The following is a 72089-nucleotide window of genomic DNA, read 5'->3' as shown; positions in this document are numbered from 1 at the left end:
AGGACTAGAGAGGGCTGTGGGGCATGGAATGGCATCCCCCCCGCAAACAAGGTTGAGGTTTAGCCACCAACCCAGAGAGGACAAGACCTTCATCGGCACCGTGAGTACTGTGTCCAAACTGTCCCGGCCTGGGCGGTATACTGACGAGAGCCAGATCTGAAGCGGGCGGAGGCATAGCCTGGCATGTTTGGTCATGAAGGTGCACGAGGCCATATGGCCCAGAAGACTGAGGCACATGCGTGCTGTCAAGGTTGGGAAGCTTCGGAGGGCGTCGATAATAGTCATCATGGACCGGAAGCGGGTCTGCGGTAGGCACACCCTGGCGAGATTCGAGTCCAGGACTGTCCCGATGAAGTCTATTCTTTGGGTTGGCTCCAAAGTGGACTTTTCGGCATTGAGCAGCAGGCCCAGTTGCCTGAAGCAGGTCATGATGAAGCGAACGTGAGACCGCACCTGTAGCTCGGACCAACCCCAAATGAGCCAGTCGTCGAGGTACGGAAACACTTGGATCTGATGTCTGCGGAGCCAGGCCGCTATGACAGCCCTACATTTTGTGAAGACCCTTGGCGCTGTGGAGAGGCTGAAGGGGAGGACCGCAAATTGGAAATGCTGCTGTCTGACCACAAAGCGAAGGAACCGCCTGTGCGGTGGGTAGATCGCTATGTGGAAGTACGCGTCCTTCATGTTGAGGGCGGCGTACCAATCTCCAGGATCCAGGGATGGGATAATAGTTCCCAGGGTAACCATGTGGAACTTCAACTTTACCATGAATTTGTTGAGTCTGCGTAGGTCCAGGATGGGCTGAAGCCCCCCCTTTGCCTTGGGGATTAGGAAGTAGCGGGAGTAAAAACCCCTGCCCCTCAAGTCTCTTGGTACCTCTTCCACCGCTCCAATAGACAGGAGCGATTGTACCTCCTGCAAGAGGAGTTGCTCGTGAGAAGGGTCCCTGAAGAGGGACGGGGAGGGAGGGTGGGCGAAATAAACTGAAGATGGTGTCCAGTTTCCACCGTGCGTAGGACCCAGCGATCTGACGTTATGCGGGACCAAGCAGGGAGGAAACAGGAGAGGCGGTTGGAGAAAGGCAGGGAAGGATCCTGGGAGGAGACTGGTGCTCCGTCCTCGAGCGCAACTTCAAAAGTTTTGTCTGGGCCCCGCTGATGGTCTAGGGGGGGCCTGATTCTGGCCTGCTTGTGGACCAGGTTGTCGCCTCCTATTGCCACGACCACGCCTTCTAGAGAAGTCTTGCCGTGGTCGAGGGTTAGGGTAAGTGCGCTGCGGCTGGGGCCAGAAGGGCCTGCGTTGCGTCACTGGGGTATGCATGCCCAATGAGCGCATGGTGGCCTGGTTATCCTTCAGACTTTGCAGTCTGGGTTCAGTCTTCTCTGAGAAGAGACCTTGGCCTTCAAAGGGCAGGTCCTGTATAGTCTGCTGCAGTTCCGGAGGAAGGCCGGACACTTGCAGCCATGAAATGCGGCGCATAGCCACTCCCGAGGCTAGAGTTCTAGCTGCCGAGTCAGCTGCGTCTAAAGACACCTGGAGTGATGTCCTTGCCACCTTCTTGCCCTCTTCGAGCAAGGCCCCAAACTCTTCCCTGGACTCCTGGGGAACCAACTCTTTGAATTTCCCCATCGAGTTCTAGGTGTTATAATTATAACGGCTAAGGAGGGCCTGCTGATTAGCTACCCTGAGCTGTAGGCCACCAGTTGAATAAATCTTACGCCCGAACAGATACAGGCGTCTAGCGTCCTTGGACTTAGGGGCGGGCACTTGTTGGCCATGCCTCTCCCTCTCGTTTACAGACTGTACCATGAGGGAGCAAGGTTGGGGGTGCACATACAAGTACTCAATCTTTGGATGGCACCATGTATTTCCTTTCCACCCCTCTGGCTGTGGGAGGGACGGACGCCAGGGACTGCCAGATAGTATTGGCAGGCCCAGCTCAACCACGGTGTGTACCGGGGAGCTTATATGCACCGGACTCAATGGCGCTTGAGGCACCGGAATTGACGGTGCCGGAGTTTGGCGCCTTCGCAGTGCGGTCCGGGACAGCGCGCTGCTCCACTGAGGCCGCCGGCGGTGCTTGCACCTGTGGAGGAGCAGCAGATGGTTTGTGCTGCTTCTTGGGCCGCGGAGACAGCGAGCGGTGCCGCTTCTGTACCGGTGCCGGAGACGTCCGGTGCCGAGGTACCTGGCTGGTGCTGGGTCGCTCTGGTGCCAGAAGCGCGCTACGGACTGACAGTGCCTGGTCTGCGGGCGGTGCCACCGGGCTAAGTGCCGCTTCCATGAGGAGCTGTTTTAGACGGAAGTCCCACTCCTTTTTTGTCCGAGGCTAAAAAGCCTTGCAAATGCGACACTTGTCAGGTTGATGAGCTTCCCCCAGGCACTTCAAACAGGAGTCGTGGGGGTCTCCAATGGGCATCGGCTTGAGACAGGCCGAGCAAGGCTTGAAACCTGGAGACTTGGGCATGAGCCCTGGTACCGGGGCGGAGGAACGGGGATAAACCCCGATTCCCCAATTTATGTACAACTATATACACTAATATACGATATACAAACTTACTAAGACTACTCTAAAAACCGCTAAACTAATAAACTACACTAAGAACTAACTATAAGACAATGAGAAAGCTAGGGATGCGGAGGTCAGCTATGCCGCTCTCCACGGTTCCGACGACTGTCACAGGCGGTAAGAAGGAACTGAGGGGGCGCTGGGTCGGCAGGGGCATATATCCGACGCCATGAGGGTGCCACTCCAGGGGGCGCCTCAGCCGACCCACCGAGAGTTGCTAGGGTAAAAAATCTTCCGACGATCGTGCACACGGTGCGCGCACACCTAATTGGAATCTATATGAGCAAGCACTCGAAGAAGAATGTGGGGGCTGTTTAGGTCCTCAACACTGCAGAATTTTTATCAGTAGACATCAGTGCCCTGGGACATTATTCTGTCACGTCTAATAGACACATAGCATTTCTGAAGCTCTTCCCATGTGAGGATACCAAAGCCCTTGCCTCTCACTAGTTCGTAAGGACTGAAGATCACTTGTAAGGTAGGATTTACCCACATTTCACAGTGTAAACTGAAGCCCAGCAAGGGAAGATGATGCACTTCCAAAATCAGCCGGTGGCAGAGCATAACCTGACCACATCTTCATCTAGACTGGAAAAAGCACTGGATCCATCCTGCCCTGTCAGGACGTGGACTGGATGAGTTGTCACGTATGCCTGTATCATCTCTGTCTTCTATGACTTTGTGATTCCGACTATTTAGATTTGTGCAAGGTTAAATTACTCAGCAGCCTCTCCCTTCACAGCCATAACATGCTTAAACACCACAGGAGAGTCTAGCTCTGTTGTGACTTCCCCCTAATGGTCAAACTCTACAGTGGACTTCAATGATTTGCAGAGTACACCCCCAGCATAGCCAGACTGTGTGCATCCTGCATGGTATTGCAGCTGAGCCTCAAAGTAGGCACCTTGTGGTCTTCCTGGTGGGCCAAGACAGTGTCTCCTGGCTGCACTGGTAACAACTGTGCTGAACTGTCTCCGCTGGCTGTCTTCTTTGCAGAGCTTTGCCACATTCTGCCATCACAAAATCCCCGCTAACATTAATTTATATCTTGTACAAGAACAACAGATGGGTACAGTAGTCCTGAGCATTCCTGTGGCACTTTCCATCTGACAGTCTCTTTGCGGGAGTATTCACTAATGCTTAAAAGCCCTAACTGAGATCGGAGACCCATTGTACGAATACATAAGTGACCGTCCCTGACCTGAAGAGCTTACAATATAAATAGACAAGATAGACATGGGGTGGGGGAAACTGAGTCAGAGAAAAGAGTCTTTATGTGGATATTGCAGAAGTAGAGGGTTTTGGAAAAGGGTGATGAGAATGAAGAAGGACCTGGAAAACCTCATATATGAGGAGAGACTGAAAAAACTGGGGTTGTTATCTTAGAAAAGAGATGAACGACAGGGAATGTGAAAAAAGTACCGAAAACAATGAATGGACTAGAGCAGGGAGATCCTGTCTCTTAACACAAGAACAAGGCAACATTCAGTGAAACTAAAAGGTGGGAAATACATTTCCACATGTGTAACTAAACTATGGAACTCATTGCCAAAGGAAGTCATTGAGGCCAAGAACTGGTCAAGATTCAAAAAGGGATCAGTAATAATTAACAACAAAAATTTTGGGAGGGACATTAAACCCTTTGGAGTTTAGTCTAATCTCTAAGGATCAGAGATCAGAATGAGACCTAATGTTGGGGGCAGATTATCCTATATCTGCGACTGGGGGGGTTCTTATACCTTCCTCTAAACCAGGGGTAGGCAACCTATGGCATGCGTGCCAAAGGCGAGCTGATTTTCAGTGGCACTCACACTGCCCGGGTCCTGGCCACCGGTCCGGGGGGCTCTGCATTTTAATTTAATTTTAAATTAAGCTTCTTAAACATTTTAAAAACCTTATTTACTTTACATACAACAATAGTTTAGTTATGTATTATAGACTTCTAGAAAGAGACCTTCTAAAAACGTTAAAATGTATTACTGGCACGTGAAACCTTAAATTAGAGTGAATAAATGAAGACTCAGCACACCACTTCTGAAAGGTTGCCAACCCCTGCTCTAAACCATCTGGTGCTACCCATTGCTGGCAGATGGGATACTGGACTAGATGGACCTCGGATTTGATCCAGGCTGGCAATTCCTATGTCCCTATGGTGGTAACTTTCCTAAGGTGATGTGACTACTATGGCAAGGCTGAGAAGAAAACCCAGCTCTCAGTCCTGTGCCTCCATCTCGAGACCATCCTGCCGTTTCCAAGAATATTTTATGACTCCCTCAGGTCTCGCACAGCAATGATCACACTATGGGGTTTTGCAAACAGTGTAGCCCAAATAAGATCACTGTACTTGAGGCATTATGATGAGGAGTTTGAGTATTTGACCTGGAAGCTTAGACTGGGTCCATTTAAAATAAAGCCAAGATCCACTCTTTCATCAAACAATTTAAAAAACAGTTAAAAAGAATAAAGACAGCCTGAGCATATGTGCATGTGTTTTGTGGAGGGGAACAAGGAAGGAGAATTGCCCCTTTATTCTAAAATCATGGTGTTTTGTTTAAAAAAGAGGAGGGGGGGAGCAGAAGAAAAAAAAAGGATGTTTGAAACCCTGGATTCTTCCTTTTAGTCACCTTTGCATCTGGCTTCCAACCCATTAACCCCTAATCAAACCCCAAGCAGTTCAAATAGTTTTGGTGATTAGGTATTGTTTTAAGTTTCTGATTCTATGCAGAGAGAGCATCTAATTACATCAAGTATTCATTGTGCAGTTGTGATTAGAGTGTATAATCTCAATGCAATGGTGTGTAATAGTGCAATGCTGAGGCCTGGATTAAGGAGAGGATTAGAAAACAGATTTGAAAGATGGCCCAGGAGTATATTTTAAAATACTTTCCTTTCGTTGTAAAGCTCCTTTAGTCGTAACACCATAGGTTCCAAGTCCAGAAGGGACTTGTTTTTCTAAAAGATCTGCTCGAGGAATTATTTGGGGCGAGAGCTCTGGCCTGTGTTAGGCAGGAGGTCAGACTATCTGATCACAACAGTCTCTTCTGGCCTTGGAATCTGTGGATCTTATAGAAAAAACATCCAATCTTGATTTAAGAATTGTCAGTAATGGATAATCAACCACAACCTGTGGTAAATGGTTCCAATGGTTAATTACTGTCCCTGTTAACAATTTATGCCTTACTTCCAGTCTGAATTAGTCTACCTTCAACTTCAGCTGTTAGATCGTGGTGTAACTTTTTCTTTTCACCAGGACAACAGGAATAAGGATAATATTGTGATTAAAAGGCACTGAAGTAGATTTGGGTGATCTGGCCTCAGGGCCGGCTTTAGGCCGATTCAGCCGATTCGGCTGAATTGGGCCCCGCGCCAAGAGGGCCCCGCGCTGCAGCTCTCCACCCCGCCCCCAGCTCACTTCCCCTCCTCCCCTCCCCTGAACGCTCCGCCCCCAGGAATCGGGCCCCGCTCTTGCTAAAGCCGGCCCTGTCTGGCCTCAATTCCCAGCTCCGCTAGTCTCCATGCAAAATTAACCTGTTCTCCAGCTATAAAATGGGGATAACAATACTTCCTTTATCTTGTCTGTTTAGATTGTAAACTCTTTGGTGCAGGGAGTGTCTCTTGTGTGTGCTTATACAGCACCTAGAGCAATGGAAGTGCTGGGCAACATTGTAATACTAATAGTTGTTAGATGGTGTCAGGGAGTGTGGGGGAAGACAAGGCCCTACACCCCAGCTGCCTGCGATTCACCATGACTCTCAGCCAGCCAGTAAAACAGGTTTATTTAGATGACAGGAACACAGTCCAAGACAGGTCTTGCAGGTACAGACAAACAGGACCCCCTCAGTTAGGTCCATCGGGGGGGGGGGAGGGGAAGGGAGGCCAGAGCCCCTTTGGGAGACCAGAGCCCATCTGGGCTCCTCTCCATTTCCCCAGCCAGCTCCAAACTGAAACTCCCTCCACCCCTCACTCAGCCTCTCCCCCAGCTCCTCCCCCAGCCTTTGTCCAGTTTCCTGGGCAGAGGTGTCACCTGGCCTCCAACCCCCTTCCTGGGTTCTCATGATATGTGCTCAGGTATCCTCCCTCAGGGAAAGTCTCCCATCTCCCATGCAGACAGTCCCAGCAAAACTTCCCTGCAACCTTCCCAGGTCAATACTCCCCACTCAGTATTCAAAGAACACATTAAGAACATTGTCACTTTGTCACAGATGGTGAGTAGAAGCAACTCATATTAAGGCAGCCTATCACTTTCCATTATAAAAATTCCTGCAATCATTTTTTTTTTTTAAAGAAACTCACACCTCCACCATTTGCAGAAGGACTTTGAAATTTGGAGGAATTGTCCTGATGTCAGGGAAGTGCCTTTTGCTGGCTTCATGTACATCTGTTCAGATCTGACCGACTTATAAGCTTTCAAAAATTACCATTTCCTAGGTGTAGTTGTAGGGTATAGCTCATTATTGGCAGCATGCAACCCTCCTCCCTGTTCTCTAGCAGTGCATATGCACCACTCCCTGCTGTCTCATTTCAGTAATTTCACACAGAGGGCAAACTCCAGATGGGCCACAGACAAATGGATCCTCCTCCTCCTAAAGCACTCCCCCATCAAAATACATTTTGGTTTAGGGAGAAGGGCACTACTCAGGGAACCAACAAACCAGGAGATTCACTTCTACTGACTGATGCTAATAATTTTGCCTTTTCCCAGTAGGAGATTGTTCAATTCCCAGCTTGTGCACTTATCTCTATCCAAATATCCATTTAGCTAGATTGCCAAGATACTTAGCAAGGGCGGGGTGTTAAGGTAAGAGACCACTTTAAGAAAACTGGTTACTGGGGTAGGACTTCACAGGAACACTCCTACAGACAACTGGGGGGTTGGAGGGGAGAGGGCTGGACCCACAGAAAGCTAGTGGAGAACCCTTTGTTGAACCCACTGTGGAAGAACTCTAGAACAGAGGGGATATCCTGCCTGAGATCCATGAGTCCTGCACCAAAAGGAAAAGACAGATCACACCCTATAGTAAGCTGAGGAATGAAGGAGCACGATGAAGATCTGCTCTCTGAAAATGGAGCAGTGAGCTACCTTAGCTAATAAGGCTGGAATATGAGTAAAGGAATCTGCACTTCTCTGCTGAGGTGGTGCAGAAAAGCAAAGCCACTAGCTTTAAGTCAGGCCATATATAACAGCAACAGAGCAAGCACTGCTAGAAACAGACCGATCTGCACTGTCTGGAGGTGCACTTTGCTCTAGTTTATCCCTCCATCTGCTCTCATATGGGTGACATCACTGACATCTAGTGGCCTTTGCTGTCTCACAACCATCTAGATGATTTCCCACAGGACCAGGATAGGAAGAAACTCAGTGCTTGGCTGTTGTAGTACAAACAGTGCTTAATTTGTAATGAAAGAGGTGAAAGAGGGGCTCAAGCAATTAGGTGCCAGAGCTGAAGCAATTTTTTTTTTTCTTTTTACTTTCATAAGTGACACAGCAAGCCCAGAGGTGCCGGGGCTCTGAACTGCTGGGCTCAGCCCTGGAAAGCCCCGTCACAAATTAAGCACCAAGTACAATCCACATTATCAGACAAGCAATTACACCTTTTCTAGTGCAATGGGTACAGAAAGTACCTCCGATTGACTGTATAGAAATGTGCAGACTTTCACTTCTTCAGTTCAGCATTGAGCAAACAGTGCTACAATTTATTTTTTAGAGACACATCACTCAAAAAGATGCATGCAATCAATCTTTGAGTCTTCCTGCCAAATGAACATTGTTTCCCAGGATTCAGGTTTACTCAAAACCGCATAACAGGTGCCAAACATATTCTAGAAACTGAAGCAAGAGGCTGCAGCTAAGAGAATTTTCCATTGCAAAAAGTGAAGAGTAATAATTCTGCGCCAGAAACAAATACTATCACCAATAGATCCCAGTGGTTCCTTCCTGCAGGGCACCCATTTCCCAAGACTCTGCCTAAGTTCGCCTCTTTGTGAAACGGATTACGCTGACTTCTGTCACGTTTTTGGTTTCTGAGATAGTCTTTAAATTAGCCCTTAACACTAGAGAAGTTGCATTCAGTCTCCCTACTGCCCACACTCCAGCCAATTAAAGAGCACCTTACATCCACACACAAGGGCTTCATGCAATTATTGGAGGCAACAATTGGCATAATTCACCCTGAAGCTGAATTGCAGTAATTTAAGTTGGTGCAGGCTCGCTCATTCATGCCAGTGCACGCAATCAGCTCCCTCAGCCAGAAAAACCTCCTCCTTTGATCAGCTGAGTCTCCTCTGCCTCCCCACAATTTTCCCTTCAAACTTTACCATGATTCAGAATTACACCAACATCGATTGAGCTTAGACAGCCCAGCAGGCATCTAAACTGCCTCACTCGTCACGGCACAAGCAGGTCTAAGCCACGAGTCACGTCCACAGCAGTCAGTGCTCTCCGTTATGAGGGTTGAGGATGCCAGGTAAGGAAACAAACCCTTTGCTTCTTTACAGTGGATAAAGGAGGCTGCGTGTGTGTGTTTTACATTAACAATTCAAGTCTTGTCTACTATTGAAGCCTATCGCGGCAGGAGACAGAGCAATTCCATCAAGGGATAGAAAATGAGATAGGGATAGACTAGTTTTTACCACTAGTCTATCCCTAGAGCAGCGTTGGCATTCCTCATAGTTCTTAGGTAAAAACCTAAAGCAGGCAAAAATAAAAGGGGAGGGGCACAAGCCAAGGTCACCTGTAAACTGCCATCGTGTAAATGCTTTATAGTACAATCTAATTACATGATCAAATAGACTCAGATACAAAAGCTAACATTTCTCTACAACAGATGTGGAGCACTGAGTACTACTCGGTGTAGTCAAGTGCAAGTCACTTATATGAAAGTTTACATGGTAAACAATCCGTCATACATTCTAACACAGGAGGAATATAGACTTTTTGTAATTAACGGTTTTATCTGCTAATTGCACTTAAGGCTATGCTGCTGGTTTAAAAGAAGGGTGTATACAGAAGAGTGCTCACAATAAGGAGAATGTAAAACTTATTGTACAAGAAACCTACATCAATAAAGATACAACACTGGAAAAAATTACTAGAAGCTATAGGTATGTAAATCAGGAAAATGTACTATATTTGCTAAACAGTAAGATCATGCAATTAAGACTAGCACGATGCACAGGTACAAAGGGGAAGAGTGACAGTTGCAGATGCAAACTTAATGTGGGCATTTCCTGATGTGGTCACTTAGCTGTACAACTTTGTTTCCCATAACGTAACTTTTTCCGGGATTGTTTTAGTTTGATTACAATGCCTTTTAGTAGAAAATATAAAGTGTAAAACACCAAAAGCACAATCCCTAGCAGAAGCCTTCAATGCCATGTTGATGTGTATTGAAATATTAGAGTTTTCAATATTAGGGCAACTTGGAGTCTGTATTTAATGGAAAGGGCAGAGCACCAAGGTGATGTGTTCACAGTGATTAGTGTTGCTACGAAGGGGGCAGCTGTATTTTATACTCTATGTTTTTACCAGAGTGTGGCCATAACTGAGCCTTGAGGTGTCAAATGCATGGGTCACTATTGCCATTATGTGCCTTCACCCCAACTGTGGCCTTCTGAACAGCCATAAATGGGATTGGGCTTTTATTTATTTATTTATTTATTTATTTATTTAATTAATTAAAATAGCCATTGCTATTTAGGTATCCTGAAGGACCTGGAGGCTGCAGGTGCCCTCAATAAAGGGCAATGTTACAGAGAAAGCAAGCTCTTCAACTGCTTCCCTCTTCCTACCAGGAACACTGTTTTCCTTGATTCAGCTTTAGTCATCATTGAACTACCACTTACAGCAGTAACACTACACAACCTTTTAGGAAGTAAGGATACCACAGCCAATTAGTCAGTGAGGGAATTTAGAAGAAGACAGAGTGGACAAGTTATCCAAGTCAGAACTTGGCTGCATGTCTGCCGAACACCCTGTCTTCAGAAGTGCCATGACATGGTAATGGCCAAACATGGCTGGGAGTGGAGTTTTAAAACATATTCATAATAGGGCTCCTCTATGTAGCTATGGGATTAACCTGCTTGCTTGCATATATATATATGCCAAATAAAATATATTATATATTTGGTTTAAAACCCAAATTCTTAAACTATAAGAAAAGATTATATATATATATATATTATAATCTTTTCTTATAGTTTAAGAATTTGGTTTATTGTAATAGGTTTATAGATTTATATTAAAGTAAGTTTGGCTGTAATGCAAGGAACCTACAAGCCATATTCTGTATGTTGAGCTAAGGCAAAGTTAGCACATCTATGCCTGGGACCTTTCACCTAGATAATGATAGAATGGCATAGGGGGTTTCCAAGTCTGTATCCTCAAACTTAACAGGTACACCACAAGGAAAGAACCGAAATAACCGGGAGAACAAAAATAACGTGAGTGTATGATCGAATGTCATTAATATGTATGTACATGTCATCAATACATACGAACATACTAGCCTATGGAGTAAGTGAACCCTAACATTTTTGTGGGTGAGAAATGAAGTTTGGGCATAGGAGGAGGGTTCAGACACCTGTGCCCTATAAAAGAGGGCCTTGCTAGAGAGCCTGTACTTGTTTTTCTTAAAACTTTCTAAGTTCCAAGGGGACTAGGCTAAGCTTGGTTTCCCTATGCTTTTGTTCTTAGTTTTGTGTATTAGGTTTTGATTTTAAATTTAAGGTAGTTTAGTAAACTCTAAGCTAGCTTCAATAGCTCTTGGCTCTAGCTTCTTCTAAGCTTTGCACCTCTCACCGAAGAATTGAGGAACCTGAACGGCCTGAGGCGAGGCTGGTCCTGTGTCTCTCACCACCAAGTTATCAAGGAAGGGTATGAGTATATTAACCAAAGCTTTGTAGCAGATACCATATGTATCTTTTGAATAGCAGTAATACAAATGTAACTTTGTAACTCTGATTATTTTACTATTTAATTACTGCTTCATTTATCTTAATAAAAAGTCTTTAAGGCTGTATCTGTCTCAGTATGAGCTTCTTGTCCTTTGTAAATTCTGTGGAGCCCCATTCAGGACAAGAACCTTTTTATCTTCTGATCAGACTGGCGAGCCTAAAACCCATACTATCCAAATTAATATTATTAACCTCCTAAATCAGGCAACATCTAGTAGCATTGTCCCCTGACCAGACTGGGATGCTTTAATACTTAATGAGTAGAAGAAGAAATGGTTTCAGCAGGTGGTGCTCTAACACTACTTTCTGCAGCACCTGTGTGTTCCTTGGAGGTCTCCCATACAAGTACCAAGCTGACCCAGTGTGATGTTGGCATAAGATGGTAAAGGCTGCCAACAATATTGCCTGGTGTGTTAAACATCTGCTGAAGATTGGTAACACCCAGATTTGCTTGGTTTGACTGGCTTGTTTGCAAGACAGAGAGACTTTCAATACGCTCAATTTTGGCCTAGCTATTCCCAGTAAAGGGGAGTTTTACCACTGATTTCAATGAGAACAGAGTTAGGGCAATGCTGTAAGCTTCTGAGAACCCTCCCTTCCCTTCCAGCACCCTGTAAAATATTAAAAGTTAGTATGAGTTTATGATAAGCGCATGCAAACCAGAATAAAATTTAATATTTATTAGAATTTCTTCTGGTAACAGCACTCAACATCTTAACAAACCAAGTTGTGAAGTTTTAAAAAATCTAGGATTACAAAAAAAGTTAAAATAAGTTGTTCCTTGTATTTAATGGCAACAAAGGGAATTCTCTATTTAAAAAAACTGCCATATAAAGAGTAGTATTTTAAGAAATAGTGTGATTACCATGATATGTTATTTGCAGAATGGATACACAGTATATGAATGCCAAACTGAACGGAACAGAAGTGCAGAAAGTACCACACTCTTTGAAGCTCTGGACAGGTGGTTCGAAGTAAGGGGGAGACTTCCTAGTGAAATAACTTAAGATACCACACAATGGACAAAACACAAGGTAGAGTACAGAGACATTACATGACACCCTCATTACAGCACCCCCTCAAGTCTGGTTATACAGTAAATATGAAACTTAGTAAAGTGCATCTTTTAAAGACTTGTCTAGTGAAATAGCATTTTCAGATATAAAACACTTAACACAAGACGTGCAAGAACAGTTAAAATCATAGTGTAAGTTTTTAAAAACTACTTTTTAAACTTTTGATTCACTAAAGAATAAAGGTGTCAGCTACAGTAGTGTTCACATTATTCTTCAATCAGATGCATCCTCATGTGCTTTTGTTACTTGGCAAATCTTTAGATATGGAGCAGGGCAAAATAAATGCAGTCGAAGCAAATGCTGCTTCTCTCAATGTAATACAATTCCGCCATGGCAGCACAGCCACATGCAGCACAACCATAGTTAGATTTTGGGAAGCTTTGGTGCACTAACGACGGGATTTGTCTCCTGCAAGTACCTCCGCCCCGCGCTCTTGTAATCGTAGGTGCAGGTGTGAGTCTCTGCATAGCGATGAGTTGCACAGAAGTTGTTTCCACATCTGAAGAATGAAGAACACAAAACGTTAGGACTCACCTTCCGAGAGCCTGTTTCTCTGTGACACTCAGAAGGTGCCCTTTCCCTTCTTTTTGGAGTTACTGCTCCTCCTCCTCCCTACCCCCCCATTACTGGGTCACCACTGCAGCCCTCTTCCATGGGGAGACAAGGAAAAGACTGCTCTGGGTATGAGCTGGCAGAAAGGTACCCAGCATTGCTCTGGCACCTAACGCCAATCATTCCAGCTTTATAGAACCCTCCCAGAATGTGAGCAGGTGAAATTCAGGAGTTTGATCATCTTATCAAATGACTTCAGCCAACACAGGGCTTCCCTGTGTTCTTCTCTGAAGTCAGGACACAGGCTCAACCCAACAGTGCTAGTTTCTGCTTTGACACAGTGCCCCTTTCTTTCAGTGAACCCAAATCACTAGACAGGTACTCCATGAGCCGGGGGGGGGGGGAGAAGAGGAGGGGAAGGGGCAGAAATCAACCAACCATTATTTACCTCTTAAAATCCAGCCACAAATACCATTCCATCACAGACTGGGATGAACATGGAGGCACAACTACAATTCTGCTACACGAGACAAACGTTGCCTTTCCCCTGACAGCAGCAGCAGATATGAATTAAGAAAAGGGAATGTTTTTGCCTTAGAATTTGACAGCTTGACTAGCTAAAATTCCTAGCATGACAAAAGGAAAAAGGGCACACTGCAGTCTGCTGCTTGGGGAAAAAGGACTAAAGGTGTCTTCACAGCAGTTAGCTCGAGTTGGAACGTGAGCATTACCCTTACTTGACTCCCGTCCCCACACACAAATCTCTAGTTTGAGTAAAGTCAGCAGGAGGTAGCTAGCCCGTCAAGACACCCTGACATAAGCTCTCCCCAGCCACTGCTTGTGGCCCTTTGACAAGGCAGTGGAAGTGTAACAGCCTGTCAAAACTAATGTAAAGTCCTAAGTACTTATTTCAGGAGGTTTCTGAGTATGTGTCTGATAATAATGTGTTCAGCTTTAAGACCTGATTAGGCTATAAGCCTACTCTATTTAGTTATCTGGGTTCTTTGCAGAATGTTCCTGTAGAATTTTATGCTGATGTATTGATTTCATAGGTCGATTCCCTGGGTCTATAAATTGGAAGTTCTCTTGTGTAATTACATTCCATACTTGGTTGTCGTTCCGTTGTAATAGAGGAACATTTGGATCTTTGTAGGTTCTCAGGAGTGGCAGACCCTGTTGCTGGGTTGCAGATTTCCCCCATTTTTGGGGGGGCCCACACAACATTACACTTTCAGGCTCAAGCAGACCACTTAATCCAGGGGGTGGCCAACCTGTGGCTCAGGAGCCACATGCAGCTTTTCAGAAGTTAATATGTGGCTCCTTGAATAGGCACTGACTTCGGGGCTGGAGCTACAGGTGCCAACTTTCCAATGTGATGGAGGGTGCTCACTGATCAACCCCTGGCTCTGCCACAGATCCTGCCCCCACTCTACCCATTCCTGCCCCCTTCCCTGAGCCTGCAGTGCCCTCGCTCCTCCCCCCCATAGCCTCCTACATGCCACGAAACAGCTGATGGGGAGGGAGCGGGAGGTGCTGATCCGCTGGTCTGCCAGTGAGTGGGAGGCGCTGGGAGCGGGGGGGGAGAAGGGGTTAATGGGGGACTGCTGACATACTACTGTGGCTCTTTGGCAATGTACATTGGTAAATTCTGGCTCCTTCTCAGGCTCAGGTTGGCCACCCCTGACTTAATCTAATTCTACAGGCGTCTCAAGATATTCCCTCAATATAGAAACGTGTAACTTCCAAAATCTTTACAAAGCCAAAAGTGTTCAGAGAATCAGTTAGGAGGCAGTGCCTCATCCTTCTGTCAGTCCTCAGTGCCAGCAGCTGCAACTGAGATTTTCTGCCTCACTGAGAAAAGTTAGGTGAAAAATCCACACCCCTGACTGATCTAGCTTTGCCAACCCAATCCCCACTGTAGGCACAGCTATGCTGACAGAAGCATGCTTCCATTGACCTCACTACTGTTGTTCAGGGAACTGATGTTCCTACACTGTTGGAAAAACCCCTTTTATCGGTGCAGGCTGCAGCTACACTAAGGGGTTATGCTGGCATACCTATGGCTCTCTAGCTATGCTAGCATAGTCTCTGTGGTGCAGACATACCCTTACATTAGCCTGATCTGGTGCAGGTGTTTCCTAGGGTTTCTCTTAAGACAACTTGAAGCTACTCAGGAACTAGAGTCTAAAGAACAGATTCTCCTGAACCCAAGTTTAATATTTTGGCTGACAGAACTTCTTAATGGGAAGACAGAATGGAGGTGGGGAAGCCAAAAATTGAGATGCTATCATTGTATTAGGGCAGAGGTTCTCAAACTGTGGGTGGTCTGTGTGCTCCATTCAGATGGTCCACAGATAGTTCCCTCTAAGGTGTGCGCCTGGGCGGCCGCACATGAGAGAATGAAGGGCCACCCACCTAATTAGTGGAGCTGCACAGGCATGGCTCCACTAATTAGGTGCCTGGACCCTGGAGAAGATGCACATTTAAGGTGAGGTAGTGGCCTCGTGGGGGGATTAGGGGGTAGGCGGAGGGAGCAGTAGGGCAAGAAGAGGGAGTGGGGGGGAATTTGGGACGTGCAGGGCTGCGGTGGCCAGAGAATGAGGCGACTTTCCCCAGCTCCAGGGCTGTGGCTGCTGGGGAGCGATGACCCTCCTTCCCAACCTCAGTTCTGTGGCTGCCGCGGCGGGAGAGACCCCCCCCCACTCCTTCCCAGCCCCAGCTCAGGGGCTGCCGTGGCAGGGGAGAGAGGGTACATCCATTGCATTAGAAAGGTAAGACTATTGATATTAAAATATGAGTTGTGTTTTTATTTGTAAAATAAAAAAATGTTAATTATTAAGGTTTTTTTATATAGTGTTTTTATCCAAAGCACTTTACAATAGTTAGCTAACGGTACAAACAACATTTGGAAAGATCATTAAGTGGTCCACCGAGACCCTCCGCAATTTTCAAGTGGTCCACGGGAAAAAAAAAAGTTTGAGAACCACTGGATTAGGGAGTTAAAGTTAAAATTCTTTTAGAAGACCTAATACAGGACAACTCTAATAAATGGGGGGAGGGGGAGAAAAAAAATCACACTTTGGGAAAATGACTCAAGATCTATATGCCAGTATTTCTCCCTTGACACCCAGTGAAGGTTCTTTTGGATTTACTGTCAATTTCTTAAATTCTTTGGCTGCTTTGACTGTTTAATATGAAGCCTGATTTGAGAGAGCATGACTGAATGCAAGAAACATGGACGAAAAAAGGTAAAATTTTATCTAAAGACAAAAACATCCATAGCTTTACTGATGTGGCTAAGGCCACCCAGACTCATTTGCCTTCCAATCTTTCTTACTTGGAATGGAAATAAAGCAGAGAAACCCAGTCAAATAATGGCTCATAGATAAGGTAGCTTATTTTTATGATTTGGATTACACCAATGCTCTTTTGGCAAGTCCTGCATCAAATCCTCTGATTTTTACATTATGAGGAAGTTGCCTCGGAAACTCACATTGTTAGTTCTAGTACTGAATTTTTGATATTTTCTTCTGCTAATCCCCCCCACCACCCTCGTTCTTTTTTTGTGACATGCACCATTATCACCTTGACCATATCTATTTGCTTTGATTTAGCACATGGATTAATGGTAACATTTGAGAGGGAATAAGTTTAACACATTTTTCTTTTTTCCTCAGTATGTTTAGACCACCAAAACAAACAAGGAGAGCCCAACCACCATTTTAAACTTTAGTGCTTTATCTTTCCCCACCTTTAGATTGTCTGACTTCATGAAAGCTAATTAAAAACGGAGGATAAATGGAAGAATGTTCAGTGGCGACTGCTGTTTTACACAAAATAGAACACATTTAAAAACAGTACGTTGCTGAATACAAAGTAATAAAGAGGTGTTGCTAGCTAGCTGTTTTGGCTTACCCCAGGGTCGAATGTAACCCTAGAAGTCAATCAGAGACACAAGTTGGGGAGGTAATATCTTTTATTGGACCAACTTCTGATGGTGAGAGAAACAAGCTTTCGAGCTTACACAGAGCTCTTGAGCTCTTCAAGCGACCTCAAGAAGAGCTGTGTTTAAGCTCAAAAGCTCGTTCCTCTCCCCAACAGAAGTTGGGGAGGTAATATTTTTTATTGGACCAACTTGTCGCTCTAAATCCTGGGACTGACACGGCTATAACACCTCTGCATACAACTTTGAAGTCAATGGCAGATTTACACAGAAGTATCAACCAAAGCAGCGCATTCTCCAAGTTGCTACAAATATATGTTCTTAAGTTTCTCTCACTGATGATGGAATCTTAGACAAGTTCTTCTCACACTTGTCTGTATTCTCCCTACCATCATGCTCTCTTGGCTACACCTAGCGAGCCAAAGTCTCCTGTGAGCCCAGACCTCTTGACTGCAAGGGCACAGGATGGATACCCCAAGAACAGAGAATACATTCTCTATTTGAACCTCATTTATCACAGTTAAGTCATGAACACTTCTCTCAACTTGTTCTGAACACTAGTTGCCTTGTGGTTTACCCAGCTTTAGAATTACTGTACTTTCCAACACACACACACACACACACCCTTTTGTCTGATCACAGCCACACACTTTAACCATTTGTTATATACTCAGCCTACCTGCATTCATAGCTGGTTGCCAATCCAGTTTTCTTGCCACAGAGAAAGCAGTGCTTTGTAGTTTTCTTTTTTGTTTGCATTGAACCATTCACAGGTGGGAGATGGGTTGCTTCACCTGCTTTCAAAGGTAAAACACGTAATGAACAGATTTTATAGATACATTTGCTGTTGAACACTTGTATTTCAAGAGATGATATTCAACTAGTCCCACAGCCAGAGAACATACTTTGCCTTTACATAGCACCTTTCAAATGGGGCTCCCAGTCTGTTTTAAAAGCATCAGTTAAGCCTCACAGCATCTTAGGAAAGTGGAGGTAGGCTATGGGTCCTGACATACAAGAGAGGTTAAGCAACTGGTCTAAGTTCACATTAATGAAGGGCAGAACCAAGCAGTGCCGCTCCAAGCCTGTCTCCCTGCTGCATTGTGTATGCTTTTATTTTGTGACTGGAACAGAATGCCTTGACCACTGGTGACTTTCCAGTGGAATCAGTGGACCATTAGGATGTACCCAGTATATAGCATATGCAGCAGCAAGTAAACTCAGAGATGTTTGCCCTTTAAATATCATAATGTAACAGGTGTCTGGATATGTTAAGTTAACATTTTAAAGTTTTGCAGACATATTGCAAGGTAACAGGAAAAGTAGGCATGAAATAACAAGATATTCATTTTCCCCTTCACCAGAGAGATTTGAACACTTTAGTCAGTCACCTTGTCCACGCACACCTACTGTATGATGCCATGTGGCAAGTGATAGTTAGCAATTAGGAGAGGAAAATACCAACCTATACAGAGGATTATAAATGCATTTCTGCTGCATCCATCACCATCGTATCTGGATGCTCACAGCACAAGCCATCACATAAGTACTTTACGTACATCACAGATTAGTTTCTAATAGCCAGTCCTTTTCAGATGCAACTGGCAGTGGACCAAATTCAGCCCTAAGCTAAGCTGACATAGCTCCCAGTGCGTGAGTGGGAGTTGTGCCTGCTTACACAAGGGCTGAGTTTGTCCCACTGAAGCAATGGCTGCTTGGCATGGAAGACTTATTTCTAGATCTAGCTAGTTCACACTATCAGTTTCATCCTCTAAAACTGTGCTCAATTTACTGGACTCCATTTTGGGGAGCCGGTTCTGTCCCCAGACACTTATCAGCGGGTTTCAGTTAGCCCAGTTTGGGAATGGTGTTGAGAGCAGTATATAATATTAAGGGTTTATACAACAGGGTGGGTTTAAAAATATTTTTCCTACTGTGGACCATACAGATTCATAGATCCCAAGGCCAGAAGGGCCACTGTGATCATCTAGTCTGACCTCCTATATAGCACAGGCCAGAGAACTGCCCCAAAATAACTCAAAAAAGAGCGCCCCTCATGGACAAATGCCCTCCCATCTGCAATGAAATAATATCCTTGCTGCTTGTTCAGCAGCTGGAAATGAGAGAAGCCAACACCATGTGACTAGTCAGCCCTCCATGGACCATCAGTTATTTGCAGAGTACAGTTTGAGAACTGCCGTTTTCAGTAGTGTCTTGCTCTTTCCAAGACGATTAACCTGGCTGACAAATTTACTGTAACATCAGCCACTGAAGAGTGAAGTCTGCAGCACAACACACTGCAGGAGACCATTAGCAATTCGTTTCCTAGGAAATCTCACAAGGCTCTGCACAGTGCAACACCAGCCTCTCCGCTTCTCAGAGGTCTGGAACTGTTTGCAAGACATGCTGTTTGTTGGCGTAACAGTGGTTTTCAACCTTTTTTTCATTTGCAGACCCCTACAAAATTTCAAATGGAGGTGCAGACCCCTTTGGAAATCTGAGATCGTCTGCGAACCTCCAGGGCTCCACGGACCACAGGCTGAAAACCACTGGCATACCGTGCACCAGGCTAGACCCTGTGCTGGTGTAAATTGGCATAAATAGCTCTAGTTAAGACAGTGTTGCTAGTTTATAGCTCCTGAGCACCATGCTGTGCCACAAATGCTTGAAAAATAAATGCCTGGTAATAACTTTGACACTGCCAGTCTCTGATAAGCCTGCTTAGATCTGATCTTCCAAGTGCATTCAATTGCATTTCATCTGATTATTCAAATACTGACACTTTGAACCACTTAAAATGCTTCAAAGCAGATGAAGGAGAACACTGTGTAAGAGCCTATTAAATATACCCAAGCAGTTCGCAAACAAGATTGTCTTTTAACTCAAGATTTAACAAACATATCAGAAGTCAAGCTACTTGGCAACCAATAATAGCTGGAGATTACAATACAGTACACACAGCTCATATGATGGATGTTCCAAGAGTTACAGAGTCAGCTAGTGTTCTCACAAAGTTATATGACCTACACGTACAAAGTCTACCATGTACCCCTCCCCCCCGCCCCAACTAAAGAAAACCTGATATATTTTATTTATTTAAGGCCCTTCCAGTCAAATACATTGTTCTGGCACAGATAACAGCACCAAGAGCGGTGCCATAGAAAAGAACAAACAAGCTTTGACAGTGCAAGCGCTATGGCAAGCATGTATATACAGCCATGTAGTAAGTCCAGATGGAGGAGAAACCTTAATATCCCACTTACCCTTATCGGCTGTACATGATCACAGAGGAGAAGGGAAGAAAACAGTACAAAGTCCTAAAAAATACTCACCCCCCCCCAACTCATTTTTTGGAGTGGACTCCATAAGCAATAGCTTCTTTGACCCTGGTGAGTACCATTATAGCGCACACATACCCCCTTTGGACTGGAGATTGGAGCTAAGGACTCAGCTGGACATTAATGTAGCTTTGGATTAACCAACAACGCCACCAGCAGTGGAAGGAAGACAGTGTCCACTGCCTCTGCCAATAGGTCATCAACAGTTGTAACTGTGAAAGTCATATGATTCCCTTTTGAGGAACAAGATCTTCTAGTTGATTCATCACAAATATATCTTAAGATCTTAGATCTTATTGCTCATCACTTTTTCCAACGTTATGCTAGGTGGAGGAAAAGACTGTAGGACAACTGTGAAGGGTGTGAAGCAAAGGAGGAAAAGAATCAATCATGCTCAACTGATTTCTTAACTCTTAAGTAAACAAGAATCACTGCTATTGTGAGTTCCTTGGACTTGCATGTAGGTTTAGGGATTGCCTGCAGGCTCTGAAAGTTAGAAAAACGAGAGATATTCTATCCAACCCCAACGCAGCAGTCCTAACTTCCTAAGATGTCTTGTCTGTACCAGAAACCTATGCAAGGCTTGAAGCCAGTAAAGGCCTTCCCAGGCACCTGCTATTGAAAAATGTTTAAGAGTTTTTAAAAGATGAATTTACTGAGCCAACACAAAAATAACTATTAAAGCTAGTCTGAAGACAAAATGAACACACTGATACTTTCCTTGAATAAGGAATTAAATATAGCCAAGAAGCTTATCTCCAGGACTGTGAGAAAGAATGGTATTCATCACTGAAGGGCTTACTCTGCAACACACTCCCTGAGATGCATAAATGACTCTTTAAGGAAAAAGGTTCACAGAGACAAAAGATCTGGTGAGGTCTTATCAGGCCGTGTGCTGGAGCAATCATTGCTTAAAGCAACAGTAGCTAGTAGCAGTATCCTTCTACCTCTGTCCCTAACAAATAGCTAGACTTGTTTCAGACGGCAGAGCTACTTACATACACTGAACTAGACCAGGTGCACACTGTTCTTGTTCTCTAACAATGGAACTACACAAATTGTTCAGAGAAACATCTGTTTACATACAACTGAGTTTTAATCACACACCAATGACCATTTAACATTCAGATTATCAAAATATACTAATATTCAAAATGGAACCAAAAATAAGAACGTTACTTGTGGGAACTTCTCCAGAGATAAATACTCCCCTTAAAGAATATCTAATGCTGTTTGATATCCAAATATAAGATACTTGCAAGTTACAATAATATTCTGAACATTAACATTTTACCACGATACCTACAACTGTACTTGCATGTAAAAAGACAGTATACACATGTAAAAGGTTCTGAATCATTTACAAGTACAGTGCATTAAAATTAGTCCTGCTCACTTGAAATTCTTTTGCAAGTGTTAAGAGTATATTAACTCTAAATGAAGTGTGCATCAACTAAGTTATTGTTAAAACTATCTTTAGGCAAACACACATTATATAAATCATTGGCAGTGTTAAGTAGAAAGGCTACAATTTAAATACAAAATACTGCAATAAACAAATCTTAATAAAAAAATTGGGATAAAACAAAGCAAACAGGCAATTTTTTTTTAAGAGCAGGTCTACACTACCAACTTATATTGGTTTAACCATATCGCTCAGGGGTGTGAAAAAGTCATACCCCTGAGCAACATAGTTATACCAACCTAACCCCCAGTGTAGTCAGCGTTATGCTTCTCCCATCGACATGGCTACCACCTCTCGGGAAGGTGGATTAACTATGCCGATGGGAGAAGCTCTCCTGTCGGCATAGTAGCGTCTTCGCTGAAGCGCTTTAGTGGCGCCACTGCAGCGTTTTAAGTGTAGACTTGCCCAAAGAAAAGTGAGTATTGGCAAGGAAAACATGGCAGCTAGGCATTAGGAAGCATACAGGAACAAGATGGCAGCAACAGGTAAGAGCTTATTTTATTAAATTAGAAATACAGATCAACATTTTCAAGCTTGGATCCCCAAAGTCAGGCATCTAAATCCATATCTAGGCATTAAACATGTGGCTTGATTTTCAGTAGTTACTGCACATTCACAGCTCCCCACTAACACAAGTAGTGTGATGTTTGCTCCAATGATAAACCAAACTCAGGACCTTACCTGTAACCCTCAACTCCCACCCTGCCCTCGCCTGCTCCACGTTTCCTATTGCAAGGTCTTTCAGGACCCAGTCCTGCACACATAAGAGTAACTTCACTATATGAGTAGTCCCACTGACTTTAATAGGTGCATAATTGTTTGCAGGATCAGCCCCTTTACATGATAAACTCTTCAGTGCAGAGAACATGTGTATTTTTGTGGATGACACAGAACACTTTGGCGCTTAGTGAACAACAAAAATAATGCAGCTAAAACACAGCTACAGTACCACCTCCACGTTCTTATATAGCACTGATGGAAAGTGCTTTAAAAAGGAGGGCATCATCATTACCCCCATTTTACAGATGGGGAAACTGAGGCACAGAGCGGGACATGGCTTGCCCAAGGTTATCCAACAGGGCAGTGACAGAGCCAAGAATACTCTCCTGGGTCCCAAATTCTACCCAAGGCCAGAATGAGATCCATGTATGAAAGTACAACTCAAAAAATTCAGGTTTAATACCATTCTGTAAAAATCTAGTACAGAGAAAGTGTTTCAAAGCTTTATGCTCTACAAAGGTATAATTCTTGCTCTTTGCGTGTTTGATAACTGGGAAGAGACTTAAACAGTCAACTTCAGCTCTTTAAACAAATTCACATTACTTACCTACTCTTTTCCCTGTAGCTGCAACATTTCCATTCATTCCAAGCCCATGGGCAGACTAAAAACAAGAATATTTTAAGTGGAATTACTGACAGATGGTAAACAAATAAAAGATTAAGCAATTTCATATCAGCTTGTCTGAAGCTCATGTTGTATCAGTCAATATTCGTATGAAGAGAGCTATGAGAAGTATTTTGTATATGAAGTTCAAGTTAACATGGAACAAACCTTGTTTAAAATGACTGTGATTTAATAGTCTTTCCGTACTTTATACAGCATATTAGAAATGCGGTACAGCATATTAAAAGTCTGTGGTTAGGCACATACAGTGTCAGTTACAAGGTAGCCTTTAAAATGGCTCACAATTAATGAATAGCTGGAGGAGCCAAATGACATTTCTACACATACAGTATTTATCCAGCAGAATTACAAGTAATAAAGGAGTTTACATTCTGAACCAAAAGTACTTTAACATTACGGTAAATCTGTAGGAAAATTGCCTCTAGAAACCCATTAGCTAAACATGCAATCAAGGTGCCAAAGAAATCTAAAAAACAGTCTGTTTGAACTATTGATGGCGTGAGATGAGATTTATAGTCCCCCAGCTTGAAAAATAGGCATTTTTTGGCAGTCTTTACTAGAGACTATAGTAAAACCCCAATTGTTCAGGAAATACTGGTACTTACTAGGAAGTATTCAGCAGCTTCATCTGGGGGAGAGGCTTTCCTAAAGCTTTCTTCCTGAAAACGCTGGAGGTTCGTAGGTAGTGCAATACCAGAAGTCCGAAACCTGCCTGTCCCGCAGGAATTCTGTAAACTTTCCCTGCTTGTACTTCGGGCCAGCGAAGCTAGAAATTCTAAGTTATTTACAGAACCCACAGGTTCTTTGGATGCCTTGTTTGCCACCTCTGTGATGTCCCTAGCCTCCATTTTAGAAATGATATCGGGTCTTTTGCCAGGCGAGTCTACCTTCACACCACGAAATCTTGTAGTCCTTGGAAAAGAGGAGTCTGCTATATTGCGGACCTCCAAAGATCGGAGCAGATTTGGGGAGGCAGCAGGTCTCAAGTTACCGACCTCAAAGCATTTGGGTTGTGCCTGTGGTTTCAGAGAACTGTGATGTGCCATTTGGGCTGAATACCGAAGAGGTGACAAGAGAGTGTTCTTCTGAGGACTTAGTTCACGAGTGTTGAGAAGTCCAGCCTCCATTGTTGTAGCGCTCAGGATTTTTGTAATGGGTTTGCTATGCTGTTCTACAGCCTTAGACTCGTCATCCCCATCAGACAGTCCAAGCTCTGGGTTTACCTTCCCTATTCCATATAATTCACTATACTGTTCAGCAGTGTTTGCTTCTGCTAACAAAGCAAAGGCATCTGTTTCAGGTAGAAGCTTGTCTTCTGTTGCACACAGTTCTACGTTTGTTAGATGTGGATACAAGACAGGATCGTCCTCATTTGTGGATGTCACATTTTCTAAAGCTTTTTCGGAATTTATAGGCAGCGATGGGACAGGGGGAAGGAAGTTATTTGTAGGTAGTTTTGCATTTTCTAGTTCAACACGAGATATTTTCGGTGGTAGTCGAATGCTATTAACTGACTGAGACCGGGAGGTGCTCTCCCAGTTGTCATCTTCCTTAAGAAAGTCACTAGTAATGGATGGCATTGTTCTACCAGCAGTGGCCAAAGTAGCCAAAGCTGAAAGTGCATTCTGGGAAGACTCCGAGGGATATGAATTCCCAGGAGGAGGTAGGCAGGACTGTCCAATGTGGGGGAGTACTCTTAAAAACCGGTGACGAGCAGCTGCTGCTGAACTGCTAGATGGTCGAGGAGCTATAGGTGGACGAGGTTTCACCTTGACAGTCTTCTTAGGCTATTTCAAAGGGGGGAAAAAGACATTAATTGCGTTACAGTAGCATCTAGAGAATCCAACTGACACTAGGTCCCCATTGTGCTAGGGGCTGTATGTACACATAGCAAGAGATTGACCCTGCACAGAAGATAAAGGGGACTGAGACAGAGACTAAAGTGACTTACCTAAGTTCTACTGCAGAGGTGGGAACTGAACCCAGCCTAGTGCCTCAGTCTCTTGTTCATACTTTTTCTAATTAAAAAGGCATCGATACTTTTCAGCAGCTAATCATCTTGCTTACTGATTAAGGAAAGTGGGTGAGGTAATATCTTTTGTTGGATCAGCTTCTGTTGGTGGAAGGACAAGTTTTCAAGCTACACATTCTGTGTAGCTCAAAAGCTTGTCCAATTCACCAACGGAAGTTGGTCCAATAAAAGATATTACCTCACCCACCTTGTGTCTCTCATATCCTGGGACTGACACCACTTGCTTATTGACTGTATTTATGAACACCATAGCATTCCTACAAAACAGCAGAATTAAGTATTAAATAGCCTTATGTTAGTGAAGCATTGAAAGGCGAAACAATCCATGATACAGCACTGAATTATTTGAATGCTGAGGCAGTGGGTCCAGATTAAACTATTATTTGCATAATCGAAGACCACTTGCGCCTCAGCCCATCATGTAACAAAATGAATACCAAAAGATATGCCCTTTATGCCTACATTATCCAAGAGCACAACCAGAATGTATTTAATCAGCACTCCAGAAAGACCTGCAATGGGAAGGCATGAACCATTTTATTGTGGGGGTACTGAGATCACAACCTCACCTTTTTACTGAGATTCATGTTCTCCATCTTTGCCTTGAGCAGTTTCATTTTATTCATAGTAATCGAGTTCTCAATAATCTGTTGGCCAGAAGGAGATGCCTCTGTTTCTTCGTCGTCATCTGCGTATAAGTTATAAACTGAACCACCACTGAAAAGAGAAAAAAAATAAAGCTTTTGTGTTTTCACACTCTATAATCAAGGTACTTATCCAAAAACTATCAATTATTGTAATTATGCAGTTGTTTTGCACCCACTATATATTTTCCCCTAAGAGTCAACATCCAGTTCCATTAGTGTCTCCTGCTGGCATGGCCAAAGCTGTTAATTGTGTGACTCAGACAACAGGCTGATCATTTTTCCCATTAACCAGACACTGTCATGTATGGGAAGTCCAAATTTCTATCCATCCCAAGGGGTGCTTTCACCATAAATGAAAATGGAAGGGTCACCCATGTGGATTTGACATTCTAGGTCTGTTTTTTAAAATAAAAAACAAATAGGATCAGTTAGGGTTCTAAAGAATCTCATTTGGAAAAAGGAAACACTAATACCGCTAGATCTAACAAGAAAAAATACATCTAACACAGCCTGCCAATCAACGGCACTGATCATTGGAAATAATGTAACATCACACCATCTTCTAAAATACACAAGTTTTAAATCTTATACCTAATTTTTTTCCTCTAGCAAGCATTATTTTATTAATACACCTCCAACATTTAACTGTGAAACACTGGGAACATTAAAAAGGTTATAGGGTTTGATTCATACAAGTGTCTTATCAAGTTTAACAGAAGTATTTTCTCTCCAAGAGAGACATGGAAAGAACTAACAGCCAGGAAGTAGTTATCGCGGTCAAACAGGTGTAATTATAACAAAGCATGCCAAATTTCATATTTGCGCGAGCCAGATGTGTCTCAATCATATGATCACAAATTAAAGCTGTCATCTTCCATGGTTTACAGAGGCACCTGGCCTTCCTCCCAAAAGACAGCAGCTAAGGGGTAGCTGGAGCGTCTGTAAGGGTGCCATGGCCAAGCAGGAAACATCAATTTCCTGAATCACAAGATGCTCTACTGCTGACAAAACAGCTGACAATGAATGTTATGTTCTTAAGCATTTACTTGGCTGGCAAGCTGGAAAATGCTAATGTTCTAAGGGTTATTCTGAACCTTTTCACATCAAGCTCAACTGGAAGGACACAAATCAAGCTTTCCTTTCTTCCCTCCTCCACTCCCCCATGACCCACACAAAATCTGGCCTCATGAGCTTCCTGCTTGCTTACAGACAATCCATTTTTTTAATCTTTTTAAAGTTGAATAAAGATTGGGCTGTCTTTAGGAGAAATGTCCTTGGCTAGTTTCTCCCAGAAAGTACCGTGGTGAAAACAGAGCAGGAAGAGGAGTATTTAGTTTGGTGCACCTAGCACAACTAGGCCCTAACCTGGTTAGGTGCTCTGCGTGTTCCTCAAACAATAAAAATAAAAAACAAACTCACTTGTTAGGAACAATGTTCATTTTTACTATTTTGATACACTAATTTGGACCGACAGCCCTAACAAGTTGTCCTAGGAAAACCCATTCACCATAATGTATTTCTCTGAAAATAAAGCATTTAGCTAAACTCAGGTACATTCATATTTCAAATCATACATTAGAATACCATGGTCTTAACTGACAGGGAAATTCAGACTGCTAATTTTTAAGAATTAGAACACTTGACAGATACTAGAAAGTATATAAACAGACAAATATGAAACACTAAGTTCCTTCTTACAATTTCCTACCCTATGATGTCCATAGGCTTAGCCTTAAAATCTGATTTCCAAACGGAAAGGAAAGCGACAAGGGATTTAGAACCTATCCCAAGTTGATATACACCAGACTAGCAAAGGCAGGGTATCTAGAGATCATAGAAGCCAGATTTTTGGGCTCCACCCCTGCCCCAGATTCAATGTCCAGTGCTGCAGGCAGGTTGCAGCAAGCCAACAGATGGTCAGTTGTTGCTGGTTCTATCTCCTTACCGTCTTGTTTCAAAGTTGCACACGATACCACATGTGCTACTTACTGAAGCCGAGTGGTGTGCGTGAAGGGCACAGTGAGAGCTCTCTCTCATATTCCTGGCTTTCTCCTCCTCCCCTCCACTTACTACACATTTTTATCATCTCCTTCTATATAGTATATAGTAGTTTGGGAAAGCACACATTCAGCAGTAGTTGAGCTTTGAGGCAAGAGACATTAAATAATATTCTTATAACAACATGCGGATGGATACATGAAAACATCATGGCTGCCAGCCAAGTGAATATATGTGGCATCAGATATACAACTCCCACCCTGGATTCAAAAAGCCACAGAGTTCCTATCTGGTGAGCTAAATGCCTGAGGTATAAACACGTAAGTTAGGATTTGTTTGCCATCATTACTTTTCAAAGCACCACAAAGTTTTAGGCATCTGCTTCTGGAGTCTGTAGCCTCTAGTAAGTAAAGGTCATTTTCATCTTAGTAACTCAAGAGATTCAACTTTTAACTGTTGGCTGAATCAATGGAGACTGATAGATTGGCCGGGCAAAAAAGGAAAAAAAAATTTAAACTCATTTAGAAAAAGCTGGTTACCTTTGGTAACTGTTCTTCAAGATGTGTTGCTCATGTCTATTCCATTGTAGGTGTGTGCGCTTGCACATGAACCGGTGCCGGAAGTTTTTCCCTCGGTAGTATCCATAGGGGACCAGCTCTGGCGTCCTCTGGAGTGGCATGTGTATGCGCCAGTATAAAGAGCGTTGCTGGCTCCCCCCTCCCTCAGTTCCTTCTTGCCGCAACACTGACAGAGGGGAAGGAGGATGGGTCATGGAATGGACATGAGTAACACATCTCAAAGAACAACAGTTACGAAAGGTAACCATCTTTTTAACTTCAAGGACTTGCTCATGTCCATTCCATTGTAGGTGACTCCCAAGCAGTATCATCGAAGGCGGGTTCAGAGTTCAGGGACGCGTTGATTGCAATACAGCTCTGCCAAATCCAGCATCATCTCTGGCTTGCTGGGTGATGACGTAATGCGTTGTGAACGTGTGTACTGAAGACCACATTGGGGCCCTGCAGATGTCCTGGATAGGGACGTGTGCCAGGAAAGCTGCCGAAGACACCTGAGCCCTAGTTGAGTGAGCCTTCACTATCTGTGGAGGCCCAACCTGCGCCATCTCGTAACAAGTACGGATTCAGGCGGTGATCCAATTCAAAATCCTCTGAGAGGACACCGGAAGGCCCTTCATCCTGTCAGCTACTGCGATAAAGAGCTCAGTCAATCAGCGAAAGGGCTTTGTGCGCTCCAGGTAGAACGCCAGGGTGCGCCTGACATCTAGAGTGTGTAGCCACCTCTCCTCATTGGTCATGTGAGGCTTTGGACAGAACACCAAGAGGAAGATATCCTGGTTGACATGGAAGCGTGACACCACTTTTGGCAGAAAGGCTGGATGAGGCCGCAGCTGGACCTTGTCCTTATAGAATATCGTGTATGGGGGCTCCGAAGTGATGGCTTTAATTTCGGAGACACGTCTCGCCAAGGTAATAGCTACAAGGAATGCAACCTTCCACAATGAGTGGGAAAGGGAACAAGAAGCCATAGGCTCAAAGGGCGGACAAGTGAGCCTAGAGAGGACCAGGTTGAGGTCCTATTGGGGAACCGGGTCCCAGACCGGAGGAAAGAGTCTTTCAAGGCCTTTCAGGAACCTGATTGACATCTCATGCAAGAACACTGATCTACCCTGGATGCAAGGATGGAAGGCCATTATGGCAGCCAGGTGCACCTTGATCAAAGAGAAGCGAGGCCCTGGTGCTTTAAGTGAAGCAGGTAATCCAGGATGGACTGCAGAGACGACTGGGTTGGGGAGATATTCCACTCCAACGCCCAAGCAGGAGAAACGCTTCCACTTTTCCAGGCAAGTTGCTCCAATGGAGGGCTTTCTGCTCTCCAAGAGAGCCTGCTGTACCTGACTAGAGTAGGCTTGTTTCTCTGGATTCAGCCACACAGCATCCAAGCTGTGAGGTGAAGAGGTTCGGTTCGGGTGCAGGAATCTACCACGATCCTGTGAGAGTAGGTCTGGGCGGCTGGGAAGTGGCCATGGGGCTGCTACAACCAGGTGATTGAGCATGCCGAACCAATGCTGGTAAGGCCATGCTGGGGCAATCATAATGAACTGTGCCTTGTCCCTCTTGATCTTTAGGAGGACTTTGCTGATGAGTGGAACTGGCGGGGAGGTGTACATCAGGTCTCCTGACCATGACAGAAGAAAGGCATTGGATAAGAGAGCCTCTGCCGAGGCCTTGGAGAGAACAAAACTGATGACACTTTCTATTCTGTCTGGTGGCAAATGGGTCCACTCGGGGAGTTCCCCACTTCTGAAAGAGCATTCTGACAACCTACAAGTGAAGGGACCACTCGTGATGAGAGAAGGACCTGCTGAGGTGATCCACCAGCATGTTCCTGACGCCGGGGAGGTGTGAGGCTTCCAAGTGGATTGCATGCCAGATGCAGAAGTCCCACAGATGGAGGGCCTCCTGGCACAGAGCTGACAATCAAGCTCCCCTCTGCCTGTTGACATAGAACATGGAGGCTGCGTTGTCCGTCAACACCTGCACTGCCCGGAAAGTTGGGGATGGAAGACACTGCAAGCCAGGCAGATGGCTCTGAGCTCCCTAATGTTTATATGCAACGCAAGCTCCTTTTGAGACCATAATCCTTGAATCTGCAGTGTACCAAGATGCCCAAGGTCGGATGCATCCGAAATTAGGAAGACCGTGAGTCGCAGGCTCGCGAACGGTACACCTTCCACCACCTGAATCAGGTTGGACCACCAATGCAGAGAGGTAAGTATCCATGGAGGGATCGTGATGACCTTGTCTAGGTGATGTCTGGCCGGGGAGTGGACCGACGCCAGCCACATCTGGAGGGGATGCACCCTGCGTCTCGCATGTCGGATAATGAATGTGCATGCTGCCATGTGCCCCAAGAGTCTAAGACAGACCCAGGCAGTGGTGTGAGGGTGTGCGGTGACGCTGGCAATCAGATCTGACATTGCCCTGAACCTGGCCTCTGGCAGGAACGCTCTGGCTCAGGTAGAGTCGAGCACCACTCCAATAAACTCTATCCGTTGGACCAGGATCACCGTTGATTTTTGTTAGTTTATCAACAGGCTCAGAGCTTGACAAGTGGCTCACGTCTCGACGTTGCGCTGGACCTGGACCCGGACCCTGGAGCAGCCCTTGATGAGCCAGTCATTGATGAATGGATAGATCTGGATACCCTGACATCTGAGGTAGGCTGCCACCACCGACATGCATTTAGTATACACCCTTGGCACCGTTGTTAGGCCAAAAAGGAGCACTGCGAATTGGTAGTGGGCGGTCCCAACTACGAAACGTAGGAACCATGTGTGTCTGTGAAATATCGATATATGAAAGTAAGTGTCTTTCAGATCGAGGGGCAGCATACCAGTCTCCCGGATCCAGGGAAGGAATGATGGAGGCCAAGGAGACCATGCAGAACTTCAACTTCTTGAGATACTGGTTGAGGCTCTGCAGGTCGAGGATAGGTTTGTAGACCCCCCTTAGCTTTTAGGATAAAAAAAATAGTGGAGTAAAATCCTTTCCCCCTCAAGTGCAGAGGGACTTCCTCCACGGCTCCCACCTCCAGAAGGCCCTGTACCTCCTGAGTGAGCAGATGCTCGTGAGAAGGGTCCCTGAAGAGGGACGGGGAGGAAGGGTGGAATAAAAATAAACTGAAGGTTATATCCCCCTGCTACTGTGCTGAGGACCCACTGTTCTGATGTGATAGAGGCACAGGCAGGGAGGAAAAGGGACAAACAGTTGGAAAACAACAGGGAAGCAGGATCCAGGACACAGGCTGGAACGTCGCCCTCAAGCGTACCCTCAAAATGCCTGCTTGTTACCCAGCTGGTTACAGGTGGAGCTTGAGTGAGCAGAGGATGCCGGCGCTTATAACTCTTGCCAACACTTATAGCCCTTGCCCTTCTTGCAGAAGGGCTCTGACCGAGGTCGGGTCCCGAACCCGTGGGGCTCTTGCAGCTTAAACTGCTTCCTCATCGGCCCCAGCGTGTGAGGGCCCAGGGAGCGCAAGGTAGCTCTAAAGTTTTTCAAGTCATGTAATTTACTGTCTGTCTGTTCTGAAAACAGTGCCAGGCCATCGAATGGGAAGTCCTGGATGGATTGTTGAACCTCCATCGATAGACCCGTTGACTGCAACCAGGGCCTCTTAGAAATGGCCGAAGCCACAGTCCGCCGCAACTGAGGCTGCTTGGAGGGCTGCCCTGGCCACAGCTCTGCCCTCATCGAGGATAGTCAGGAATTCCTTCCTGGGTTCCTCTGGCAGCGAATCTGTAAACTTGGGCATGGACTGCCAAATATTAAAATTGTAACAGCCAAGTAAGGCCTGATGGTTGACTACTCTCAGCTGGAGGCTGGACGTAGAATAAATTTTGCTACCAAAGAGATCGAGCCTCTTTGCCTCCTTGTTCTTAGGCATTGATCCCAGTTGGCCCTGTCTAGCGTGCTCATTGGCTGCTGACACAACCAGTGATCTTGGGGCAGGGTGGATATAAAGATACTCATACCCCTTAGCGGGGATGTAGTATTTTCTTTCCACCCACTTGGAGATAGGGGACAGGGAGGAGGCTATCTGCCACAGGGCCTCAGTAATTTTCACCACTCCCTTGTGCACCAGCAATGCCACCTTGGAGGGGGCTGCTGCCCTTGGCACATCGAACAGGGAGTCCAAGGGTTCTGCCAGTTCCTCAGCTTCCAGCCCCAGGTTTGAGGCAACCCTCTTCAAAAGCTCCTGGTAGGCCCCGCTATCACCTCATTGGGCGAAGATGAGGAGGCGGCGGCAGGTCTGCCAACTCCGCCGATTCTGCTAGGAGAGCCTTGGCCAAGGCTGGCTGGCCCTAGGGAGCCTGCTCTGACTCCGCGTCCGAGTCAGGGGGTAGGCAGGAGACTGTTGCTGACTGTCTTTCAGATGCCCCCGAGACCGACCTATGCCCCTGCAAGCGGTGGGGAAACCCCCAGGGGTTCCATAGATGCCAGGGGTCAGGCCACTGACCCTGGGGCCATGCTGCCACTGGTGGCCCAGAGGGGAATGCCGATGCCCTCGGTGAGTGGCCTTGGCCTACAGGCAGGGTCTCCTCCTTGCTGTCCGAGCCCGAAGGAGAGACTTGTCTGGGGGATGAGGACAGTACCGAGGCCGCTTACCTACCCTGATCCCATCAGCTCTGGCCATGGACCTCCACTGAGGACCTGTACAGGGGTGATGGCTCTCGGTGTTGCGACCCTGGTGACCGGCCGCAGCGTTTGGTGGATTGGCAACAATACCCCGATTGATGCCTCATGTTTAGAGAGCGGTGCCACTCTGTAAATAGGGAACGAGAAGACCGATGTGTCAGAGAATGTCGACATGCCCACAGTGAACCGTATCGGTGACGGGGCTCCAGGGACCAACATCTCAACCCTCCGGAAAGATGCCATGAGCTGGGAGAGTGGCTCAGGCACTCCCAGCACCGGGGCTCTGGGGACTGGTGCCGCGTCTCTGCGGGTCTGCGTCAGACCACTGGTGATCGACGCCTAGGACCTGAGAAATGGTGCCTAGAGTCCGGGGACAAACGCCGGGAACTCTGGCAGATAAGCCGACCCGCGTCCGGGGGCTGGTGGTGCTGTTCAGACAAGGGCTGACGGGGCACCCCCTGAGGCAAGGAGCAGTGCCGCACTGATGGAGTCCACTGGAAAGGTCCCAAGGCGGGTTTACTCCTTGAACAGGGCATCTCAGCAGCCGGCGTGGGTGGCACCAGAAAGGACAGTATGTCCTTAGCTGCCTGAAAGGCCTCCGGGATGGTCTTGAAGCAGGCTCGACAGCTCAGCGGGAATCGGAGCCTGGCCACCGTCCGGAGAGGAAGAGCTACCCCGCGCGGGGTCTGCTCCTCTGACTCTCTCCTTCCCTTCATGGGACTCAGAAGATTGCCCCCTCCCGGCCTTTCTTTGCTTTTTAGTCAGTACCGGGGATGGGGATCGGCGCTGGTCGCTGCCAGAGGCGCACTCTGCACTTAGGCCACAGTGCTTGGAGCAGAATCCGATCTCGTCGGCTTCGAGGCCGGTGCGAGGGCTGACTCCATAAGGAGCGCTCGAATACGAATGTTCCGCTCCTTTTTGGTCAGCGGCCTAAAGTTCGTGCAAATCCAATATTTGTTGCTCAAGTGGGTTTCCCCTAAACAGTTCAGGCAGCTTCTATGGGAATCATTGACTGGCATGGGGTTTTTGCAACAGTCACAAGGTTTGAAGCCCAGGGACCGTGGCATGCCTGTCCCTAGGCTGAGTCCCGTATGGGACTAATTAACTATTTCTAATTTAACACTAAGGGAACTATTAACTATGCAACTTAAAAAAACTATACACAACAAATTAGGAAATCTTGCTGAAGCACTGTCACTGGTGGTAAGGAATTGAGGGAGGGAGGAGCCGGTGGCATCCCTTATACCAGCGCATATGCGCGCCAGTCCAGAGGGTGCCAGAGCCGGTGCCCTACGGATACCACTGAAGGAAAAACTTCTGGCACCAGTGCATATGACGAGCACACACACCTACAATGGAATGGACGTGAGCAAGCACTTGAAGAACCACCCTTGATTTTGCCAACCGACATGCAAGCACAAATGGAAGCAGAACAGACAGCTGAACTTTTAACTCAGCTACCAGAAGATTTTAAAGAATTGGAAATGTTTTACTAACAGATTCCTAAATTCTCTGATACTATTAAGTCTGAACAAAAATTAAGATTTTGTCATTATGTATTACACTGGCTTAGTGCATGTCATCATGTCTCAAGTTGCTGGCCTCTGCACTGGTAGCAGCCTACTACTGAATGTCAGCTAATAAAGTTAATTTTCCAGTTAAGGTGATAGAGACTTGTAGCTTTGGTGCTGATGGTCCCTAAGTTCTATCACAGCTGGCCACCTGTGATGGACCTGATGCCTCAACAGCGTTCATCTAAACAAAGCCTGACTGTAGCTGTCAACAGTACTATTTCAATACTGATCATTTCAGCAAAAAATCCAGCTGCTTGGGAACTGAAGGCAAAACTTGGGTAGGATCCTACCACTTCCAGTTGCCAATCTGACTTCTACACATGACTATGACTTCACTGCAGGATAGGTAAAGAACAAATGTTTGGGCTGTGAGAGGAGCAAATGTTTATAAAACTACACATGCAACTTTATATGGAGGGGAAAAAGTACTGAAGCAACATTTCTTTTGTATCTGTTTCCAAGTTTGCTCTCATCAGAGATGGAAATTCTGGATTGCTCTCGGAGGCCAAGTCAGCTTTGTTTCACTTTGTATTGAGAAAGAGAGAATATTAGTCAGCATTACTACATCCTCTGCAGTCTTGCTGCTTAGTTAGAACATCCAACTTAAACATTGTTATATTTTATATATTTAAATACTAATCATAGAACCATAGAGTTAGACGGGACCAGAAGGGTTATCTAGTCTTATCCCCTGCCAAGACGCAGGATTCATTGTGTCTAAACAATGCAAGACAGACAGCTATCCAACACCCTTTTGAAAACTTCCAGTGAAGGAGCTTCAACAACCTCCCTAGGCAGTCTGGTCCATTGTCTTACTGTTCTTACAGTTAGGAAGCTTTTCCTGAGATTTAACCTAAATCTGCTATGCTGTAGTTTGAACCCATTGCCTCTTGTTCTGCCCTGTGTGGCAAGAGAAAACAACATTTCTCCATCTTTTTATGACAGCCTTTCAAATATCTGAAGACTGCTATCACATCCCCCCTTAGTCTCCTCTTTTCCAAACTGAACATACCCAGTTCCTTCAATCTTTGCTCACATGGCTTGCATTCCATCCATTTGATCGTCTTTGTTGCTTGTGTCTGGATCCTTTCCAGTTTCTCTACGTCCTTTCTATACACTGGTGACCAAAACTGGACACAGTACTCCAGCTGAGGCCTAACTAGCGCCGAGTAGAGCGGTACTGTCACCTCCTGTGACTTGCAAGCTATGCCTCTGTTAATGCATCCCAAAACTGCATTTGCTTTTTTTGCCACTCACATTGCTGACTCATGTTGAAGTTGTGATCCACCACAACTCCCAGATCCTTCTCCGCAGTGCTGCTGCCAAGCCAGTTATCCTCCATTCAGCGTTTATGCATTTGCTTTTAATTCCCAAAGTGTAGCACCTTGCCTTTGTTTAATTTTCATTTGTTGTCTACAGCTCAGTTCTCCAATTTATCAAGATCCCTTTGAATTTTAGCTCTACCCTCCAAAGTGTCTGCAACTCCCCCCCTTCCCCCCCCCAAGCTTTGTGTCATCTGCAAATTTGATCAGTAATAGTAATGCTTGTGGCAGTCTAAATATTCTTTGGACACAAGTTAAGGAATAACAGCTGAAAAGTTGTACAGCTTTCCCCCCTCTGAAACCAGACATCGAAACCCACTTTTTACCTTAAAGATTCAGATAATGGTGTTAAAGTGCCATCCCCCCTGTCTACAACACGGAAGAAATTCAACTGATCTCCTTCCCGGTACACCAAGAAGGTAACTTGTTTGTTGGATGGCCCCTTCTCCCAGACCTCATCTCGACTGGGGTCCATGTATTCAGCCATTTCCCTAATAGGGTCTTCCACAGGAACTATAGGAGAAAACAGAATGAAAAACAGTCTATTTCAACTTTGAAGTCTAATCCCTCAAAGAGGCTGAGGTAGAACACCTCAACCTGCATACTGTGTTTAAAGAAATCTACAGTGATGGTCTGAAAATGTCACTGATGGAACAGTCTTCAGGAAGAAAACAGTAATCTGCACAACTTGAACTATTCAACCTAAAATGAGTTTTTTCAGCCAGCACTCAAACATAAAACACTTGCATAGATGTAGTTTGAACTCCCTGTGGTTCCAAGTCATTTGTGGGAGTGCATTCAAGAGTCTGAAGCACTCTAGTACCTAGCTCAAGTTCCCACACCTCTCCCTGCTATGTTTATATCTCCACCCTCTAGGGGACTTCAATGACTGCTGGCAGTGAGCCCAGAGGAGCCAATGGAGCCTCCCTGAGTTGACATGTCTAAATGCTGACATTTATGAGCCTTTAGCTACCTGAGACAGGGTTTTATCACCCAGCTTCACAAGCACCTACATTCCTCCTGTCAAGAGACATTAAAATCCATATCACAGCTACCTTGCAGTCACTCACTGCTCTTTTAAAAGGAAATTATAGTCACAGGAAGTCCAGTAGCACCTGCTACAACATTTAGGAAAGCTATGGCATGAATGCTTTGACCACATCATTGTGTGCATTATAATAATAATAATAATATATGGAGATATACCTATCTCATAGAACTGGAAGGGACCCTGAAAGGTCATCGAGTCCAGCCCCCTGCCTTCACCAGCAGGAACAATACTGATTTTGCCCCAGATCCCTAAGTGGCCCCCTCAAGTATTGAACTCAAAACCCTGGGTTTAGCAGGCCAATGCTCAAACCACTGAGCTATGCCCTCCCCCCAAACACTTGGGGACAGCTTTGAGGTAGGGTTATTTTTAAAGCTCAGGTGCCAGAAACAGTTGACTGGAATGGTACAAAGCGCAACCTAAAAATGAAGGTGTTTGTTATTATCCCCTATTCATCTGTCTGGCTCTCCTCCCCTTTCCATTACTAGCCCCTCCCTTTGTTGACTCCTCTTATTGAAGCAGACCCCACATCACCAGCAGCAGCTCCAAGCAGAACTCCACATATGGGAAAGGATGGAATGAGATAAATGAGCAGACCATGAGATCCTGCTTAGTTACTAAAGATCTGGCATCAGACCCTGCCTCTTCCTAACTGCCTACAACAGAAGAAGAGAGAAGTCCCGCACACACTGGTGGCTTTGGACAGAAAGCACACCTTTTCCCCCAGCACTGCCATACTTGCATAGGAGATGGGGAGAACGACACAAAAGGGAAAGGCAAACCAAACACAGAGGGGCCTTCAGATGTCCAAGGATGAGATAGAAAGACAGAGGAGAAAAAAAAGTTAGCTGGTTAAGGGTGGAGAATTCTACTAACTAGATTTATAAGTAAAATAAATTAACTAGATCCAATACCTAGAGAGACTGATAGGAAAACCTTAAATATAAACTTCCCCCTAAAATATTTAAATCTCATTTGAAAGTGAGCAGAGGAGATACAAAGACCAATGAAATCAGACCCACTTTGGGGTTTTAAACCTTGATTAATTTTACCATTCTAAAATGAGGAAGAGTGAGGTTAGATTTGATTACTCTAATCTGAATTAGAGAAAATAATCCCAACAGTGCTCACTATGTTTTAAGTATATTGAGCTGAATATTTTTTCTGGCAAAGAGATTAGTTTTTGAGGAATCCTAGCAGAAGCCTGTTAAGTGACTGAAATTTACAACAAACTGCTTTACAGTTTATTTAGAAGGGTGCAACCCATTCTACCTTCAGCTTTGCCAGAGTATGATTAGAGCAAGGAGCACCTTTAGAAATAAAGACTAATGTAATTCTCCCATGAAAATAACTCAACCTACAAGCACGCAGTGAAAAGACTAGAGCAGAGTTTTGTAAAACAAGGCATTTTTACAGTTATGTACGGTAGATTGTACTTACAGTGACATTGCAACTGAGATTTCATTATATGAAAGCTCTGTCAGGCAGATTATTTTTAATTGCCTTTGAAAGTTGAACTCATTTAAGCCTGATTAGATGTGAATCCCCTACAAGATGTGTAGAGTTCTCTTCTACAGCGTGCTTTACAAGTGAAAATAGCAAAGGGATTTCCTCACTTTCAGCTTTCATGCCTCTGTGACTTTTATCACATAACAATGCTTTACCTATCCCAGGCTAGGCTGCGGCCCCATCTGTATGTAGTAATAAGCAAAAGAGGCGTCAGCATGACATGCTTGGGTAACCACTGCTGCAGTTTAAGAGCTGTCATTCACAGGGCACGGAGATTCTGAAGTCATAAGAGAATGTTTGGTGCGATAATTCTCATGCTCAAACTACAATGCTCTTCGACCTCCAAGCTATTTCAGAATATTGCTGAAGGGGGCGTTTGCAAAAAGATCTGGGTGTCCTTGTATATATGCTTTGTGAGCATGAACTGTTTTCCAACCTTGAACCCCAGCTGTCATCTCTTTGGATGAGAGTCACCTAAAAATTGCATTGTCCAACTGTGCTAGGTTCAAAAAGTTTGAAAATTAAAAAGCAAAAACAAATCAGTCCAGGGATCAGTAACGTGTCCGTGGTAAAAATTTTGAGGTCCGTGGTAAATTTTCAAAAAATTGAATGAGTGAATGACATAAAACCCCCTTCCCCATGTCCGACACCAAGTACAGTAATTTTGTCAAATGTCCATTGCACAACATGGTGGTGCCGACCCCTGAATCAGTCTATCACATTTCTAGTTCAGAATCAGTATAGAGGCAGTCCTGTGCACGTATTTTCATCAGCATTCAAAGTGCAGTCCATTCATGAAACTATTTGAAGTCGGTAGCTCTACTTTGCTGCCCTTCTCAAAACCCATTCTGCATTTTCAGCAATTAAACTTTATATCCTCCTTTTTGCTTCCCTTTTCGCTAGACTATTAAAAATTGAGAATAGTTTACATGCAAACAAATGATGTGTTGGGTCACGTGAAATGCAGAAGCTGGCAAGGCCATGTGTTGCCAAAATTACTGCCCTACTCTTTCCTTCATGACTAGGGACGCACTACAGAACTTCAGATTATTAGGTAAGGATGGACCTTATTAGGACGACTCCTCTAGAGTTCTGCGCTAATGTAACTCAGCCTGAAAAGTGGATAATAAAACAAAGAGTTAACTTATGTTGGGCTGAGGAAGAACTGCCACTGAAGTAAGCAATGAAGATAATAGAAACAATCAAATCTCAGGGCTCTGAAAAAACAAACCTCTTCATAGGGAAGCTAATGTGATCTCAAAACACAATGGCATGTATTGAAGCAAAGGCTCCCATAATGTCTACACTCCAAATAGCTCTGGATTCCTGATACTACTCTTCTCTTCCCCCCCTCCCTTTTTTTTAAAAAGGCATACTGACTTGAAATATAGCCAGTTTTATGAAGTGAGTTAGTAACATGTAGCACCCATGTCCAAGTTCGACAGACTATACACAAGTGTGCTAAATGAAAAAAAGTAATAATCTTCTAATAACTTTGCTAATAATAATCTTAGTGTTATAAACATCAGAAGATACATTTTTAGGCAAGCATGATTTTTAAGATGTGTCCCTTTACCAACGCATAATATATTTTCACATTTCACGTTACACAATTAGGACATGCAGAATTTAACCATTCCAACAGAATGGGAACTTAGCCATGATAGCAGAGATTTTTCAATGTTAGTTAGGAATTTGGGGATTTCAGTTGGCATACAACTCCATAAAAGTCTCCTTTGGAAATCCCACCATAATGTGTACATATTATCTATTCCAACTTTTCCAGTTAAATTTATAGATTAATACTTTATTGTATCATTAAATTTATACTGTAAGACATGCAGTTCAGGATGTGTGAGGCAGCCAAGTCAATAGTTTTATTGCAATATTCACTTTTCAAAGTCTAATCCAACTTCACATCAAGAGTTTCCTTTAGGCCAGGGGTCGGCAACCTTTCAGAAGTGGTGTTCCGAATCTTCATTTATTCACTTTAATTTAAGGTTTTGCGTGCCAGTAATACATTTTAACGTTTTTAGAAGGTCTCTTTCTAGAAGTCTATAATATATAACTAAACTATTGTTGTATGTAAAGTAAATAAGGTTTCTAAAATGTTTAAGAAGCTTCATTTAAAATTAAATTAAAATGCAGAGCCCCCTGGACCAGTGGCCAGGACCCGGGCAGTGTGAGTGCCACTGAAAATCAGCTCGTGTGCCACCTTCGGTGCATGTGCCATAGGTTGCCTACGCCTGCTTTAGGCTAATGGGTTTGGGCTAATGGCTTTTAAAAACACAAAATATGACAAATGAAAGATGGGTGAACAGACCCTTATATATTCCTCAAAAATCTTTCAATTCCTTTACAATCAAAGTCCATTCAGCCAAAAAGCTTGACTAAAATACAATGGTCTACAGTTATGAGCATTTGTGTAAGAGTCATTATTAGACTGTCTTGATTCTTCACATGAAACCAACACAAACAAACTTGTACCTACCTCTTCTAGTGTTAATAGGCCCACCTCGCATAGCCAGTACCAGCTTCAAAGTGCAACCTTCTGAAATGCTGCAAATAGTCAACAAAAAAGGTGAAGTTTTGTAATACTCTCAGTTTCCAATAGTAATAGTTATTATATTTGGAACAGTTAGTTTTAGTTTTATCTTATACTCACTTGTAATCATTCAAGCAATAGTCATCCTCCAACTCCACATTATTCCAAATTAAGTGCTGCTGAGAGACAGGAATACCTTCAAAAAGACAACATTAAAAGTTAGTCAATTAGTATAAAGTCACTGTAGAATCTTCTTCAGAGAGACTAAAAACTGGTTGAGTTTTCCAGCCACACCACTTGCCAGACATTAGGCACGCATTTAAATACATTGCAAGGACTATAACTTAGACTAAAGAGCTACCACCCATAGTTAGGGTTTGTCTACACTGCAAGTTGAGGTGTATTGCAACTCAGGAAGGCACACCCATACTAGCACGGCTTAAGCTACAGCAAATGTGGCCTTACTCAAGGGCTTCCCAAATTCTGCTCCTCAACACTGCTTCTGTGGTATTTCAGTCATCCAGTTCCTACCCCCTGAATCTTGTGCACACACTTTGGGTAAATCTATACTTATGGCAGTGTGTAGCGTACAGACACTGAATGCCCTGCTGCTTACACCCTTACTAGCCATGCAGCCAGTGAGGTATTGCTTAGGTGAGTACAGACATGCCAGAACCCTAGGGTACACACACTACATGGCTTTCTACACACCCAAGCACAGTGCCTTCCACATCTTCACTTTTAGCAGTGTAGTATCCTGCTGCCTCCTTGCCAGCAGAGCCTTTCCCTACCACAGTGAAAGACTCCAGTGGCAGGGAAAAGCAGTGGGGTCCCTGCTGCTCAAGCCTTTCCCAACTGCCTCCCACCTGCCAGAGCCATTCACTGCCTTGTATAGCAACATGCCACAACGTGGACACAGCCTGCCCTTCACTGCTGTGTGTAGCAGCATGTATCCTTCATGCTGCCACCAGTGTAGACAAGGTCTTTGAGCCTTGGCAGCAAGTTAGAATAAGGCTTCTGCCTCTGACCAGTTACGGATACAAAAACTTGTCTGTCAGATCATCCCTTACCTTGGATAATAGCCAATGGCTACACTTCAGTGTTTTAGATAAAGATTGCCCACCCATGGCAGCCCTAGTTAGACCAGGCTTCACCAGTTTATAGTGTTTTTACTTCTGTATCTGCTAAATCTGAAGTTTCAGATTCCGGTGCAGGATCCACGGCTATGCAAAATTTGGGCTACGAACACTCACAGGTCTGTTTTTTAAATTACAGAAACACTTTACTAATCTTATGTCTGGTAAAGCTTGTTATTAAACCACACCAACATTTTAGGACAAATTTGACATGACAGCGTATTATTAAAAGGAAACAGGGTTGAAGTGCTGAGAAGCAGCAGTGAACATGAGGTCTGTGTTTTGCACTGGAAATTACAGGAAGTCATGTGTTTCACTTGCTGGCTAACTTTGTTTTCCCTCCATGTGTATGGACAACTCATTTATAGTTTGACACTCATTTAAAGCAAACTGTACAGAGTTCAGTAATGACCCTTTATACCTTCCTAAAAGAAGAGTGACAGTTTCCAGTCTTGATTTCTTGGGTAGACTCACAACCAAACACACGTTTGAAAGGAAAAATATTTTTAATCGGCAAGTTATTTAAGATTGAAAGGTAGATAGCCAAAGGCACAAATTACAGTTAGCATGTTGATCGGTCTGCTGGGCCTTTGAAAATTAACAAAGTGTCAGGTGGAAGCAATTCTGTCCAAATGACCCACACAAAGTACAGTACATTTTAAGACTTCATTAAAAACATTCTACAAATATAGTAAGTAGAATGAAACTATATGGAAACCACATACTGCCTGCCTGCAGGAGAAGTGGAAACACTAATCTTCACGCTGAGGCACAAGGGTCATGGCACTGGACGCAAAAAGCTAGCACTCTCTAATTCATGCAAATACCTCCCAAAACACAGCAGTGGAGAATCCTCAGCTTTTGCATCTCTGTTGCTCCTTTACATATTCCTTTCCTAGTGGCCTAGTAAGGTGGAAATGTAAAAAATCATACCCATTTTATGGTTTGCGCTCCTCCTGGCACTAGTAAGATTCCTCCATAGGACAATTAACACACTGAGAAAGGGTTACTTGGCCTTATGAATACATTCAGATAAGAATTTATGATGTGTATCCAAATGGCTCTTCATAGCCAAACATTAAAATTACATTGTAGTATGTACACTTCCCTTCATCCTCTGAAACACTGAAAATTGAGTTGTGCTGTGACAGAAGAAATATGGAAGAGGATGCTGTTCTTGCATACAACTGATAAAGTAAAAAGAGAGATGTAATTACTCCTTGGCAGGATCGAGTGATTTAAATCAGGCTGAGGCTGGGGCCTCTGGGTGGAATTTTCAAAAACATCTAAGACGTAGAAACACAAGGGTCATGGACTTCAAACTGCAAATCCTGATGGAACGCTATATATGGGCTGGTGAAACATTTCAGCTTTCTTCACTTGAGGCAGTTCAATATACTGTATAGGAGGGTGATACTGATTACCAATACAGCATGGTCTATTTGCTTATCAATCTGGTGTCTGAGTTTATGATGGTCAGGCTGTTAATGGGGCCATGGACTTGGTCTTTGTCAGCATACAGCAACATTTTAAGTGTGAAACTTTTTAATAGGAAAAAATAGTAAAATCTGAAATTCTACTTGCAATTAGGAAGCTATAAAACATTCAATTTTAGCAATTTAAGACTACAGAACAGGAAATAAAGAACTAGCAGCATATAAATGAGTAAAAATGATTTTTTAAATTGATGATTTTAATTCATCCTGCTTCATGGTCAAATTCAGCCATGGGAACATGATGAGTGTGCGTGTTCGTCAATGAAGGCAGATGTGAGTCAGAATCACTATGACCACAAAGAGGAATAACGGAGGGTTACTGTACATAAGCGTTCTCAATCTTTGTAGATCTCGATGAATGAGAAGTTACTAAGTGACCAGTAACATGAACTTTCTAATGATTAGCTCTCTTTATATATAATAGGGTATTTTGCAATTTAAACAGATAGAAGCACAGTGTTCATAAGAAGCTGACAAAAAGTAGCATGTTTGCCAGGTACAGGCAATTTGTGAGAAATTGATCTTTTCCTTACTATATATTTTTGGCCTACAATAATATCACCAAACAAAAAAAATTTATATTATGTTGTCGCTCACATAACGTTTGTTCTTAATAGCTTAATCCTAACATTTCAAATATTTGAAGCAGATCATAAGTTAGTTTCTATTGACCTTTGAATACCTAGTATGAAGGAGAACAGAAAAATACAACTCCTGAATTTAACAGTGAAGAAGAGCAGTTTTGCTTTTTTGGTGATAAAAGCCTCAAATATTTTATAGTTCATAAGAACCATTTCTAAGCAGTTTCAGTAAAACAACAGATACTAAATACACCAAATTACTCCTGGTAATTCTAATGTCTGTATGCTCAATACTCTATTTACTTGTATATTCTAATACTCAAAAGTGAGGGTACAGAATAGTGTAATACACAATATGAGTTCTTTGTAATGTTTGCTTGATAACCTAGAGTACACTACGTCAACTGAAAGACACAGTAAGTGACCGAGGATACAACTGGCATCAAATATGTATGATATCCAGTTATGACACCATAGGACCCCAAACTCACCACCTCCACAGATCTCATTATGGAACACTGCACAACGTCTGTGATAAACTGCAGCAAGATACAACTTCCATAACTTCGTTTTTGAAGTGATCTTGCCCAGGTGTGTGCAATTTTAACACTATGTTGTTTAAGAGCAGGAAGAATGATTAATGTTGATAACCAAATGCTTTGTAAGATCTGCCTAGTAGTTTGAAAAATATAAGCTGCAAAATATTATGATACAGCACAATGGTTTGGAACAGTAACAACAGATCAGGGTAAGACACAAATACTAGTAAAACTGGGTTGAGCAGAGATGTCAGTGTGATAAAATGACAGAAAGGGTTCCATATATCATGCCAATGACTCTGGATATCAACAAGATGGTTTTTTTTCTAGCTGCCACCCCTGTAAACTCACCCAGCAAACTGAAAGTCAATCTGACTTTACTGATTTCTGCACCACCAAGATAAACTGCGAGGGAAGAATCTGGCCCATAGATTTACAAACCTTGCACACTGAGGCTACACAAGTATATCTGAGGAAAGACTTTGGCCCTCAAATTGGAATTTAGTCATCAATTATGTTTGATGCACATATGACAATAGAATCAAGCTCTCAAAATCATAGCACGGCAGTCAACACACCTAGCAAGAGTTGAGAACACAACAGAGCATGAACAGGGCACAAAAGAGCCAGTCGGTATCCGTTCACTGTTGCTACAGGGCCTACTGAACAATTCTGAAGCAGAGCTCACATTTTGGAGCAACTGTCAATTTTTTAAAAATAAATTATGAACTACAGGAAATGTCCCCATAAGGTTATGGGAGGGGTCACTTTTATCCCTTCAACATTAGAAGCTGCCAACATATCTTTACTTCAGCCAGAAAAAAAGGCACGAAATGACAGTAGTGCTGTGCCCATTTGAAATCTGACAAAGTCACATATGAAGGAGAAACCTTCACATGATAGAGCAACAAATGCCTTTTCTTCAGCTGGCTATTTAATAATTGGTCATATTTGACGTCTGCAGCAGGAGCAAAAGCAAGTTGGCAAAAACCAGTGAGTCTTAAGTTGAAAACCATTTTACTACAGAACAGTTCTGGTTACACAGTCTTTATTGTCTGAATTTGTCATGGTTTTGTCTGCCTTGAAGGGGTGATTTCCAATTACTTTGATAAACTAATAGATCATTTGTTACAAAATGTTCTTTTGCAACAAATGACCTAACTTGAATCCTACGGAATCAGACATGTTTTTTCATTCTTCTTAAGGTGACAGTACTTTTTTTGGTGGGGTATGCTGAAAAGAAAATAATTTTACTGTCTGCAATAAGGGAAGCACAGACACACTCACTTTTATGCTGTTTCCTATAAATCCTACATTTAAAATGCAAATAAAGTAGTATCCGTTTCTGTAGATTCATATACAAGGAAAGCTGCATTAGGTGTTCTTTTGCAGGATTGTAGTTTACCTTCTATGAGGAGACAAATCTGCATACAGACTCGGAATATAAAACTGGCAATGATCATGAGGATCACACAGAGCCCCCTCGTCCTATGAAGCATGTGGCCCTGCTACTGGGCAGTTCTAATCAGTACCGATCAAGTAGGGCTCAGCTATGTCTCAAGGTTGCATCAGCTCAGCTGGCCAACTGGAGCTCAGGGGAGGGGGTGATAGCAAATTCAGGTCTTACCTCTCTCCAAACATCTACTGCCACTCCAAGTGACAACCTGCTCTGCAAGAGCCAGGGGAGCAATCCAGGTCTTCTCCCCGCCTCTCTGCCCTCAAAAGCATAATTTACATTGCTATACAGAACACTATCATTTTCTCCCCTCTTGGAGCCAGCCTGTCAGACACAGCCCTTGAAGTTCAATCCCATTCTGTCTCACTACATCTTCCAGGTTTCCTTAGTGTACCTGCTTTAACATGCCAGAAACATCTCCTCCACCCCACAACATGTGGATCAGGAAACAGGTTTGTATTTAGTATTGTAACTAAATAGTCTGTTCCCTTTTTTTATTCCACCTTGCATTTTATCACCCCAAATATTCATCTGAAGGTCAATCTATACAACTGGAACTTTCATCATATATTTGCGAAACCCTTCCCCAGGAATGACTATCTGCTGGAAGAAGTCCTTACAGGATATTAATTGACTTTTTAATATTTACTGTCCCTGATTGAAGATGTTGAGTTGGTAAAGCAATCTTTGCTTTGCCTAGGAGACCCTATCTACACTGGGGAAATGTTTCCAAAAAATGCAAGCCAGTTTTAAACCCTCTTACAGCAAGAGGAGTAGACAAGATTCCAGCAGCCAGAACTACTTTCTACAGCTGATATAAACCCCAAAGTAGGCAGTCCCACCATTTGCAGTGGTGAAGCTTGCCTCTGCAAGAAATCAGAGTAAGCTGCAGAGTTCAATCCACTCCCACTGCTTGCTTTTCAACTGAAATCAATTCTGTGACATCACAATAGGTTGCTGTAAAAGTAACTACCAGTTGATTATGACTAAGTGGTAAGGAATAAGACTGATGCTGTTTACAAGTAATGCACTTGTGATACAGAATATGAAGAGAACTGGAGGAAACATATTTCTAAAAAGAACATTTATAAAAGGTAGAACCAAAAAAGAAAAAAAATGTTCTGTATTTTGCCTTAAGGAAAGACAACTATGGGCTGAGGGGTGACTTTACAAATGTAAAAGGTTCACTTGCGGGGCCATTAGAGAGACTTGGGTAGGGAATCACTCTCAGTCCAACAGCAACAGAAGAGAACCAATTATTCCAGTCTCCTCAGTGTGTTTTTAGTAAAAGAATTCATATTTACGATTTCATTGTATTGCAGTCCAAAATCTTACCACTTTATGATCACTTTGCTTGCGTTAGTCTGATCTAGATCTACAGAGTGATTTATTGTCACATCCATGATCAATCAATATGCTGTTTTTTTACATACCCTAGCATTCTACCTTAATATACGATTCCTGCAGGAAGCGAAACTGATGCGGTGGAGGTTCCTGCTGATAGTAGTCCTATTCTGAGGAAGGCTGACTAGGACAGCATTTAAATTCTTATGCCATTGCTATCAGAGACAAATGAGGCTCTCTCTTTCACTACAGCATCTCCAAAGTCTCATTCAATGGAACTGTTCTGGGTGAAGCAAGAATCCAGGTTGTCACTGCCTTGAAGATAATCAAGTGTGTTTTGCTAGGGCAAGTTTGAATCTTTGCTTACAAGTTTCCTGTGATTTGCATGGGACAGACTGCATGCATGGGAACAGATCTGCGGCTGAAAGGCATGACCACCACATGCTCTGGTTGAGTTTCAAACAGTTACACACACACACTGAGGGTTTAGATGTGCTAGAGGAACTTTGGGCTCTTACCTGTTATCAAAGTTTACCTGTGCTCTTCATACCTGGTAAAATCAGCAGAGAGGTGTTGGGGCTGTTCTCGGTGAGATATCCAGCTTTCTTAAAGCAGACATCAACTATTTCCACGTCCCTAAACCTGCCCAAGAAGGTCAGATTATGAAATAGGGAGTAGGAAAGTGGCTTTGGCAGTATTTGAAATATTCATATTTACTTGGTCCCCATCTGTCTGTTTTCAGGCCTGGTTACAGCGTAGACAATGCACTGGTGTCTCTTGATAATACAGCAACGGACAAAAGAATAGTTCTCTTTGCTAGTTTTTAATTCTGCTAGCAGCATTTGTTATAGTTGACCATTGTTGAGTGCAGATCTTGTAAGTGAATTGTTAACGTCATTCTGGATTTCCCTCACAGAAATCCCAGATTCTGTATTTCCTTCTCAGAGATCCTGACCTACACAATAGTAATACTTGCCTGTAACTTACATTTACAGTGTAAGATGGGATGTTTCACCATGGCATTCTATTTACATGTACAAGCTGATCAACTGCAAGTCAAGAAAAATTGCCTATCTGCCCCTACACAGCACATTGGGGAGGATCTTGGGGTCTTTTAGCCCCACTCTGGAACACTAAGCCATACAAGTGATTTTCAGAGATGAGCATTGGTGGACTTCTGTGTCTTCCACATTTTTGTGGAGTATATTTATCAGTAATTTAAAGCCTATACAATCAGACCCATTATTCAGGAATGTCAAGCAGTTTACCACTTTCCCACTCTGAGAAATGCAACTCATAAATCATAAAGTTCTAGTAAGTGGCACTATTTGTAACTATAAAACAACCTTTAGTGATAATCAAATTCTCATTGTGATCTTCCCACAAGTTAGATATGCCTAGCGTAATATGCCTATTCGCTAGCCTCCAGATTTTTTCTACAGGAAATTCAAGTTCCTCTTCCTCACCACATTCAAGGACTTCTACAGATTTCCATTTTCCTTACTCTTCCTTCTCCCTACCACCACCAGCTCTGCTCACCTTAATATGCTATTTCCTTCTTCCACTTACAGCTCCAAAACTTTTCCTTACATACTACCTCCCCTTTTCCTCCTCTTCTTGGAGCAGCTCTCCTGCTCCTGTGCATTAAGCAACTGACTCCTGTCCCCCAAATCCTTTAACTCACTTGATATGGCTAGCATTCTGCCACACATATTTACTCTCCACCACCATACTCAGCCATGATGGGGAAAAAAAACAAACAAACAACCTCATAACAACCTCTCCCTCCACTCATCATGCAACCCGTATCCCCACAGCCTCCACAAGATGTTAAAGAACTTATGAAGTCTAATTAAGGCCCTATCTACATGAAGGAAATTCACCTCTGTATAACTACATTGGTGTAGTTACACTGGTAAAAACTCTTAATGTAGACATGCTAAACTGGCACAAAATGGGGCTTAGAGCAGCACAGCTGACTTTGGTACTGGTGCAAAGCCACTGATTTAGTTGCACCAGTGCAAAGTTTCATGGAGGTAGATTTAATCCTTAGAGTTAGGCCTCCTGGGAATGGGGCCGTACTTCACATGGTGCTTTAGATCTAATAGTTAACAATAAGTCCCCATTCACTGAATAAAGTTTTTACATAAGGTAGAATAAGATCAGCATCAAAGGTGTTTTAACTTCAACACATGCAGCAACTTTGTCACTTTAAGAAAAAGCAGAGTCCACCTCCTGACTATACCTAGAAACAGTCAGTGAACTATAGGCAAGACAAATCAGCAGCTTCTTCACATTAAAACTTCAATGCTTTAAAACTCTAGCATGTGAACCAAAAAGTCGTGTCTAAGATAATCCTCTGACACAGTGAATAATATCTCCAAATAAGGAGAAATTGTTAAAGTTTTACTAGTGATAAACTGTGCCCTTATAATACCTTAGCAGGATGTACAAAAACAAGGAGGAATAAATTACAGGAAATGTCAGAAGTCTCTTTAAACCAGAGGTTACTAAACCATTAGCTACAAACTAATTTATGGACAGCATCACCCAATTACATTAATTCCCTAGCTTGATCTTCAGCACAATTATAATTAAGGGTCATTTGCAAGTTGACTTTTCCTTTAAAATGATATACAATGTGCTGACTTTATAAAGGAGAGAGACAGGTACCTTCCAATCTTTGAATTTTAGCTTTCACAGAAATCACTGTTTCAAAGGGAGCCACTCGCAGCTCAAAGCACGTTCCTGTAAGTGTCTCAATGAAGAGCTCCATAGTTTCATAAAAAGGAAGTTTGTAGTGAAACGGTCCCACGTTATCATCATTGAAGAAAGGAGGTTCTTTCTTGTTGGCCATTACAAAGGATTTACAAATTCCTTGTGTAAAGATTAGTTTGGAAACGTCGCAGACAACTGTGTTCCAGCTTTGAAAACTGGTAACGCGTATTGGTGTTCATGTTTCAAATGTTGCACCTACGGAGAACACAAGGGCAGTTTTAGCAATGGCAGGATGTGCTCTTTGACAAACTAATCGCTCGCTGTTGACTTTTAAACACAAGGAATCATTAAATAAAACGGTGGTTAAAACCCACAAGGCAGACAGCCAGGCGATGAAAGAGAAGTGTAACAAACAGTGCTAATTTAGCAGCACCACCAGAGACAAAGCTTTAGCTCCGGGAGAGGGACGGGGTCACAGCCCCTCCAAGAGGTGTACCTAGCACGTGCCTAGGAAGCGCCAATCCCCCGGGGGCCAGTGTTGACCCCTGCCCCAGCTGAGGAGGGCGGTGCTCACTCCGCGCACGCGGAACCCCGAGCGGGCTCCTGGCAGCAGGGCGAGATCCTGCCTTGAGGGGCGCCCGGGCAGATCGTCTCCTGGGCCCCGCGCCGCCCGGCTCCGTGGGGACTGCGGGGGCCCGCGGGCTGGGCCAGGCAGCGAGAGGCGCCTGCAAACAAAGAAGACAGCGATCGCTGCCGGGCGGCCCCGGGCCCTGCGCAGCGCCCCTGCTCCGGCAGCGAGCTCCCCGCCCCGCCAGGAGAGCGGCCCCGGGGTGTGTGTGTCGGGCGGGGTCTCACCTGCCGCTACCGCCGGGCCCGCGCGGGGGCCAGCGGGAGATGAGCGCAAAGCCCCGCCCACCGCTCCTCACGGGAACCTGCCGCCGGCCCTGGGCGCCCTCATGGAGGAGCCGCCGCCGGGAGAAGGGGACAGACAGGGAGGGGGAGCCACCCCCTCCGCCTGCGCCGCCGCCGTCGCTCGCTCCCTGAGCCGCCGCCGCGCCTACCTATCCTTTGTGACATCCCCTCCCTCCCACTGACCAATGAGACGGCCGTTCTTACAACTGCTGCCCAATCAGCTCGCTGCAGGGGCGGTGCTTCTGTAACCAGCAGGGGCGGATGTCCACCAGGCCTTAGCGCTTCCTTCCTTCTGCTTGTTGTGGTCGTTACGGAGGGAGGGAGGGAGGGAGGGGAAGGAAGAGTAGGACCCGGATGCAGCCTCTCCATCGCTAACAGTAATCACATGACGCCGTTCTAACTTGGCAGCCCCAGGGGCTGATGGGAAACGTAGTTTCAATGGTGCCAGGCTGGGTCGAGCGGCCGTTATATGAGAAATTGATCACTTCCACCTCTCCTCTCCCCCCCCCCCCCCTTTCTGCAGGTAGTAATTAAGCAATGCCCATACCCAGCTGTTCAGGCAGAGGGCCCTTTGTCATCAGCCCCTGCTTCATAGGAGAACAGGTACCAGCTGTAACCATGCTACTATAGGGCACTGAACCCTTAGACACAGGCAGTATCACCCACCCACCTCTTCAAACAAAAATCAGCATGTGATTTACCAAAAAAAAAAAAAAAAAGTTTAGCTCTTTAGTGTTTCAAGCTCTTCTTCACAGGCATGAAAGACTGAGATGGGGGGTGTTGTGACTTGTTTTATTTCAGGCCAAGCACATACTCTTTAATCATAGGAGTGGAAGGGACCTTGAGAGGTCAACTAGTCCAGGCCCCCCTGCACTCATAGCAGGACTAAGTATTATCGTTCATAAGCCACCCAACACCAGGACCTAGGGCTTTAAGAAAAACATACAAACATAAGTTACAAAGAAAAGGCACAGTAGTGCTAGTCTACCAGCTTTGGGTTGCATTTCATAATTAGAGAGCACATAGAGCTTGGAAACAGCATTGATCAATCCAGGGCCTCTCATCCCCTTCTCCTTGTGGAATCTACTTTCTCCCATCTTTCAGTATAGCATCACACTGAGCCATCATCATTAACCACAGAACAGGTGGAGCACAAAACCACTGGCCAAGCTTTCCCAGATGTGGCTTTACTAATGAGGATCGACTGAGCTAGACATATGCCATACAGGATTAAGAGGAAAGTTCTCCCCTGATGACCACCTTCACGCCTTGGCCTCTCTTCTAGGACTACTAATAAGAGGAATAATTAATGCTCTGAGTGAAGAGTGGGTTTTGTGCTGCATAAGCCTTGCTTCATAGGAAGTGGACCAGGACCCCCTCAAATTCACTTCACACATGCTTGAACAGGCAGTGGCAACAACTTTCAACCAGTGGTAAATTGAATTCTAGTTAGCCTGGGACAATCTGTAGTCTGTAACCAACTGAGTTGGTTACACCTAGGAGTTCCAGCTCCCTACTGTACACAAAAGGTAGCTTTTAACCTGTCTAAAGATGTGCCATTTATTGCAAAATGGTTATTCTTAACAGCAGAGGTCAAAATTTAGTGCTTTTCAGAGACAGAGATAACATGAGCTTAACTCATACTACACTTCTGTTTGAAAATGTTGGTTCATAAGACCAGCACATAAAGCAAGTAAAACCAGACGTATTTTGGTAGCTGAGGGGTAAAGTAGGGGGCAATACACAACACCAAATATAAAGAGGGGAGGATAATTTTTTGGGGGGGGGGGTGAGCGGGGGAAGGATAATCCCACTTTTCAGATCTTTGGTGTCTAAAGGCCAAGATTTTCATGTGACCAGTGAGCTTGGTTACCCAACTGGAGACACTTGACAGGAGCTTGAGTTTTAGAAAGTACTGGCCACCTAAAAAGCTAGAGATTTTTGAAATGTGCCTCAGGATGAATACCCACAACCACAAGTCACTTCTGAAAAATCAGGGTCCAACTACGCAACAAAACACTCATGTGCTATTGAGGAAAGCCTGGGGTGTAAGAGTATTAGCGATTGGAAGAAATAGGTAAGGGGGCTCCATTATATGTTTGGTATATAGGAGATTGAGAGGCAAATAGGAGATGCATTTAGAGAAGGAACCCCGGTCTGGGCTCTTGTGGATAGGGGTGGCCTCTACATCACAACAAGGGTTTGTCTTATCTCCATCTCACTCAGAACAGAGAAAGATACCCTTATTTTGACCCCCATTGTTTGTTTGCAGAAGCAGGCAAATACCCATGTAGGAAGAATGAAAAATCCCCAAGCAACATGGTCCTCTAACAGGAGTCGTGGTGCTCACACCCCCAGGGGAATAAAAACTAGCATAAGCAAGAGGAGAATTGGGTCCCCAAAGTGTGACACAGGTGCTGTCTATTGATATTTTACATAGCATCTGTAACATACACGACCATATAAATATAGCACACTACACGTCGTTCTCATTTTACAAAATATTCACCCACAAGTCACAAACTCTTAGCAAACTATTCAGAGAAGGTGGCTCTAGCTTATAATGTCTGTCAAAACCAGACATTTTGGAACTGGAAATTAACAGCCTTAAAATAAATTCATGCAAGATCAGCTATACCTCTGAGGCCTCTGGTACAGTGGCCTAGGCCTAGCACTGCCGAACCACGTCCGTTTTCAATAAGATAGTAAACAGCTCACCTCAACCAGGAGAGCCCAGAAACAACAATTTGTTTCTTGGCAGCACAGTTCACCAAAAGAACAAGGCAGGTGTAGTTAGCACCTGTTAATAAGCTAACTGCTTCACTTTTTAAAAGGTGATTAGTTTAGCATTTAAATTATGCACAAGTCAGAATCACTGTAGCTCTCTGGCTTCACACCCAGTTAATATGCATGCCTGAATTACACATTATTTCTCACCAGCATAGAATGAGAAATATCCTCTTATACCTTATTTGGAAGGCTGTAAACTGAGGATTTAAATATGCCATGGACCCTGGACACACTCCTTCCCAGGATCGTTTGTGGATCTGTTTTAGCAGGCGCTAACTGACTACCAGTTAATGGTATTACAAATGCAAGGTTAACATCGCGGGGGTTAACCTAGGCTGAGCCTAAGGCAAACCAGAGCTGGGACAAAAGTCTGTAAATGCTACTCTAGCCACTCCACAATCATAGTAACTAAAGTTAAAACAGCACCACACATGCTAGTCAAGACAAACCCTTAGATGAGGGATGTCCAGGGGCAAGGCAGATTGGCAAAGGAGTGGGGTGGAAACTGCCCCTACCCCATGGAGAAAGTGAGGCCTTTCATCTCTAGGGCTACCAATCCTTCACTTGCAATTGAATAAGCTCTTTGGGGCAGGGATGTTTTGTTCGGTGCTTGTACAACACCTAGCACAATGGGGCCCTGGCCCATCACTTGTGCTACTGCGATACATAAACACTTTCTCAGCAATACCAAAAGATTATGATATGAATAGCTGAGAGGAGGAGGAAAAAAAACATTGTATTTCCTGAAACCCCTTTAAAGCCTTTATAATGCAAGGGAAGGGAATAAAGGTAGAACTCCAACCATTGTCACATCTCTCTTTCGGCAGGTCAGATGTGGGCATTCCCATGAACCCTATGAGGACACGTTCCACCGAGACGTTCACACTGTATTATGGCACAGAGATCAGGGAGACAGCGCTAGCTCAGTTTTAAAACCTGTTCAATGAGGACGCCCACGTTCTCCTCTCTACACATTTCAAACTGTCACTATTATTCCTGTTAATGGAGCTGTTGTCAAGGTAACAAGCACAACTCTTCAACGTTTGCACTGTAGCTTCCCCCTCAGCCATACCCCTGCTGTTGCTGGCTCCTGACCTCTAGCCACATTCTGAATGTTAGTACCAGTCATGCAAATTCAAGGGCTGGGCGGGATAGAAAGCAGCTATCCCAAAATTAGTGACAGCCACTGTCCAAGTTACAAGCTACAGGAAAGCTGAGCATCCGTCACAAGAATCACTCTCGCAGGAGTGTTTACTGAGTGACTGCTCAGAGCATTTCTTCCTACGCTGACAGCTAAGGCAGAACAAGAAGTATTTTGATTCTGAAATGGATGCAGATCCGAAAGCACATTTCACTGTTTCAAAATAAGAGAACAAACGCAGGTTTTTACTAATGGGCTGTAGGCAAGATTTGACACTCACCCAGCTCACAAATGAAACCTTCCACATTATATAGATATATACACACACACACACACACACACACACACACCCCTACCTTGCTCTTCTAGCACACACTAGTGCTTAGGTTCCGTTGTCAAAGCGGAATACACTATATTGCACTGCAGCATTGGACATACATAGATCTATTGGCTTCCGTTCTAGGGGCACTATCAACTAGTTTAGGTCCAAAAGCATTGGTTCAGAGAGGAAGGGAATTATTTTACAAACCTAAGGTGATTACAGCTCTTTAACTGTTCAGCCACAGGCTTGGAAGCCCAGATACTCCAGTATTATGTTGGGGCTGGAGAACTGGAAAGTGAAAATGACTCGGCATTTCACTATTTGTCTTAGGTAGTTCTGCGGCACTCACTCCTGTAGTGGGGGAGTGCCCATTAACGGATTCATGGTCAACACCTCCGTGAGTGGGAACTGAGCTGGAGAGAGTAAGGGCCTCACCCACAGTTCACTGACATCAATGGGAGTCTTTTCATTGAGTTCCAGCTTTTGGATCATAAGTCAAATAAGAAATCCAGGGCAGAGCAAGAATCTGAACGATCCTTCGAAAGCAAAACATTCACCTATTTCAAGTCACGCCAGTGACCATGGAAAACTTTAGTTACATGTGGATGCACATCCCTGGTGCCTCAGAGATAATGGGATCATTTCACACTTGCTCAGCGTTACAGATTATGAATGTTCCCAGACTAGCCTAGGAAAGCTAGAGCACTGATTTACTATTTTATTCTGGGGACTGTTTTTATGCCAACAGCTCTAGCACAATTCTACTTTCTAGTCAGCTGTAGTGCTCCCTAGGTTCTATTATCCTGTGTGTTGGTAGAAACATGACAGCATTGTGATGCTGTGCCAACTCAGCACAAAGGGCTGCACAGCAATGAAGCATGAACAGCATGCAGCAGAATGCCATTCCATCACTTCCCAATAAACCAAGATAGGCTGAGCCTGTAGCTGCATTCTGCCACGAGCTCAGATGCAAAATGACCCAAGCATTATTATTTAGAGTGCCCTGCATAACTATGGACCTGTATATAGGGAACAACAGGTGTCTGCATTCAGGAGCTCTGAAATTTTAAATGGATGTTAGATTGTCATTAAGCATCCAAGTTTACCATGAATACTGCTATTTCATTGCTGATCATTTAAGCATAAAACTCCAGCTGGACTGGAATCATGGGCACAGCTGGACCAAAACACCTTTCCCTCCCCCTGCTACCCTGATCTTTAGTGATACTGGAAAGGATAAGTCAGAGAAGTTATCATACCCCTGCTCAAGGGAGTCAGCTGAACTCTGGCACAAGCAAGTTGTGACCATTCAAAGTTTTGAGGTGGCATCTATTTCAGATTTAGAGAGTGTTCTTCGAGTCCACATGCTGAAACAGGCTGTGCTCTAGACTAGATCACTTACAAATTGACAAAAATTTCAGAAGGCGCTTTAGAATGTCAAGCTTGGTGAGGAGTGCAAAATTTACACAAGTTCAGTATCAATTCTCACAGGATAACAAGAGAGCTAACTAGTGGTTTACCCTTTCCAGATTCAGATCTAAACGAAGCCTTGATCACACTGGATCGGTTTCTCTTAACATCCAGCATGAGGTCATCTCAGATTCAGCAGCATCTTGCTGGCAGAAGTGGATTTTTACACCCCTGTGGTGTGCAGCCTGTAGGAGTGTGATGGAGACCAAGTTACTGACTCATTGACATTGCCATGGGGCTGCCTAGCAGATAAGCATTGAGTCGCTCAGGATTAGATGGTTACATGCCTGAGCCCTTCTTAAAGCACAGCAGATCCAGAGACATTTAGGGGAGGAATGCTCAGAAAGCAGAGACATCACTTGTTTTCCTCTTTCCTCCCTACTTTTGAAATAAGCCACCCCCATCTCCACCCCCTGATTGCACCAGGTTCTGCTTTCCAATGGCATTACCTCTACTGGAAGGTTTTCAACTGTTGTATAGCTATTGCATCAAAAAGCACTACATTAAAAGAATACTAAGCAAAGTCAAGCACTTGAAATTTAGGAGATAGAGAATGGAATTAACACCTCCTTCTTCTCCACACTGCCCAGGTGCCAGCAGAGGGTGCAAGGAGACGCTCTTCCTGGTCTCAGTTTTGGTGCTCAGCAGCCTGGCAACCCCACCAGCCAGGAGGAACAATTGCAGGGAAAGTCCTACTCATTCTCTGCAGCCTGAAGATGGAGCATGCTCAGGGTATGTCTATACTTACGCGGTAGTTCGACGGCTGGCAATCGAACTTCCGGGTTCGATTTATCGCGTCTGGTCTGGACGCGATAAATCGATCCCGGAAGTGCTCGCCGTCGACTGCGGTACTCCAGCTCGGCGAGAGGAGTACCGCAGAGTCGACGGGGGAGCCTGCCTGCCGCGTGTGGACCGCGTCTGAACCGCGGTAAGTTCGAACTAAGGTATGTCGACTTCAGCTACGTTATTCACGTAGCTGAAGTTGCGTACCTTAGTTTGAATTGGGGGGTTAGTGTAGACCAGGCCTCAGTTACTGTGGCGATGGCACAGCCCATCCAGTCACATATAGAAGATGAGAAGGGGACAGAGCATACTGAATGCTGATGGAATCTAGTTAGCACATGCTCAGCAGATACTTGTTAGAGGCTTATAACTGGGCCAAATTTGGGGAGACTTGCCACAGGGACAGTAAAAAGGACATCCGACACCAGAGCAGCTCCCCTGCCAAAATTTGAGCCCCTGCTCCCAAGCCCAGAGATTAGGGTTGCCAACTTTCTAATGGCACAAAACTGAACATCCTAGCGCCACCTCTTCCCCAAGGCCCCGCCCCCGCTCACTACATTCTACCTCCCTCAGTGGCTTGCTCTCCCCCACCCTCACTCACTTTCACTGGGCTGGGGCAGGGGCTTGGGGTGCGGGAGGGGGTGAGGGCTCTGGCTGGGGATGCAGGCTCTGGGGTTGGGGATGCAGGAGGGGGATCCGGGTTTGGGGGGTGCTCAGGGCTGGGGGTTGAGGTGCAGGGAGTGAGGGCTCTGGGATGGGGGTGCAGGCTCTAGGCTGGGGCCAGGGATGAGGGCTTTGGGGTGCAGGAGGGAGCTCCAGGTGGGTCTCAGGGCTGGGGCAGGGGATTGGGCTTACCTCCGGTGGCTCCTGGTCAGTGCTGCAGCAGGGGAGCTAAGGCAGGCTGCCTGCCTGTCCTGACACCACGTTGCACGTGCCCCAGAAGCGGCCAGCAGGTCTGACAGTAGTAGGCATGGGAGGCAGGATGCTCCCTGCACTGCTCTCACCCGCCGCAGGCACCACGTCCCAGCTCCCATTGGCTGGGAACCGGCCAATGGGAGTGCGGAGCTTGTGTTCGGGGCGGGGGCAGCGCGTGGAGCCCCATGGCCCCCCCGCGTAGGAGCTGGACCTTCCGGTGTGCAGCGCGGTGCCAGGACAGATAGGGACTAACCTGCCTTAGCACCGCAGCACCACCGACCGGACCTTTAACGGCCCAGTCAGCAGTGCTGACTGGAGCTGTCAGTGTCCCTTTTCAACCTGGTCTTCCGGTCGAAAACCAGACACCAGGTCCCCCCCACCAGAGGTTCTAGAGATTCTCAGTAATTCCAAACATTATGCCCGGCAGGTGGGACACAGTTTATACCATTGATTAGGTGTGCCCAGTGACGTACAATAAAACACAGTTGTTACCAGGTAACACATTTAGGGCCTGACCCCTGAGAGGTGCTCAGAATCCTGACTTCAGTGGGAACAGCAAGTGCTCAACATCTCTCAGGTTCCTGAATAATTTCTGGGCTCTCCAATTAACTTTAATTCTTTGCTAACTGTAAATGGGCTTTAACAGAGGGGGGTGGGAGAACAGTCCTGCAAGGTAAGGATACTCTGCACAGTGCCAGAGCACTAAAGGACCTTGTTCCTCCTCCCACCAATACCAATGGAAACTTTGCCTCAATCCAATATTTTTCCAGCAACTTGCATAAAGTCATGGGCAAAAATCTGTCCTCCATTCCTCTAGTTCTCACTTGGCACCCTCTCCTCCGGGAGGATTTATCTATTAAGCGCTGACAACACGCTCCAATCTGTAAGAGACAAGAGGTAAAGCTGCTCCCTGATGGGAGGAACTGACATGAACTTACAGAATGCACCCAGCAGACAGACTGCTGACCCAATGAGAGATGTGGCGTTGGTTTTCCCCATTTTGGGATCTGGAGGCAGAGGCTGCTAGCAAACAGCAGAGCAGAAAGCAAGACAAGCACAGCTGGACCTGGTTTAGCAGACACCATTTACTATTTCACAATATCAGTGATTTTTTCTATAGATCTGTTCAATAAAAGAAATTATACTTTGTATAATAGATTACATTATCGCAGGTATTGCACAAGCTATGTCATCTGGGCAGCACTGAAACAGGACTGCAGAAAGTTACGATTGGAGAGTCTTTTTACAGTGTTAGGCATGATTAGACTCAGTGCAGGGAAGAGATACTAACCATGTAAAGTGGGGAGCCAGTCATTTGACTGTCCATGGTCATCAGATTCTCTACTCAAAGAGAGCTGACATAAGAGTACTAGTACTGGTCAGGATAACCTGGCAGAGAGGGCCCTCTCTCTGCAACGCCCACCATGGTCTATTGGCCTCCAAAGGCATTCAGTGGGTCATCAAATGTACTCGATGCCTTGCTTTCAGATTTTGATTCAGAGGCTGTCTGAGAGGATCGGCCTTTGGGGGTGGACGCCTTGGTTTGACTGCTAGAGGAGAAGATATCATCTAGAGAAAGAGAAAAACAGTGATTAAAAAGGAGAGAAGCTGCTGCCAAACGTAAGACGTTACACAGAAATATCCCCAGCATGTAGCAGTTACTGCCAAGGACACTTTGCTGATAAACACTTTCCTGCTGCTTGTGACATGAAAATGTATTTGTGAGGACATATGGGGGAGATTTTAGCTGTGGGTTTTTACCAGGTATAGTCAATGAGAGGGAACAAAAGAAATCCTGACACTTGGCATTTATGCCAGCCAGAGATCTCAAAGCACTGAACAAGCACTAAGTGAAGCCTCACAATGCTGAGTTAGGCATTATATCCATTTCACAGATGAGTAAGTCACTTAACTTCTCTGCAGCTCACCCAGCACCATATAGGAAGCCAGTGGCAGAACTGGGAGCGGACTTAGAGACTCATCCGGCCCTGTGCTTTAGAACCATTAAGTCATACTACAGATGATGTCTACAGATTTGCCCTTTGGAGAATGTATTAGTCATGCATGCACACACGAGTTCTACTAATTAACACGTTTCATCTCCTAAGTGCTGTACAAACATTCACATTCCCCTGGCCCACCAAGGCATTCCTGTGGCTGGCAGTCTGGGAATACCCAGGTTCATAGAATTATGAGATTTTTTGCTAAAACAAACTGCAACAGTTGCCAGCATTGTTACCCAAGTGAGCTGGGAAAGATGTACATGTGGGGGGAACTTTTACTACTGTCGCTGGCACCTCTGGCTCTGCAAATCAGGTACCTTAAAGCAGTAGTGTAAAGCGGAGAGCATGGCTCACCTGGGATCAGAACAAGGATGGATTTAGAAATGCATTTAGTGGCATATACAGATCACAGGCACAATGGGAAAGCGTTGGGAAACATTCTCAGAGTTAGAGGAGATGGAGGTTTAACAAGCCCAGTTTCTTTCACAGATGCTGTTGTGCTCATTCACATGCGAGGCAGTGAAACTCATGGGGCCATTAATACTTTAGTATGGAATTTATTAGTTTCTTCTGTTGCAGTGACCTTAAACAATAGGCCAGAGCCACCCTCTCTCCTCCCCGGAGGGTGGGGCGTCCCATCTGGGCAGCAGCAGCAATAGTTAACTTCAAAGCTCAGTAGGGTTCACCACAGGTGGTTGCTGATTGTGGGGCTGTACTGAAGGGGTGGGATGGACTTGGCCCAAATGTGTTTGGGGGGAGGGAAGAGGAGAAGAAATGCTGAGAAGCAGCTGGAAAAAAGAGACCGCTGAATGATGGTGGGCCAGAAAGGTCAATTACGGGTTAATAAAAGGTTATACACAGCTAGGGCTTGGGAGGTTTCTATTGTTTGCTGGACGTTTGCTGCATCCTCTCCCATGCGTTGGTGTGGTAAGCTAGCATCTGTTTACAAGTCTGGCACTGACTCAGTGAGTACACATTAATCCAGTTGCACACAGAGCACCTGTGGAACCACATTACCAAGCCCCTCATCTGGGATCTGAATGCTGAAGGTTAGGGATACGTGGGCCAGAGATCAGAGGTGGATTCCCACTACGTGCCAGTCTGCCTGTGTGAGGAGTCTATTCTCACTGCCCTCCCCCTCCGCTGCACATGGCCACTGCTGTGATCATAGGGATACGCAGCTTTAATCCAGGATAGAATTTCAGCACAAGAGAGCAGTCTAGAAAGGCAGCAGTACGGAGTAAATCTCAATTGGCAGCCCTCCAAAACAAGCCATGCAAGAGATTAGCTTCACAGCCATTTAGGGTCCTCCCGGCGTACACAGGAAGTGTAGTGGGTGCTAAGGGGAATGAAGTTACAGCCCTAGCTTACAACACGGGGACTAAAGGAAGGGGAGAAGGGAGCCTGTTCTCTGTGGCAGGGAAAGCAGTACTACTTGCCGAGGAATGCTCAGTTCCCCAGGAGGCAGCATCCTAAGCACAGGTGGAGACAATGCCCAGAAGTTTTTCAGCAGCGGAATACCAATCAATCAGTGTTGGAAGAGAGGCACTATAAGGATCAGAAGGATGGCTCTGACACAGTCAGGTTCCAGACACTCATAGGGGAAGACAGGGGTCTGCACCCCAAAGAATAAGCAACTGAATCAACTGGTTGTATATAATTCTATTGTATGTAAATATAGGTCAAGTAAAATGCTGAACTTGGTGGTCATTGGGAAGGGTGTATACAGGTTATGGTTCTGAATGTAAGAGGGTGTATGTGTGTAGAACATGGTCATTGTAACAAAGGTTTAACTCCTTCCTCACCTCGCAGCTGTTAGGAAGCAGGCAGGCAGGGAGGGGCACCTCCCAGGCTAGTGGCTTACACGAAACTAACTCCCAGCATTGTACAACCCAGGGAGAGAAGAGCAGACCATGAAAGTAACGGAAAGCCATTGGAATGGAAAAGACAACCTCAGTCTTGGAAAACTAAGGAAGGAGGGCGTTTCCCTTGCCCTATGTAACCATGAATTGCCAGGCGGAAAGAAAAAGCCCTCTGCAAACCCTGTCAGAAGGGAAGGGGTTTGACGTGAAGGCTCTCCATGTAATGCAGAAGGTGAAGAGTGAGGTGGCATCATTATGTTCATTGTCTATGTAACTTGTCTGCATCGCCTTATCTGACTAGTCCACCTTTGAATCTGTATTTTTTCTATTAAATGAGCTTTTTTGTTTATTTTGAACCCCAGGCAGTTCTCTGTTGTGCAAACTGTGCGGCCTCAAGTGGACTGATAACTGGGGGCTAGTTTCACTCCTGGGGGGGGGGGGGGGGGGGGGGATAAACAAGAAAGGAAAAGTCTGAGTGACTGGTAGTTAAGAACTTGGAGGGCAGATATGGGGAGCCTTGGGACCAGACAGGCTATTGTGGTCACCCTGCCAAGGAGTATAGGCTGTTGGAAGGCAGGGTGAGACGATTATGCCTGTAGGCTGGCGACTGGTGGCAGGGCTCTGAGCCATAGCAGCCTAGCATGAAAGCAGCCAAAGTTATAAGGCTGGTGGTGACAGAAGCCCTTACTGGTCTGGGTAATCCCTAAAACATCACAGGGTTTATGAGAGGAGATTAAAGGAACTAAATATGTACATCTAGGCTAAACAATGAATGAAAGTGGTGGTGGGGCGGGATCATAATTAGTTTGCAAATACAATAAACTAGGAGTGATTGGGTGCAGTTCAAAAGACAGCATTCCCAGCAGGAAAGGCTCAACAGGCAGTGACAGCCTCTGGTAACATTCCAAGGTGGGCATTGCTACCAGCCCTTAGCTAAACAGCTAGGGAAGATGCTATGCCAGTCCTGTTCTGGGGCTGCCAGGCTGATCAAAGAAATTCAAGTGTCTTCCCTGGAGTCCTGCTGGTGAATTGAAGGCAGCACTACCTAGTTTGGAGCACTGAGCAGCCGCCCCTGCATGAATCCTTCATCTGGAGGTGCTGTGCCCTTAAGCCAACTGAGATTAGGGTGAAGGTACATTCATTTACATGGACATTCTGACTTGTGCTCCAGGTGCCTCAGTGCCAGAAATGACACTGCAAACAGTGAGGGCTAGTGCTGGAGACTGTAGGATAACTAGAGTTGGGTGCAAATTTTTAGACAAAATGGTTTTTGGTCAGAAATTGTGAATTCATCTGAACTGAGACTGTTCGCTGGAAAACGCTCGGTTCTGACAAAATTTTCTGTTTGGAAACAGTTTTGAAATTGTCAAATTGTCCCATAGTTTGGAATGAAAGTAGTTTTCTTTATCACGTGCTTTCAGATTCATTCTGTCCAAATTTCTATTGATACATTTCATGAAAAGCTCTTGGGAAACCGTGCTCAATAGCTAAAAATTAAGGCTGGATTTTCAGAAGCACTCAGCACTGAGCTATCTCCACTCTCATTGGAGGCAATGGGAGTTTTACCATTGACATCAATGGGAAGAGATGGACATCAGGGGTGATTGGTTTGAAAGTCCCACTCCAAGTACTTGCAGTCAGTTTATGCTATCCTCGCTCACTGAATAGTACCGTACACAGCAGAACTATTACCCATTAAAATCAATGGGAACTATTTGTCAAGTGAGGTACTCCTCTGTGAGAGTAAGGCCAACACAAACTGGCCTCTAGTGTAAAATATTTAAGACTGCCAAGCAGACACTTATGAAGACAGATATCTCTACTGTGTAAATCCAACAGAGAGAGAGAGAGAGTTTTTCTACAATCCATCCTTTGTCACTGGGGTATTTAACACACGGTCGAATCAAGATAAAGACAATCGATACCAAGAAGGCCCTTACCCATATCATCATCAAATATGGATTTGGATTCCACCTTTTTCTTGGTCTTCTTTTCTTTTGGTTTTATGGTGAGATCCGCAAAAATGTCAGTGTTCTCATCAAACAGGTTAGAATCCGTCACTCTCTCTTTTGTTCTGTTCAGAGGTTTAATGGCTTCTGTTGCGAATATATCATCCTTGGAGCAAAGAATAAATTGAACAGCATCAGTACAGGACATGATAACTGAGTGTTCGGGTTCAGCTACATGCAGCAGTAGATAGAGTTGGAAGTCCTGTAACTACGCTGGGCATTGCAACTCTATCAGGTTAGGATCAGGTCTCCAATTTGGCATGGGCAGAGATCTAGTCATTGCTTATACTGCACAGGCCAGGTGCAGGACATGTGAGAGCAAGGTTGAGGGGGAACAGACAGGCCCAGGCAGGATGGGGGCCTAATTCCTGCATTACCATCAGCGTTGTTGTGTAGCTCAGTTACTCCTGTTGCATAGTAGCAGTCAGGTCAGAGAAGGAGCTAAGCATTCCCTTAGCAGGGAGAGAGCCAGGTCCTCAAACACACCCGCTGTCCGCCCACACGCCATCCCTTTTACCCTCTGCTCTGGTAAGTAAGAGTGAGATTCAGAAGTCAGCATTTTCTACAGCTCAGCAGAGGACCAGGCCTCATGCTTAGCCTTACTTGGCCCACACAGGCCCCATTCCTTCTGTGCTGAAGGCAGAATGATTTTGCCCAAGGCCCTAGTGATACATTTCCTCCCTTTCTATTTAGGAAAAAAAAAAAAAAAAAAAAAAAACACAATAAATCAGCCATTACCTCAAAGATATCTTGGGCTTTTGGGTCAAGGTCTTGCTGGGTGGTGGGTTTCAACTCCTTCTTCCTCACAGTTTTCTGACTAGTGAAGAGATCTTCATCCTCCAGGAAAGAGATGGGGCTGCTTTTCTTGGATGCTTTCTGCATTATGGGCTGGAAGAGATCATTGCTGCCCTGATCATCCTGCACTGACAGAGCAGGCTTCTTCTCACCACCTTTAAGGGGCTTGCTGGCCAAGACCTCCGGGGTTTTAGCTTTGGCTGCTGGCTTTGACACCGAATTTTTCACAAAGAGATAGTCGGACCCAAACAAGTCATCCTCTTGGCCTGTGCCTTTCCCAGAAGGGCTTCCGGCCATTCCAGGTGACAGGCTACCGCCATCTGTTGGTGATGGCAGCTTAGCCACCGAAATGTTTTCTGTGCTGCCCTTAGCGTTTGGCTCAGCAGTGCAGAGCTCCTTTGCATCCACTAATGCAGAGCTCTGTTTGGGGAGCGACAGCTGCGGCTCCTCTGTGCTGTTCAGCTCCTCGTTCTCGCTGGACTCTTGAGCAGCTAGCCGCCGGGCTGTCCTGGAGGGAGGCCTTCGTTTGTTCATCACCTTGATCCTGCTCTGTGAGAAGAGGGAGATCAGGTTGAGTTAAGGGCTTGAAGGGAGGCATGCACTTGACAGGGACCCTGCTCTCCTCATGTTCTATCTTTCCACGTTTTATTCTAGCACATGATGGGGACCCAATGACCTCCCAAAATCTAATCCCAGCTCTGAGAAGGCTTTTGTAATTTTTTGTTACATGAACATTTAATTAACACTAAGGAAAATTTAATATTCGAGCCATCACACTCTGCAAACTTTCATATTGCCTCAGCCCCCACTGTGAGGTAGATCGGCAGCACAAGAAACCTGAGGCAGGCAGACAAAGCAGGGTACTCAGGTCACAGAGCGAGTCAATGGCAGAATACAGAATAAAACTCAGGGCTCCTGACCCTCAACCTTGTGCCATAACAGTATTAACAATCGCCAGAAAACACCCTGCATCGAGGTCAATGACCAACTTGAGTCCACTGGCTGCTGTTCAAACTATCAACCCTTTGCGCCAGGTTATTTAATTCAGTGCAGAGAGCTTTCCTTGACAGTTATTGCTTAATTAGCATTAGTCACATTACACAAGCAAAATTAACACAAGTGAAGTGTTGGTATGAAGGTTCTTTATTGGCTTGGGTCACAATCCTGCAGCAGTCTCACAGTAGGATTTTGACAGAATACTTTTTTTTTTTTTTAAAAGAACATAATGGCCTTACTGGGTCAGACAAAATGCCCATCTAGACCAGTGTCCTGTCTTCCGACAGTGGCCAATGCCAGGTGCCCAGAGGGAATGAACAGATCAGGTAATCATCAAGTGATCCATCCTCTGTCACCCATTCCCAGCTTCTGGTAAACAGAGGCTAGGGACACCATCCCTGCCCATCCTGGTTAATAACCATTGATGGACCTATCCTCCATGAATTTATCTAGTTCTTTTTGAACTCTGCTATAGTCTTGGCCTTCACAACATCCTCTGGCAAGGAGTTCCATAGGTTGACTGTGCGTTGTGTGAAGAAATACTTCCTTTTGTTTTAAACCTGCTGCCTATTAATTTCATTTGGTGACCCCTAGTTCTTGTGTTATGAGAAGGAGTAAATAACACTTCCTTATTTACTTTCTCTACGTCAGTCATGCTTTTGTAGACCTCTATCATATCTCCCCTTAGTTGTCTCTTTTCCAAGCCGAAAAGTCCCAGTGTTATTAAATTTCTCCTTATACGGAAGCTGTTCCAGACTCCTAATAGTTTTTGTTGCCCTTTTCTGAACCTTTTCCAATTCCAATACATCTTTTTTGAGATGGGGTGACCACATCTGCATGCAGTATTCAAGATTTATATAGAGGCAATATGATATTTTCTGTCTTTTTATCTATCCTTTTCCTAATGATTCCCAACGTTCTGTTAGCTTTTTTGACTGCTGCCACACACTGAACAGATGTTTTCAGAGAACTAATATATCTCCATATATATGGAGATATACCTATCTCATAGAACTGGAAGGGACCCTGAAAGGTCATCGAGTCCAGCCCCCTGCCTTCACTAGCAGGACCAAGTACTGATTTTTGCCCCAGATCCCTAAGTGGGCCCCCTTAAGGATTGAACTCACAACCCTGGGTTTAGCAGGCCAATGCTCAAACCACTGAGCTATCCCTCCCCCCATCTATCCACAATGACTCCAAGATCTCTTTCTTGAGTAGTAATAGCTAATTTAGACCCTATCATTTTATATGTATAGTTGGAATTATGTTTTCCAATGTGCATTACTTTGCATTTATCAGCACTGAATTTAATCTGCCATTTTGTTGTCCAGTCCCTCCTGCTTATTTCAGATTTTATTAGTCATATGATCTAACACCTGAACACAGATTTTTCCTATTTTGATTTTTTGAATTTCATTTATTTGAAGTACAGCCTCCTGTAGTTCACCCTGCTGCTGCAAAAACCTGAAGGCTTTATTCTAGCCCCTGTAGTACCGAGTATAGGCAGGGAGATTTCGCAGAGCCAGAGGGGAGGTAAGGGCGGGCACCGACATTCTCCATGTTACTGAGTGCTACCCTGGAGCGGAAAGCCGAGCCGGACAGGTTTGCTGTGCCTCAGGGTGGGGGGTTCTGTATTTGTGAGAGGAACACAGTAGTTATATGTCTATCATGGGACATGGGTCTGTGTATTAACAAGGGCTTGTTTGGAGAGTAGCGATCCCATGTGGATGGGAGACACACTTTAAGAGAAACAGCAGAACTAAAATTCATTTGCAAATTTAACACCATTAATTTGGGCTTGAATAGGGACTGGGAGTGGCTGGCTCATTACAGAAGCAGCTTTGCCTCTCCTGGAATTGACACCTCCTCATTTATTATTGGCAGTGGACTACATCCACCCTGATTGAATTGGCCCTGACAACACTGGTTCTCCACTTGTGAGGTACTCCTTTCTCTTCACGTGTCATTATATAATGCCGGAATCTGTAACTTTCACTCCATGCATCTGAAGAAGTGATGTTTTTTTACACACGGAAGCTTATGCCCAAATAAATCTGTTAGTCTTTAAGGTGCCACCGGACTCCTTGTTGACTTTAAGACTGATCCCTGTGGAGGGGGGTAGTTTGAAAGGGGAGGGAGAATGCTGGGACAGTTGGTTTGATTCAGCCTTTGGGGGCAAAGAACGGGGGTGTATTACTTTAGGACTGTTTTGTATCTCAGGGAGTTTAAGATTAACCTAGAATTAAAGGCGCCAAGAAGCAACAATACTAGGTAAAATAGCACAAAGGGATCAATGAAGAACATTTCACAGTGTGCTCTCTCGTACATCTATCTCAGATCGGTGTGTGGAGGTTCCCCATCCTAAAGAGAAGTCGGAGGTTGTGCAGCCCATCCTCTGTGGCTAGACTCAGGTGCTACAACCTTCCCTCCTTACAGATCATGCTGCTTATAGCATTAGAGAAGGGTTTTCACAGCACAGTGCATGTGGCACTGGAAATAAGGATTCCTGCAAGGTAATGGATTAGTGCTAATGTGTAAGCTCTGCAAGCCCGCCAGTACTAAGGGGTTATATCATCCATTATTATTATTATTATAGCAACATCTGCTGCATCCTTCTAAGTCCTTGTGGCTTCCTCCTGCTTCTTGTCTAGTAATGATCAGTCTAGTTATGATAGAAAAATCAATGTTAAGACCCTCAATTATCTTGTTCAAGTCACTTCTGTTGAAAACAAGAGATTTATGGATCCATAAACCCCCACATTGAAATTCTAGTTGCTCGGTTCAATTCCATTTAAAGATCCATTAAACCCTTAAGTACAATATGGCATTTACAGTCAATAAAATAACGGCATGAATGGAAAACCAACTACTCAGGAGGGAAAGAGCGGTCACTTCAGAGCAGCAACTTCCCCCTCCCACCCCAGAGTGAATTTATTGCTCAGGCAGGAATCAAGAGTGAATGTCCTGGAAAATGATGTTCTTTATCCACAGAACAGGGACAGCACTGAAAGCAGCATCACTGGCTTCTTCTGTAGCCCTTAAGGTGTTTCATGGAGGAATGCCTCTATAAGGATTAGAATGGAGTTGTCTCCCAACTAGATTTGGCAGAGCGTTATGCTAAAGTACAGCTGCTATCCTTCCGTGGCCTAAACAGTGTTGTGTAATTACAGGAGGAAAATCCTCTACTTCTGTAGACCTCGACTGAGCAAACCACCCCTACATGCAGCAAAGTACTTAAGACACGGGCCATAAAACCCGCTAACTTTTAAGCTCACATAACCACTGCTCAAACACACAGTTCTCTACTGAACTTTGATATCAATTTGACTCATTCGCTCTGTAAGCACCTTAGTACCTAGGCACAGAGATTACCTTATTAGCACTGCGCAAGGTATCCACTTGGATGGGATGATCAAAGCTCACACCAGCCTCCTCACTGTTTCCTGCAGCAGAAAAGATTTCAGCACTTCTTACACCATCCGGCTCGTGCAAGGGAGTCTCCAAATTTGGCAATGCAGGCTTCACACTGGAGATCTTAGGAACTGCACTGGGTAGTAAGGCTGCTGGGTTAATAGCTAAATTAGCCTAAAAAACCATGAACAAAATTGTATTAGTGTTTCTGTAGAGACAGATAAGCACCGAGGAGACAGCATGGTCTAGTGGGTAGGGCACTGGGCTAAGACTCAGGAGTTCTGGGTTCTACTCTAGCTCCGCCACTGACCTTGTCCAAGTCACTTCACCTTTCTGTGCCTCCCTTTCCCCGCCCTTCATTTATCCTTTACCTGTCTCACTCAGTTTTTACAGAGCTTAATGCAATGGGGCTCTGAGGAGAGGCTACTGTAATACCGAATTACAAGCAATCCATGGCCGACTGTCCAACAAGTTTCTGTACATGCTTGAGAAAAGCAGTGCTGAAGAAAGTTACAGTAAGTTAGGGAACAGTCTCCCTCAATTCAGATGAAGAAGAATTACAGATACCGCTGCCCAGAATCAGCCTCCATATTGAACACAAGAAAAAAAGCATTAAACATGCAGTATATAGAAAGCAACAACTGAAAATCAACTGCGTCTGGAAAGAAGCCTGAGAAGATGAAGTAAAAAGGAATTTTTAAAAAATAAAGCGCCATTAGTGATGTAGGGAAGATTTTTTTTTTCCTTTGAGAGAGACAGAGAGTCAAAATGCCAATAAAATAATTACTTGTAGTTTTCCAATCCGAGACGAGGGCTCTTTGGTTTTAATGAGAGCAGGACCTGTGGATTTCTGCACAAAATTACACTGGATTAAAAATCAGCTGGATAAATGAGATCTAAATCTTCACACTGATTGGAGCCTGCACTTTAACATATCTAGAGGGAAGAAGCTAGTTCTGGTCCCTCCGACTACTCAGCAAGAGCTGGAAAGGTGACCTTGCAACGAACACTTGGTTCTCACCATAACACTTTTCATTCCCAAAGCCCACACAGTTAACCCTTAACTTCATCTCCCTACAGCCCCCGTAGGCAAGCAGCTATTGCCACGTTTTGTCCTGGTCCCCGAGGCCCAACAGCATATAGCTCCTGCCTACATACCTGATCTGATCTCCTTTCACTTCCTCCCACACGGCATCTTGTCACGCCAATGCTGCCAACCATGTTACTGCCTTCATCTTCTCTTTGAGCCAAGGGGACATCTCTTTCCCTGCTGCCCAGTATGCATGGAACACTCAAGTCTGACAGTCTAGGCTTCTCTCTCCTCATTCAATTCCCTCCCCAAAACTCACTGCTGCCAAGCAGTGAAGGGAAGGATGGGTACCCAATTAAAAGGAGCCAAGCCATCAGGGTAAGTACATTACCTACACATAACTGCACCAACTTTTTGTCACTACCCTTTCCCTCCTCCCCACATCTGTTGATGACCCACTTGTGTACTGTCAAGTCAAGAGGATTGCTCTCTAGGGCAGGGGCTATGTGTTTGATTACAAGGAACCTAGCACCATTTGAGGTGCCTGAAAAACCTCACCGGCTTTCTTCACTGCATTTCCATCGTCACATTGCTGCTGTCAAAGCCTCAAGTCCCTCTTCATCCTCACAACACTCCAGTTTTGCCCAGCAGTGCAAAGGCTGCTTTATAATTTTTAGATCCCACTTTACGCTAGCTCATGCTCAAATCCATCCACCATTTCCTACGCCATCCCTCTTGCAGGCAGTTAGAGCTTTAAACAAGTAAAGTCACAATATATCACAATATATCAGTGTACCCAATTTTGGCATTGCCAGCAAGCTGGGTCACCAGGAGGCACAAGGAAACTCTAGAGCTAAAGGGACACACAAAACACTTCAGTTCAAGCCATTTTCTTGTTCCTTGTTCCACTTACTTCAACTCTAAAAAGTGAGTTGACAGCTTGAGGGTATCTTTGGACCAACATGGCTAGAACAACACTGCATACAGCTTGGGGATAGGTCTGTCCATGTCAAATTGTGAATTCCAATCATACACGCCGTTCGTGACTGTAACCTCCATCGCGAATGCGGGGCAGTGGGCCTTGATGCTCTTTGGACAGACTGTGTTGGAGAAGCTGTGACAGAGCAATTAAGGGCCATCAACACAGAATGGTTCTTGCTCACTAGAACAATGGGTTTTCTCCAGTAGG

General features: G+C 44.8%; 2 protein-coding genes across 4 annotated transcripts in view; both read right to left on the bottom strand.

The window, feature by feature from the left end:
- Positions 1–12186: 12186 nt before the first annotated feature.
- On the bottom strand, positions 12187–50708 carry ZFAND4 (zinc finger AN1-type containing 4). 3 transcript variants are annotated; one of them, XM_029912970.1, is made up of 9 exons: positions 50417–50708; positions 41312–41387; positions 41138–41205; positions 36416–36602; positions 25902–26049; positions 23906–25087; positions 23223–23277; positions 17772–17889; positions 12187–13096 (listed from the first exon to the last, which is right to left on the bottom strand). In XM_029912970.1, the coding sequence occupies exons 1-9, from the start codon at positions 50598–50600 to the stop codon at positions 12961–12963; spliced, it is 2154 nt and encodes a 717-aa protein (XP_029768830.1). In that variant the 5' UTR covers positions 50601–50708; the 3' UTR covers positions 12187–12960. The 3 variants fall into 3 exon arrangements, with proteins under 3 accessions (XP_029768830.1, XP_029768831.1, XP_026513944.1); XM_029912971.1 differs by having other exon boundaries at positions 17772–17886; XM_026658159.1 differs by lacking the exon at positions 50417–50708 and adding an exon at positions 48262–48279.
- Positions 50709–59865: 9157 nt separating this feature from the next.
- The window catches only part of LOC112113909 (WASH complex subunit 2A), a 67286-nt gene continuing 55062 nt past the window's right edge, over positions 59866–72089 (bottom strand). The window contains exons 26-30 of the mRNA XM_026658149.2: positions 70658–70720; positions 69832–70044; positions 65407–66012; positions 64600–64774; positions 59866–60363 (exon numbers count right to left, since the gene is read on the bottom strand). Of these exons, the coding sequence (XP_026513934.1) occupies positions 60224–60363; positions 64600–64774; positions 65407–66012; positions 69832–70044; positions 70658–70720 (1197 nt within the window). The 3' untranslated portion in view covers positions 59866–60223. The remainder of the gene's footprint in view (positions 60364–64599; positions 64775–65406; positions 66013–69831; positions 70045–70657; positions 70721–72089) is intronic.

The sequence above is a fragment of the Terrapene carolina genome, unplaced genomic scaffold, assembly GCF_002925995.2.
Source record: "Terrapene carolina triunguis isolate 2854851 unplaced genomic scaffold, T_m_triunguis-2.0 Scaffold402, whole genome shotgun sequence".
Lineage (NCBI taxonomy): Eukaryota > Metazoa > Chordata > Testudines > Emydidae > Terrapene > Terrapene triunguis.
The sequence above is the reverse complement of the archived record's forward strand: the minus strand, read 5'-3'. Positions and strand labels throughout refer to the sequence as shown.

Bases quoted from the DNA above. Each gene is read 5' to 3' on its own strand.
- ZFAND4 (XM_029912970.1), bottom strand. From the start codon at position 50,600: ATGGCCAACAAGAAAGAACCTCCTTTCTTCAATGATGATAACGTGGGA. The intron at 26,050-36,415 runs GTAAAAAGTGGG...TTCTCTTTTCAG, and splicing joins CCATTATCTGAATCTTTAAG to TGGTGGTTCAGTTTATAACT. The intron at 25,088-25,901 runs GTGAGGTTGTGA...CCTTTGAAATAG, and splicing joins ACATGAATCTCAGTAAAAAG to CCTAAGAAGACTGTCAAGGT.